Source organism: Nelumbo lutea, chromosome 1 (assembly GCF_056320005.1).
Source record: "Nelumbo lutea isolate HS-2025 chromosome 1, American lotus-T2T, whole genome shotgun sequence".
Lineage (NCBI taxonomy): Eukaryota > Viridiplantae > Streptophyta > Magnoliopsida > Proteales > Nelumbonaceae > Nelumbo > Nelumbo lutea.
Window position 1 is genome coordinate 200,468,088 of NC_142684.1, and position 60,948 is coordinate 200,529,035.

The following is a 60,948-nucleotide window of genomic DNA, read 5'->3' on the forward strand; positions in this document are numbered from 1 at the left end:
CATTTTCGGAACAGTAATGAAAATAAATGAATGAACAATATAATAAGAACGACATCAATTCCCCCGCCCAATCTTGTGTCAACTGTCAACGCTCTCTTGCTCCTTGTTAGGGTTGCCATTCGTATTTGCAATTAATCTAACCTATCCCAAAAACCCCAAAACTTTAACCCCTTTATACGGGTATTTGAAGAAAGACAAGACCTTTTTTTTCTTGTATGCTACACTTAATAGTTTAATAGAATTATATGTTCTGTCTGCAGCTATCACAGGGAGAGTAGGATGGAAGTATATGAATGATCCTGATCCAAATTTGACATAATTAATTTTCTAAATAACTTCAATTAAAAGCCAGAGGCCTTAAATATATCGGCAGAGCTGTGGGATCAGCTCAGCTACATGAATCCTGCCCTTTCATCATGTAACAGTATCATTTCTTTCTTATCGGCAAGTGAATGGGTCAAATGAGTCAATGAATCGTTGACCATGTGAATGGGTTCAACCAGCCGGGTCAAGAATGGGTTGAAAAACATTGGGGTATGTGTGTGTTGTCCTAGTGGCATTATTATACGCAACACTGGACCATTCTTTGTTAGCACTAATAATTGTTTCAGCACTATTCACAATTGTCGATCTTTTATTTTTGCTTTATGTTCACTCGCCCTCTTTTTGGTTACTGTTGAGTGGAGTAAGACTGGGTTTTGGGCTTTATGATGAAGTCATCTAGAGGAAACATCAGTACTGAAGTTTGACAAATAATATAGGGTTGGTGTTGCATGTGACGATATGACCCATCTTTCCCTATTCAGTTCCTTTCATGGAGTTTTCAAATAGTGATCGAGCACTTAAGCGTTGGATCCCCCTAATGAGTGTATGCCAAGCTGAGTTTAAAATATCTGATAGTCTTAAGATTTATCCTAACTACTATCAGTTTGGAGCTCTACGCCTCTACCGGTGGGAGTAGCAAACAGACTTCCAAAGAAAACCCACTTTGGCCTGACTCTATTGGGTTAAAGTCGGATAAACCTTAATCAGGTGTCAGGTTTGATTTGAGGTTTAATATAATAAACATTGAAACATTTGTAAATATAGACCTGGCCAAACGGAAAGGTATCATTTGTTGAACGGATCGGATCGGATTCGATATATTTCATTAGTCGGGTTCGGAACCTGGGTCGTTAAGTTAAGATCCCTATTACCAGTCCTTAGGAGTCCCCACCAAGCTCTGCAAATAATGATTTTGGACTGCTTCATACTCCCTGTGCCATTGGCATCGGATCTTGTCTTGGGAACGAGAAAAAATAAAAAGTGGCGAAGTTCTTGTGATTGGCCCCAGCTGGAGGATGTGTCAATTTCAATTACAAGGAAGAGAAATAGTATCAATGGGGTTGGAAAATTATTCGAACTGAATAATTGTGTGGGCACAGCAGAATAGGGCCCAACCAGATTTCTTAATTTGATTGACTGAAACTGCTGATTCCCAAAATGCAATTATGAGCCTCCCCAGAATCTCTTGGCCGTTTCAATTATGGATGAACTATTGTCATCTCTTGTAGGGAAATAATGTGACTTACATACAAGGGGTGACTTATTTAATATGTACTACCAGTACCAAAGATATCTTCAACATTTTTGGGCCTCTTTTCGTTTCTAGTTGCTTGGACCCTCATAGTGGGGTTCGGTTTCAATTTCTGTACCATATGGGGAAGACTCTCTCTCTCTCTCTCTTGCCATCCACATTTCAAGAAGTTGAGTTCGGGCCTAGTTTATCCCCGCGGAAGCTCTCACTAGGTGGACCCTGATCCTCTGTATATTGGACATGTGGCGCAGGTCATTTTATGGGCTGGGCCTCGTGATATGTTGATCGAACTTTTTCTTTGATGTAAATTGACATATTCCTCTTCCAAAATGGCAAAATCCCAGTCCAATTAATCGAACCCATATCCTAAACCAATATTATGCTTCTTTTTCCTTTCGGAAGCAGAAAAGGGTCCATTTTATCATCACCAAATTCTATCAAAGCTTTTCTTAACCTTGCCCGAATTCTATCAAAGCCCAAAGTTACTTTGGCCTGGTATCCCTTGTTCTGTGGTGAGAGACTCAGAGTGGAGCTGCACACGGCACACCTCTGGTTTAATATAAACAAGGGAGGTTGGTACATATCTTAGAAACGCTGTTACCCTTGGAGAAGACATATGAGGGTCCTCGCCGTTTACAGTTTACTGCATGGGTGAGTTGTCTTCTCACTGGAGGAGCAGGATGCACTCAAGGGTGCGATACTGTGAGTCCTTGCCAGTGAAGCTGCTCATGTTTGGTACTTGAGAAGCATGGATTTGAAATCCAGCTTGTTTGTACCACTAAAATTGAATCTTATTCCATCGGTTGATGGTTTGGACCGTTTCTCGAGCTACACGTTAAGAGAATTCCAATGTTTCAACACTCAAGCATGCATGTGATCATCCACCAAAGTAGTGCTTCATTTTCAACACACCATGACCATGGACCATGGGGAGACACCATCCTGCCATACCATAGTTCTGGATTCCTTCTCTTCGTATATGGTTGGTTCACATGGAACCCCTAACAAAAGCAACAGGAACGTTAATGGGTCAAGCCAGAATCGGGTTCAGTAGTTATCCAACCCAAATGAATGTGACATCATCTCAGCTGGTTCTAGATCTTTAAAATGATGAAATCTCCTTCCAAGACCCACATCCACTCTTAAATTGGTCGGGTTGTTAAAACAGAAATATACAGTCGGGCTTGCGGGTCGGGTCAAAATGACCACATCAGTTCCACCGATCCTCGTTAGGAAAGCATCATACCTTAAATAAAAGTGATTATGCTATATGATACACAAATCCCTAGCCCTCGTAAGTTATGCGAGGGAATAATAGTATAATACTGCAAAAGGAGTTCACCGTGAAGCGAAAATGTTTGGTAGAGTGCAAAATACCCAAAATACCCCTTCTCTCACATGGGAGCCATTAACACATATTCATTAATAAGTGTTAACATCATGGAAACTGCGTATTCCTTATGAACATGTTCTTTGGGAGTATTGATTTTTCACCTTTCGATGCTGTTCTCACACGAGAACACCTTTTATTTTTCTTGTACCAAATACATTTCTATTCCATGAGAACATCACGAAACATTCTCACGAAACATTGCCAAACAAGGCCTTAGTTACCCAGCATATCACTTTAGTGTTTTGTTTTTTCTTTTATTTTTTTTTAAATACCTACAATTTGTACAAAATACCAGGGCATTTTCTTCATAAATGTTCATTCTGGTTTGATAAGATAGCATTTCTCTTTTTCATGTTTCTTAGCAATTCAATTTAATAATAAAAATCTTAGATCCGATCCAATCCAAAAATATATGATTGGAGATGCATTTTCTTAAAAAGTGAAAATATTTTTGGTTTGTTCCATAAACAATAACCTTATTTTTTGAACCAATTAATAAAATGTTTTCAGTGATTTCATTTCCACTAGGTAGGTGTTTGGCATTGGTGTGTGCTGGGAACACCACACAGTTTTCTCATAAAATGGTGCTAGGCATATGTGAGTTATAAGCATGCTTACTTTTTGTTTGGAAGCGGTGCTACCACAAAAGTTGTTTTATGGGAAAGCAGTAGTGGTTTTGTTTGGTAACAATATTATAAAACTATTTTCAGTATTGGTCATATTATCCAATGTTCAAAATGATGCCACATCATTGTATAACTGGCAGTAAAGAATTGTTTTATGAGAAAATGTCAAATTTAGCATTGCTTATTATCACACTTTTCCGAGAAAATGTCAAATTTATCATTGCTTCTTATCACACTTTTCCGATTTTCAAGATATGGTCTGAAGTAACATTTTTAATAGAAATTTTGTACCATATAAGATACCATTTTTTGAAGCACAGCTTTTTATGATGTGGCACCTTACATAGCGTCATTTTCTAGAAAACGGCATCAATGCCAAACACCCACTAGGTATATGTATAACACATGTCACATCATTTTGCAAACAGTAGTGTTGTTTTATATGTCATATGGATAGTATCCATTTGATTTGAATCCATTAGAATATCGTGATAAATCAAATCATGCTTTAAAACTAAATTCAAGAAAGCATCTCGCTTTGCCTAAAACAATAATGTTTATCCAAACCATTTCTAGAATCCACTTTTCTTGAAATCACAATAAGAAAACATCAATTGATGTCAAAGAGCAAAATAATGTTTTTCCAAACCATTTCTAAAATCCACTTTTCTTGAAATCACAATGAGAAAACAATTAATGTCAGAGAGCAACCACCGAATGGGTGAAATTTATTATGAAACGTTGTTGCATTTATCACATTATTCATTACCATGTACATCAAACGAATCGGAATACACGGGAGAAATTCTATCTCTGTATTTCTGCCATATTACTCACAATTGAAATTTGAAACTACTCCCATGACAGATAAAAGAAACCAACTACAGTTTGGATTAGGCGTCCTTGACTCTTTTAACACATTGGTTGGGCCTTTTATCCTCACCGACCACAACAAGCAGCTTCCACGATTTGCATTTTTTATTTTTTTCAATCTTTTCGAAACAAATCTTATTTCATGAAACAAAATTATTAGACCCCATACCTATTCAATGCAAGTTGGATTTGAAAGAGTAATATAAATATAAAAATGGGAAGAATAATGGATGAGATCAACCATCCTGGTTTCTTTTTGTTGGGGGAAGTGAGATTTTACATTTTAGTGTTGTCCACTCCATGCAACACTAGGAATGAATGAGCATGAAAGTAAGTGACATGTGATGGAGACATCAGACATTGGTAATTAAGCCCATGAAAATGGGGTCCACACAAGTCTGGATGTGAAGACACATGGCTTGGAGAAAACCAAGATAGTTTTGGTCTCCCAAAGTTGTGGCACCATTACTTTTTCGAATCTGGGTTTCTCTTTCTCATCGTTCTTGCCTTAATCCGGTGTTTAATTAGACGATAAACAAAGAAATTAAACTGGTCTGCTGCTTCACGAGCTTTACCGTGTCTCTCTAATCATGGCATGTCTTCCCACGTGATAATCAAGACTATGTGGAAATTGGAATTCCAATTGGGGATTTCATTGATGAAATGGGCTGCCAACCACATCAACCTTTTTTTTTGTTTTTTTTTGACAAAAACGGAATTTATTCGTTGGATTGATCGAAAACCCGGGAATGGAAAGAGCAAGGGAGAACAAGAAATTAGTTGGCCGGATTAGACATCCACTTTACGCCAAGCTAAAATCAAAGCATGTTAGCAGTAAAGTGATCTCTTGATTAATTTATCAAATAAAATCTAATTCGAACGTGAGCAACAATCCCTTCCTTTACTTGAACGACAAGATAATTAAACATTGTAAACATCATATAATTATCTTAACCGAATGTGTGAATTTAGCTTTTTCGGATTATTTTCCATTTCGTTTTCTTTCTTCAAAAGTTTTGAAGAAACAAATAATACTTGGTTATTGAATGGCACGTACCACGGGCTAATTTTTTTGAGATTCTTTGATTATTTAGTCTATATATTCATAATTCTTTTGAAGTTTTTTTTTGAAAACCGGAATTTTTTTCGTACGGAATAAATAAAAAGTTGTGACTTATATTAGAAAAAGGAAAGAAAAAGGCCGCATTTGTTTATCTGCAAAATAGCCCCAAACTTTTTTAGATTAAAATATCTTTGTTGTTTTTATTGCTCTTTTTTTTTTTACCGCAAAAAAACTTTGTTTTCTACTTCTTTCTGGTTTGTTCTGATATAAATAAAAACAACAAAGTTTTGTTCTTTTAATAAAAGTAACAAACAAATATAGTTGCAAATTTTCATCTGTTTTTACGTTGAAACAAATGTATCTCAAAAGAAAAAACTAATGTTTTCAAAATCAGATGGGACTGGACTGTTGGACCGGAAAAACCGGGAACTGATTATCGGACCAGTTCTTCTGACCCAGGCATCCCAAAACCTTTTTTTTTTTTTTTTGCCAAAAACCATTGATCTGATCAATGAACAGTTGATTTGTATAGTCAAACCATTGACCCGAATAATGATTTTTAGCTGTTTTTTAAATTTTTGTTATAGCAGATCATCATTTTGAATCGAACAATTAGACCATTCGACTTGGGAACCGGATGCAGAACGATTCCCTGTCCAATTTGATTTTAAAATCCTTGAAAAAAAAAAACAATTAATTGTACATAATGTGAAAGAAAAAGGGTACTACAAACCTTACCGACATCCTAATTAATCTGACCAGAAAGAAAAGCTAAGGGAACGAGACAAAGAAAGTCCTTTTTACCCTAGATTTGTGTTTGAATAGTGTTGATTATATTTGGAGAACGATTTAAGTCAAGGAATTAATATACACATAGTTAGAATTAATATCCTTTATAACATCCATAAATGAGTATCGGCTTTTTAGGTAAGAGAAATGCTTTCCAATTGCTGCTTCTTTTTATGGATGGGTCTGAGATCCAAACATTCTTTTATGATTTTGCCCACACCTCATTGTTTTTGTTTTGAAAAACACTATAACGCATACCGGAACCACCCCCTAAATGCATCTAATTCAATACGTGCTCCACTCTGCCAAAAAATGGAGTTTCATTCCATCTCCATTTGAAAGATAGGAACATCCTGTTTAAAAAAGGAAAAAAAAATGCTTGTATCTTTTTATTTTGTCTCTTTTTATCTATGCATATAACATATACAAGGGTGATGGTGCACAATCTGGAAGCTCCATATTAGAGGATAGTTCAGATGCTGGACTATGTAGATTGTTTGGTCGAGGTATAAATAAAGAGAGAGGATCAGAGTACCCGAGCTACTTTACCTAGTGTGGCTGTGTGGGCACTCCAATGCTTAAGTCAGCGGTTTGGAGTTTGTGAGAGCTAGAAAGCAAGAGAGAGCTAGAGAGTTTGAGTGCTGAATTGAGTGTACCTTATGAGGTTGGAGGTGAGGCCCTTATATAGGTGAGCTGCCGTGAGCCTCACAAAATGCATCAAGGATCTTTGACATGTCTGGTTTGAAGGTGGTTTCATGCCTGCAAGTGGACTCTATGTAAGCAGGTAATGTCTATCCAATCCCGCCTGAAGTGGGCGAGATGATAACTAGCTCTTCCTATGTGACATCGTGATCTTGGGGAATTTGGAGGCGATAGCTTGCTTAAGGGGGAGGTCGTTCAGTACGTTAGGCAAGTCGCAAGTCAGATCGATGGAAGCAGGTCACCTCTTACGTCGACCTGAGGTATTGCCTAGTTGTTCGCAATTCGGCTTATCATAGTGGTTTCGAGGTCGCTGATGTAATTGTGAAGTGCCCAAAGTGCTCCTCAAGTCTACTTACGTGGTGTCGATGTGTCATTCTACTATTTAACGATGCCACGTGTCATCATATCATTTGAGGACCAAATTACCCCTCACTCCCAAGTCTAGCAAGGGAGTAGTCTTAACTCGAAGTGATTTGGTCTGATCTCCATCCTCGTTTGTGGTCCAACCAATGGCTTGGGATCGGGTTGGTTCGGTCGGTCCGGCCTAGGCACAAGGTAGTGTACCAGGGACGCATGGGCGCCACACAACCATTAGGTTGCGCGGATGTAAAAAAATACGCTAAACTGATTTTGCCTCGAAATACGAATCATCGCACCCTTACGAACCGTTGGATCCAACCGATCTCAATCGTCCATAGTTCGGTTAATCCATCTATAAATAGGACCCTTAGGGGCCCATTTCTCTCGTCCCTATCTTTGGAGTTTTGGTGAGATCACGAAGCTCAGCATTGTCGGTGTTGTCGACAAGGTTGGTTTACTCATCCTAGGTGAGTCATCTCCCTTAGTTCTACTTTATTCATAATGTCTGATAGTGAGTCTGGGGAAGAGAGGGGAGGAAGGGACCTCGTCTAAAGACCAACGTGGTTCTCATAAGAGGGCCTCGTCTTCCCATAGTGTTAAAGCATCAAACCAACTCAATCCCACTAATCTCTCTGTCGAGAATGTCTACGAGCTCGCAACTCAATATAGGATTCCAAATCAGTTCAGATGTTCCCTTCCCCTTGGGTAGTACCCATGGGAGCACGAGGAAGACGAGGTCATTGTCTTCAAAGAGGCCCTGAAAGCGGGTCTTTGGTTTCCCCTTCATCCACTTATTACCGAGGTGTTGAACTACTATAACTTTAGCTTAGGTTAGCTTCATCCCAATTTCATTAGGACCCTAATCAACACCATCTCCTTTTGCCACCACGCCGGCTTCCCCCTAGATGTTAAGACCTTTGCCAGCATATGCCATATAAAGAAAAACCCCTCCAGTACTCCCGGGATGTACAATTATTACTTGTCCTACCGCCCTGGGTGTAAGCTACTGAACGGCTTCCCCTCCAAGGTACCAGCCTGAAAGAGGAAGCACTTTTTCCTTGACCTAAGTAGCAGATGGTCGTTCTTTATGACCTGGAAAGAGGGAGTGAGGGATACTAGGGAGGAAACTCTGAGTGAGCGGATGCAAGCAAGAGTGCAAGTCCTAGTGGACTGGAAGTCAATGCATGGGCATTTTCTTTTCCTCTAGGTAGGTTGTGGTTTCAAGCTTGGGGATTTTCTTTTCCATCTTTACTTTCTTTCTTTTTTTTTTTTAAAAAATTTGACTCACCTGGAGAGAGGGAGTCAGGGACACTAGCTCATGCAGGAAACATGTCGGGCATGCCAACTTCCAAGTTGTTCTAAGCCATGAAGAGGAAGAAAAGGAAGGTGGCTCTCCAAAAAGGACCTCGCTAGAGCCCAAGGTCACCCGTACATCCAAGGAGCCCCTTCCACCACCCAAGATTGAGGCGGCCGGTGGTTCGAACACCGAGACTGACACTGAGGAGAGGCACACCATCATAGACTTCCAAACCACCCTAGTGAAGAGCAAGGGGGTCGTCTTTCCCAAAGAGGTCGCAAGGCTTCACGAATCACATCCCAATGAGCTCGATGGAAAGCTTATGTGTTGCCTCATGGTGATATGTTCCCGACCTTCTCATCATATTCATTATGATCTCCATTCTGGACTTATTTCCCTTTCTCTCTTTTGTCAGGGAACGCTTTGGCACACTCCAAGCTACCACGGAGGAAGCGACAAAGTACATGTCTCGAATTGAGTGGGCTATCCATCTCATCGGTGACCTAAGGACGAGCTCGTCGTGGAGTAGAGCTACACTACGGAACTGATGAGAGAGGTCGAGAAGCTGACAGAGGAGATTGAGCTCAAGGACCAAAAGTTTTAGGAGAAATAAGTCAAGCTCACCGAGCAACAATTAAAGTTTCTCGATGATGTCCATGTTGTCGAGGTCCATACAGTTGAAGAATTCAAGACTTTGCCTGACTTCTTGAAGTAAAGGAAGGAATTCAAGTCTGGTGCTTATTGTCAAGGATTCAAGTTGTGTTGGATGCTAGTGGCCTCGGTATGCCTAGAGTTTGACCTCAACAAATTAAAGTCCTTGGTGTGCATGAGCGAGATAATGGGTCAGGTTGATCAAGAGCCTGACACCAAGGAGGAGGATGAGGTCGATGTGGTCAATAGATCTGATGCTATCATGGAAGGTGTTGGTGTAAAGGGTGTGGGGGTAGACGAGCCCCGTAATGTCTGACTTTCTTACCTCTTTTCTTGGACCCCCATGTATATACATTGTATGTTGAACCTTCAAGCTCAACTTCCTTAATTTTTTTTTTAGTAGCGATGTACTCTTTCCTTCTTTTGTTTAATGGAATTGATTTTTTGTACATCTTATGTCTTTATCTTTTTGCCTTAGAAAGTAGAACAAGTCTTATAAACACAATCTGAAGTGCTAGGGTAACAAGGTGCACCAATTGCCAAGGTGCACTAGTTGCCTAGGTGCCAAAGCGACTAAGCTTATGATTTTGACTATGTTAGAACGATGTTGAATTGTCGAACTACCAACGTATTCCAAGGTCGACGTAGGGGGCCTTAGAGATGAAAGTGGTTTGGCTTCCCCTTATATACAACTTAGCCAAAGTGCTCATAGCGTAGACCGGTTAGAGCAGGTTGGTGAGGCTGGTGGTTTCAATTTTCACACTTAGTCAAATTTGTAATATTTGCGGATGCAACTCGAAACATTCAAACTCTTCATAGATAATATCTCCTTACGTTGTCAACGTTCCATGCACAGAGTACCTGCCTCCCCTCCAACGTTTCGAGTTTGTATGTACCCTCGCTGATCACCTTGCGAATTCTATAAGGGCCTTCCCAGTTCAGACGTAGCTTTCCCACGTCGAGCTTAGGTACCATTGAAGAAATAGGAAAAGCAAAACAAAAAAAGTGTAACTAAAGAGGAGAAATTTGCACTCACAAAGGTTATCACAAAACAAGAAAAAAAAAGCACATGGTGGAGTGAATAGCAACCAACCTATTATTACTTTTGAAAATTGGATGCAGTAATCGATGAACTACTTTGCCTTATATAGGCATACAAAAGAAGACCACGTTGCCTTATTCCTTCCACTAACTCAACTAATTCCTAAAGAATAGGACAAGTAACAATAAATGAAACAACTTAATAGCTAATGACTAACCCACTAACATTTGACTCGGTAACTCAAAACTAAATAACAAACTTCACATGCTGGTTTTGTATTTTAACACTCCCCCTCAACACTAGCTTTGGTTCTTTCTACCATCCCGAGTTGCTTGCAGAAACTTTAAAACTTGTTGCCACCTAAGCCTTTTGTGAACAAATCTGCAACTTGGTTTTCTGTCTTAATATGTTCTAATACAATTTCCTCTTCCAGAACTTTTTCCCTAATAAAATGATAATGCACCTCCACATGTTTAGTTCTTGCATGGAAGATTGGATTTTCCGCCAAATGTATTGCCGACTAGTTGTCGCAATACGAAGGAACTGCATAATCTGTTGGTTGACGCAAGTCCTTCAACAATTGTATAAGCCAAGTGCTCTCTTGAGCTACCATTGCTGTAGTTTGATATTCTGCTTCTGTTGTTGACAAAGATACAGTTGGCTACCTTTTACTACACCAAGAAATTGCTCCAAACCCAAGCATAAAGATATACTCGGTAGTTGAGCGTCGGGTTTCATGATCACCTGCATAGTCAGCATCATAATAACCAGCTAGTTTGCAATCCCCACCTTTCTCATACAAGACACCACAGTCAGGCATACTCTTCACATATCTTAAAATTCGCCAAATTGCTTCCAAGTGAGGCTTCTTTGGATTTTGCATGTATCGGCTCATCACACCAACTACATAAGAAATATCAGGTCTAGTTAAATTAAATAGATCAAACTACCCACCAATTGTCGATACATCGTTACATATTTCAGATCTCTCCCTTCATGAGCACACATTTTGGCGCTTGGCTCTATCGGAGTCGAAATTGGTTTGCACTCAAGCATTGCAAACTTCTTCAACAAATCTCTGAAATACTTTTGTTGACAAAGAAATATTCTTTCTTGAGCATGATCAATCTCTAGACCAAGAAAGTATTTGAGCTGACCAAGTTCTTTCATCTGAAAATGAACTGATAAATTATCCTTTATTTGGAGAGTTTCTTCTTCACAATCTCCTGTTATGATTAAATCATCCACATATAATAGCACAATAGCTAGCTTCCTTCCACTAGATTTGACAAACAAACTAGAATCCGCAAGTGTCACCGAATAACCACTATGAGTTAGAAATTCAGCAATCTTGCCATACCAAGCTCTCGGTGCTTGCTTTAATCCATAGAGCGTCTTCCGTAGCTTACACACATATCCAGGATGATCTTGACTCTAAAAGCTCATCAGTTGAATCGTGTAGATCTCCCGATCCAACTCCCCATGCAGGAATACATTCTTCACATCCAACTGCCAAAAGTTCCAATCTTTGTTAGCTGCAAGTGCAAGTAGGACTCATACAGTGGTAATTTTGCAACTAGACTAAACATTTTATCATAGTCTAGTCCATATTGTTGAGAGAACCCCCGAGCTACCAGACGAGCCTTGTGCATCTCAATTGATCCATCTGTGCAACACTTTATCTTATACACCCATTTGTAGGAGATAGGCTTCACATCTTTAGGTTTTGGCATGAGTTCCCAAGTCTGATTTCGTTCTAATGCAGCAATCTCCTCATCCATAGTTTTATTCCACTCCAGATTTTGAAATGCTTCCTGAAATGTCTCTGATTCTTTTGCAACTGCTTCTTCTATTATAGCGGCGTTGGCATATTTGGGATTTGGCTTTTTGGCTCTTGTAGATCTTTTGAGAGGAGTTGGTGCTTCTGCTTCACTAGGCTCACCTTCTTTTCTTGGTCGATCATAAACTCCAGTTTGCCAAGGACTTTGAGCTACGTCTTCCTGGACATTGTCACCATCATCTGCATTTTCTGATTTATCTAAACTCAGTTGGATTTGAGTAGATTGCAACTCATCTTTAATAATATCTGAGCCTGGTAATATCTCCTTTTCTGGGGACCACCATGAAGATGCTTCATCAAACACCACATCCTGAGGCATGTAGCACTTTCCAATTGTAGGATCACAGCACCTCTACCCTTTTCTTTGATTGTCATATCCTACAAAATACACTTAACGGCCTTCTTGTCCATCTTGCTACGTAAATGGTCAAGTACAAAAACATAGCATACACAACCGAAAACTTGAAAATAGCTAACTGTAGGCTTCATGTTCCACAAATTTTCAAAAGGTGAAAGAAAACATAACCTTTGTTGAGGAAGCCTATTGATTACGAAAGTTGTAGTCTTCATTGCTTCTGCCCAAAATCGTCTTGGAACATTCTTCGCATGAAGCATACTTCGACATATTTCTGCCAGGTGCCTGTTCCTCCTTTCTGCTACTTCGTTTTGTTGTGGAGTTCTAGGACATGTGAGCTGATGGTGTATTCGGTGCTCCCGAAGAAAATCGCAGAACTCGCCTGAGGTATACTCCCCTCCATTGTCGGTGCGTAGACAACGAATTCCTTTGCCAACTTCTGCTTCCGCTACTTTCTTGAACTCGTGAACTTTGAAAAAGTTTCAGATTTTTGCCTCATGAAGTAAACCCACATGTACCTTGAGAAATCATCAATAAAGTTCACCATGTACTTCATCCCACCAATAGAGGATTTCTTGACGAATCCAAACACATCAGAGTGAATTAACTCTAATGGTTCCTTCGCTTTAAATTTTGACTCTTCATATGGCAACTGATGTACTTTACCATACTGGCATCCTACGTAGACTATGTCTATTTTTACTTCAAGTTGGGGAAGTCCTTTCAGCATTGATCTTTTCATCATAACATTTAGCTTGGAATAGCTAACATGATTTAACCACATGTGCCATAAGTCAGCCATCTCGTTTTTTTCCTCGTCTTGTCTACATATGCAGTTTCTACAGACATCACATAGACTGACTCTAATCTTCGTCCCTTCATTACCAGCTCTTCTATAATCTTAAGGTCGCGATAAACCTTGACATCTTGCAGACCAAATAGAACAAAATGGCCAAAAGATGTTAATTGTGATACCGAAAGAAGATTTTTCTTCATACCTGGAACATGATAAACATTTTGAAGTGGCACCTCATTAGCACTATATTGGGGAGAGACTATCGTATTACCGATGTGAGCTATCGGTAACTTCGAGTTGTTGGCTGTCACCACAACTCGACTTCCCTTGTACTCTGACAAATTCTGCAACTTTTCTTTATCACCTGTCATATGATTTGAGCATCCCGAGTCAAGGATCCAATCTTTCTCATAATTAATATGTTTAGACGTAGTTGTTGTAAGAGCTAACTTCTCTTCTGCTGCAAATAATGCCTCAGCATCCCATTCTTCTTCGCTTTTGGAAGTAGTCACGTTACTCTCCACCGGCTTTTTTCTTCGACCAGCAAGCTTTCTTTATGTGACCCTTCTTCCCGCAATTGTAGCACTTTCCTTCAAACTTTCTATCGTTGCCATGATTCTTCGAAGCTCCCCCTATACAAGCACTTCCTTCACCTTGATGACTTTTTGCTTTGTCATCATTCTTTTTAGACCCACCAAATGTATGTTGCTTGGAGTTCCCTCTGCTTCTATTAGCGTGGAGCACTTCCTTTTCACCCTTTAGCGAGACTCCTCCCATTTTCTTAGCTGGTGCTTCTTGTCTAGCAAGCAAGTTTTCGAACTCAACAAGTGATGGTTGATTTTTCCATCCCTGTATTGCAGCAACAAATTCCCTATATTCGAGCCTCAAACCATGGATAATTATTTTTTTCATCCTGGTTTCCCCGATTGGAGCTTTCAGATCCAACTCAGAAATTTCGCAGCATAGTGACTTCACCTTGTGAAAGTACTGAAAAACTGACATGTCACGTTGTGCTAACGACAAAAGTTCGTTCTCTAAAAGTTGAAGTCTTGTGTCGTTCTTCTTTGAGAACAGCATGGCGAACGTATCCCAAACTTCTTTGTGAGTTTTGGCATCTCAGATGTGTTCTAGCACATCTTCGGTCGTAATCTTTAAAGCAAACATTGCCTTGCCCGCTTTTATCTTCCACTTCCGTAATGTACCATTTGCATCATCTGCCTCCGGTTGCGTAACTTCGCTTCCATTGACAACCTCCCACAAATCTTGGCCTTGCATGTAAGACATCATACATGTAGACCAAGTATTGTAGTTCTAATTGTTGAGCTTTTTTATTCCGCCAATGATTTGAAGATCGCCCATCTTGTCAAGAGAAAAAGCTCACCAAATATGATCCTCATGACCGACCTGGCTCTGATACCAAATTGAAGAAATCGGAAAAGCAAAACAAAAAAAATGTAACTAAAGAGGAGAAATTTGCACTCACAAAGGATCTCACAAAACAAAAGAAAAAAAAAGGCACATGATGGAATGAATAGCAACCAACCTATTATTACTTTTGAAAATTGAATGCAGTAACTGGTGAACTACTTTGCCTTATATAGGCATACAAAAGAAGACCACGTTGCCTTATTCCTTCCACTAACTCAACTAATTCCTAAAGAATAGGACAAGTAACAATAAATGAAACAAATTAACAGCTAATGACTAGCCCACTAACATTTGACTTGGTAACTCAAAACTAAATAACAAACTTCACGTGCTGGTGTTGTATTTTAACAACCATAACCTTCTTGAGTACCAAGTTACCAACTCGAAATTGGCATCTCTTAACTCAAGAATTATAATACGATCTACTCGTTGCTGATATGCCAAGGTCTGAATATAGGCTAAATCACAGACTTCTTGCACCAGGTCGAGATTGGTCCGTAGCTCGTGCTCGTTAGCCTCCCCAACGTATGTCTTAGACTACAAGTTCAACACCTCGATCTCGGTTGGGATGACAGCCTTCTTCCTGTATGTTAGGTTGAAAGGAGTCTCACTTGTCGTCGTCTTGATTGTAATTCGATAAGCCCAAAGAACACTGGGCAACTCGTCCACCCACAAACCCTTAGTTCGGTAGAGCCGAGCTTTGAGTCCGTGGAGTATCGCCCTGTTTGTCATTTATGCCTGATCATTTGCCTAAGGGTGAGCCATCATAGTAAAATGTTGCTAGATTCTCATCTTGATAGACTAGTTCTAAAATTTTGTCTTTGAACTACTTCCCGTTGTCCGATATCAACACCTTGAGGAGTCTGAATCTACAAACGATGCTCTTCTAGAAAAAGTTTTACATATTCCGTGCTGTGATGGATACCAGGATTTTGACTTCTACCCACTTCGTAAAGTAGTCAACCACAATGACCAAGAACCTCCTATGCTCAGTCGTAGGTGGAAAGAGACCGAGGATATCTATCCCACACTGTGCAAATGGCCACGAGCTAGTAAGGTATCTTAAGTCAACTGTAGGCTGATGAGGTATGTTGGCATGTTGCTGGCACTTGTCGCACTTCTAAACTAATTCCAGTTTTTCACCTTCATCTTGGGCCAGTAGTAGCCTTGTTGTAGCACTTTTTGGGCAAGTGCCCTGCCCCCAAGTGTCTTCTGTATAAACCTTTGTGGATCTCACGTAGCACCTGGTTTGCTTTAGTTGGGCGCATGCAGCATAAGTAATGGAGCATAAACAACCTTCCATACAGTTATTCGCCAATGATTACATAGTGAGTTGACTACTGCTCTACCCTCCAAGCTGCACTGCGCTCTACAGGTAGGGTCATGTGGCATAAATAGTCAATGCATGGATCCGTTCATCTCAGTTGTGTAAGCAAAATAGGAGCAACCTCTTTTACCACCCTTTTTATGTTAGGTCATGGTAGGTCTTCAATGTAGACCATTCTCTTTGTGATGCCCGTTGCATCAACTAGCTTCGAGAGCGTGTCGGCCTCGGTGTTTTCAAACCTCAGAACTTGTTGGATGTACCAAGAGTGAAAATTGGGCAAAAGATCTGTAACCTAGGCCAAATAAGCCAACATGGCGGACTCCTGGACCTCATACTGCTTATTCATTTGGTTGACTACCAGCTATGAGTTGTTGCAGACGACAAGGTGTTTATTCTCGGGCCTCATACTGCTTATTCCCAGGCCCCATACTGCTTATTCTTTTGCTAGGAAAAACCCTACTATTAGCTCCTCATACTCAGGTTCTTTATTTAACACTCGGAACGCGAACTAGAGAGCACACTCTAGCTTTAGCTCGCTAGGTCCATAGAGTATCAGACCAACTCCGCTTATGCGCTGGTTGGATAAACTGTCTATATGAAGGATCTAGGGCTCCTCGTCACAGGTCAGGCCAGGTGCCGTACTGGTTGATGCCTCTGATGTGGTCATGAGCTCAACAACTTCAATGGTTGGCATGCTGAATGTGCACTCGGTGACGATGTCAGGTAGGACCTATGCCTTGGTCGCTATGTTAGACAATATATGCCCTTAGCTCCAATCAGCATGATGTACATTATGACATTTATTGTAAATGAATAAAGTACATATTTGATTAATGTTATTACGGTGTGTTTCTATGTAATACCCTTAAACTAGACACATACGAGATTCGTGTTAGTTTAGAATCTTCACAGTTGTTGGATAGATCTGGGGAGATTTATCCTGTCAAGACTGACACTGATGTACCGCCATGTTGGTTGGGGTAGCTTGTCTCAATTGCCAGGGTGAGACCTGAGGTACATGCAGTGTGGGTTTCTTGAAACCTTGAACTGGACCAAAATTCCGGTATTGCCCTGGACCTTGGAAATAGATGGGCAAAATTGAATGTTACACCTGACCCCTAAACTCAATTATGATACTACACTAGGTGTCGGATTGGGCTGCCTTTGATATGCCAATCAGTGAGATCCTTAGAGGGGGTTAAAACTTGGGTATGTTGGGGTAGATCGAGAATTCATTTGAGTGGATGATCATAATGACAGGATCAGGCCCTTTGTCGGACAAAGTGAATGATCGGGGATGCACTCTCTTTGATGGAAAAGTAAACTGCCGGTAGTTGATTTCAACCATTGAAATTTGTTTTTGCAATATATATATATATATATATATATATATATTATGGTTTCAAAATGTTTGCAAAAAGGTTTTAATTCATGGGATCCATGTGATTAGAAAGTGAAGCACTGCACCTTGCAGCCAAGGGAGAGGTCATTTCTTTTCGGGCAGTGTTTAATCATTATGGGCTGAGAGGTTAAGTGTAAGATCATTGAATATTATACCTGATGGGCTAATCTTGCATCTGTCCACAGTCCTTGGGCCTTCATAAGATGGTTGGACCCAATGACCATTTAGTGTAAATATTGGGCCCATTAAGAGCCCATAGTGGTGGACTCAGGGGTTCATCGTATTCAGTAGTAAATTCGGCCAGACCTTGTAATAAAGGCTAGGCTGAACCTATGTGGCTGATGTGTAGATCAATGATAGGGTCCCACGCCATACAAAGAGAGCCAAGCTAGCTAGCATTAAAGTGGAAGTGAGCTTGAAAGCTTAATGGGCCTAAAAGCCCATTTCGAACTGGGTTAATTAGATTAATTAAATAGGGGCGGATATGAGATTTGGATCAGCAGATAAGATAAGAGATTATCCTTATCCGCTCAAAGAGTCTAGATTCAAATAAAGATTTGGATCAAAGGAACTCCTAATTTGATTAGGAAAGTTGATCTTTATCTACAGATAAGATAGGGGACTATCCTTATCACTTAAAGAGTCAATATTCAAATAAAAGATTTGGATTAGGAAATTCCTAATGGGATTAGGAAATTTTCTCTTTAAGGCTATAAATAAGAGAGCAGGACAAACCTCCAAAGACACATTCACTAAATACAGAGAGAAGACAACATAGTTAGACTGCTCTTGCCTTCTACTCTTTTTCTTCCTACTCTTGCCGCCCCACCCTGTTCGATCTGCAGTTCTTGGATTTGGTCAAGATTGGACCTTGATATTATTTCTTGCAAGAAGAAATAATCCAGATGCTATGCTCACTGTCTCAATCGATTCTTATTGAAGAATCATTAGTTCTTGGCGAAGAACTACCTGTTGATCCTACCTCACCCTAAGCTATGTCATCTTCAGTGGAGGGAGGATTTGGTAATCTCTTTGGGCGTGAACACCTACGTCGGGAGGAGACTTCTTGTGTGGATTCTGTATCAGGTATATCCCTCCCTCATTTTGGTTTAAGATTTGGTCCGGTTTGGTTACAAGAACAAACCTCAAAAATTCAATTCTCTAAATTGGGAATAGGATTCCTGGATGGGAGTAAAGAAATTTTTGAAATTTCGCCCAACCTTCCTACAAGGTTTGGCCATCCATATGATGGATTTTCCATCCCTTCACGCTGGGCGCGGGTCAAACCATATGTCATATTCACTGAGCTCAATTGCCCATTTTATTAACCTTCCCAAGACCTCAGGCTTCTAAAGGACTTGCCTCAGAGGTTGATCGATTAGGACTACTATGGTTTGGGCCTAAAAGTAAGAACGCAGTTTGCAGGCTGCTAACACTAGCGAGAAGGCCAGCTTCTTGATATTTAGGTACCTCATCTCGATAACGTGCAAGACTTTACTTACGTAATAGAGAGGTCAATGCACCCTGTCTACCTCATGAATTAGGACCGAGCTAACTACCTTGTCACTCACCATGAGGTAACGTTTGAGCTCATCCCTAGATTCCGGTCTAGTTAACAAAGGTGGCGAACTGAGGTACCTCTTGATCTCATCCAATGTGAGCTGACACTCTTTTGTCCACTCAAAGTCTTGGTTCTTCTTAATAGCTTTAAAGAATGGAAGGCACCGCCCTACTGACTTAGACATAAGCCAGTTCAAGATAGGTATCTGACCCGTTAGTCTTTGTACTTGTTTAATTATTCTAGGAAGTCACATATCTAGGACAGCTTGGATTTTATCTGGGTTGGTTTCGTTGCCACGTCAGTTCATTATGTGCCAATGAACTTGCTCGATGTGATTTTGAAGACACACTTGTTCGATTAGAATGTCAAAAACACAACAAATATCGGAAATTAAAGAGTTCGAAAACTGTGTTTTCACAACCATATCATCAACATAAGTCTTAATTTTATTTCCAGTTAAATAAAAAAAGACTTTGTTTACAAGGCGTTGGTAGGTTGATCTGGCATTTTTTAAATCAAAGGGCATAACTTTATAACAATACAAGCCCATTTCGATTGAGAAGCTATCTTTTGGGAGTGAGAAACTGGAATTGGTTGTAGTCGGAGTATGCATCGATGAAACTCAATAGCTCAAACCTCAAAGTTGTGTCTACCAAGCAGTCAATCCTAAGGAGTGAGAAATTGTTCTTTGGGCAAGCTCAGTTGAGGTTGGTATTGTTGACACACATGTGCCACTTGTCGTTGGCTTTCTTCATGAGCACTGGGTTGGAAATCTATCTCAGGTATTGGATCTCTCTAACAAATTTTGCTATGAGGAGCTTGTCAACCTTCTCATCTACTATCCTCCATCGCTCTTAGGCGAGGTTCCTCTTCCTCTACCAAACTGGTCTAACTAAAGGGTAAACATTTAGTCTATGAGTTATGATAGAGGAGTCTATGTTTGGCATTTTTGTTGCCGACCAAGCAAAAAATCTATATTTTTAATTAAAAACTTAGTAGCTCAGAGCATAGTGGTTCCATGAGGTGAACTCTGATCTACACCATCTTATTGGGGTCAGTATCCGAAACAAACACTAGGACAATGTGCTCTATGGGGTGAGCTCTTTCGTCGCCGTTCTCTGGAGGTGGCTGCAAATCGATGTCAATGAACTGCTTTCCCTTTCCTTTCAGTGCGACCAAGTAGCACTTATAAGATTCAAGCTGATAACCTCACACAACTCTTACTCCATAATTTGTCGAAAACTTCACCGACAAGTAGTAGGTTGACACTATTGCTCAAAGAGAGTGTAAGATAGGTCGGCCCAGAATGGCATTGTAGGGCGAAGGGGTCACAACCAAAAAAAAGTCATGATCAAAGAGTATTGAGTTTGGTGTCGATCCCACTATTATTGGCACTTTCACCCAACCTAGGGGTTGGACCACTTCTCTGCTAAAGCTAACTAGGGGACGTTGGTCAATTGCAGGTCCTTCCTCTCAAACTTCATCAACTCGAACGCCTCCAAGAAGATGATATCGGTCTACCTTTTGGAGTCGACCAGAATCCACTTTACCTCGAAATCATTTATGACTAATCTAACTATGAGGGCGTTGTCGTTTGGATATTGGATCCGCAAGCGTAATCCTTAGTGAAGTAAATCACTTCCTCCACACAAGGGTGCTTCAATGGGTTTTCATCCTTATGCTCAAGCTCCCAAACTGAGTTCATTCTCGCTTAGATGCTACATTCTACCACTATGGACTCTCCCGTGATCATGTTGATAACACCAAAGATGGGCCTCTCCACTGGTGGTGGGTTTCGAGGAGGCTGGTCTCTGTTCTAGTCCCTGTTCGACTATGGCACTTCTCTTTGTTGGTCAACATGTCATCTTCATTCCTCCTTTTTGATGATCTGCTTCAAATAACCTAGCGGATTAGCTCCTCAATCTTGTCCTTGAGTTTATGGCAATTCTTAGTGTCATGGCTGATGTCCCGATGGAAGTGGCAATATTTGTTAGGGTTCCTATTGGCAAGGTCCCCTCTCATCCAAGGTGGCCATCTGACGTACTCAGTCATCTTGATTTGCATCAGAGTCTCTCCCCTCTTCGCATTCAGTGCGATGTAGCTATGGTTCTGGATGGAAGGGGTGTGAAAACGCTGACTTGAGGACTTGTTGCTTCTGTACGAAGACCAGCTTCTTCTCCGTGGTAACCTATTGCGACAATTGCAAGGGGACTTATTGCGCCTTGGTGACTTGCTCTTCTGACGTTGTTTGCTGCTCCCTAGCTTGTCTTTTGACCTCTTCTACTTGCCACTCAACTCCAATCGAGATCCAAGCGCTTCTTCGGCCTTTGTAAACTTGGTCCCTTGGTTAAAGAACTCCTCCATAGAGGATAGAGGGTTCAACTCGACCTCCTAGCACAAGTTGGGATGTCGGGCGCCGTTGACCACTGCAGTGAGCTGGACGGCTAAGTCAAGGTTGGGAATCTAAAGTCGCTCTATGTTGAATCGTTTCATGTAGCTTGTAGTTTCTCATCAGGTCGTTGGATGACATTTAACAAACAAGTTGCCGATTTCGGGCACTGCTTGTTCATCACAAAGTGTGTAGTAAACATGTTGGCAAACTAGTTCCAACTTTTGATGCAGCCTGCAGTCAGCCCCTAATACCACATTCGAGCTATGCCAAAAAATTGGTCAAGAAGGTCATGCAAAGGCTCACGTTGTTTGCCTCATGTAGTTGCATCAGGGCTTGGAAGCTGTTGAGGTGGTCGACAGGGTCGGTTGTCCCATTGTAGGATTCCAGGCTAGGGACCTTGAAGTCTTTAGGTCGTGGGGCCATGAGATTCTCAATAGCCAATGGTGAAGGTTGGGACACTGGCTATGCTAACGAGATGTCGATTTGACTCACCTCCTTCTTTTCTTCCTCTTTCATTTCCACCTCATCGTTGTCATTCAAAGCAAGGCGAATCCTTCTTGTAGCATGATGTGTGTGTTTGTGACACCTTCTCCATGACCCCTCAGTTGAGTTGGTGGCCTCGGTCCTAATTGTTGTTGTGGTCTGGCTCAATTCCTTAACTGGGAAAGGAGTGTGAGAGTATGTCTTCTGTGTAGCATTTCCCACACACAACTTTAATTGATGGTGCACGATCTAGAAGTTCCTTGCTGGAGGACAACTTAGACGTTGGATTATGTAGGTCACTTTGTCGAGTTGTAAAGAAAGAGAGAGGATCAGAGTACCTGGGCTACTTTGCTCAGTGTGGGCACTCTGATGCTTAAGTCAGTGAACTGGAGTTTTTTGAGAGCTACAAAGCAAGAGAGAGCTAGAGAGATTGAGTGCTATATCACGCATACCTTATGAGGTTGGAGGTGAGGCCCTTATATAGGCGAGTTGTCGTGAGCCTCACGATATGCGTCCGGAATCTCCAGTTTGTCTGATTTGGATGTGGTTTCACACCTAGAAGTGGACTTAATGTAAGCAAGTAATGTTCCAATCCCGCCTAAAGCGGGTGGGGTGATAACCAGCTCTTCCTATGTAACGTCATAATCCTGGGGAATTCAAAAGCAATAACCCACTTAAGGGGGAGGCCGCTCAGCATATCAAGTAGGTCACTAACCAGAAATAGGTTAGATCGGTGGAAGTAGGTTGCCTCTTATGCCGACCTTAGGTCTTGCCTAACTATTCACAGTTTGGCCTACCGGGGTGGTGCCAAAGTCGCTTATGCGGTTGTGAAGTATCTGAAGTGCTCCTGAGATCTGCTTACGTGGTGCTGATGTGTCATTCTATTGTTCTACAATGCCACGTGTCGTCATATCTTTGGAGGACAAAATTAGCCCTCATCACATTTATTTTGTCTCTAAAACAATCACATTTATGCATGTATATAACTATTACATACAAGGGGATGTTTGGTAGTGTGATATTTGAAAATATTATAAATCAATTATATGATTCATGCTACAACGAAAAAAATTGTTCATTTGAAATCAATCCCATAGGTTGAATTGTTTTTGCCTCGGGGTCATAAGTCACCGGTTTAACCATCCAAGTGGAATTGGTAAGACACTACCACATCATCACTCTCTCTCTCTCTATTATTTTATATTTAACTTTCATTTTTATTTTTTTATTTATAAAACAAATAAAATTTGCAATTTGAGGTTAAAAAAGGTTTTTATTTTCATGAAAAGTAGTGAGGCAATGCACCTGGGATGCATAAATCTATGTCACCTTAAGATACATAGATCTCTCCAAAGTACCCAAAAGAAAATCACTCAATTGGACATCAAAGCATAAAGTTATGGGGTCCGGAAGTTTACAAAACATTTAGTGTGCAACTCGTGACATGATCACCTGGTCAAATGGGTCAATGGCCCAACCATCAAGTCAGACAATGTTTTACGAGATCAATAGTTTTTTACCAATTCTCGTGTTTTAGTAGAATTAGACCTAGAATCATGATCAAGTAACGATTCAACTGGTTTAACCAATCAGGTCAATGTGGGTTGAAAACACTCTTCGAAATATAATTCAATTTGCTCTACATTATATCATAGATTGAATTGGATCATCTCACAATTTATCCTACATTTATATTTTATGGACCAATTCACGTATCAATAGATGGAATTATTCATACAAAGTCTTATAATAAATTCTCGAGCTACTTTATAAAAGATTTTATTTAATAAAAGCATCCACATTGTTTATGCAATGATACCTTAGCTTCACAAAAATATGGTGTGGTTTCAACTACACCATATTCTTCAAATTAAGCAAAATAACAAAGATAATTATTTTTCCATTAAAATAACATTATTCAGTCACTTAAATGAAAGAATGGAAAATCCAATTCACTTAAATGAACGAGTCCTTATTATCTAATAATCCAATTTACGCGTTCGAACAGAGACTTCACACAAAAAACATGAAATGTAAGAGAAGAGCTCTAAAGTCCCAACTGACGCACCAGCATCCAACTAATACCAACAAATCCAAGAAGCAAGCGGGAAGATGAGAAGGCTTTTCTTTACGCTATTGACATCCTCTACAAGGCACCATAGACCATACATTTTTTTGTTGGTTAGCTGAGAATCTTTATTGTTTGCTTTAATTCACTTTCCAGCCACTCTCTTTATTCATCTGTTGAAATTTGTTTTCCAACTTTCTCAAGCTTCACGCCATTTGGTCACCACTCAGCAGTTTCTAGAAGTGGGCTTCGGAGAGACTATAAACCGCAAAAGGGTATTCCAGTCCAAACTCTATATACTATACAGTATAACTTCTGCTCCAGTTCGGGCTGGTCTAAATGGAAATTTGATGGAAAAGTGGATGCGTAAATACCATAAAGACAAAGGCAGTGAATGAAAAAAAAACCTCAAATACATGTATTGAGATTTGAGAATATTTCTCCTCAAAAAAGCTTCATGGTCACATTCCACCTTGTATTGATAATATTTTTTCATTAATAATAAATACACAAGTATTGGAGATATTCCCGATGTACAGTCAGAGACATACTGTGAGGCCTGTGTGAGGAGTAGATCCGGACTCAAATGTGCGTAAACTGCCCTATTCATCTACCACATGTAGAATATTGGGAATCAACTCGTGTGATACCGTTTGTCTATGGAGGTATTTGGAAGTTGGAACCCATAAAAATGGCATCACATCAACCGTGGCCCACCATAAAAGTGGGACCTGTCATACATCAGATGTGTAGTGTGAGATGATGTTGGTATAGCGTTGAAACGTATTTTGTTGGCAGGTTAGGTCATGGGCCTCCTTGTTGACAATTCTTTTTATAGAGTTTGGATCTACTCCTCACATCGACCTCACAGGCACATCTCGGCATTTATTGGGAATATATCCCGTACTTATGTGTTATTGTTCATGGCAAATATTTCCAATACACAATGGGATGTGTTTGTGAGGTTGATGTGAGGTACGCTCTGTGATATAAACGTGTTTTATAAAAAAATAAATAAAAATACAAACATCAAAATAGGAGGTTAAGAAATGCTTACCATTTGGTTGGGCATTTTTTCAAAAAAAGAAAAACGCTTTTTTGGACCACTTATTGAAAATTGGGGAAGGTATGGTTTGCAATTAGGGCTATTCACAGGTCGATTGGGTCGGTTTACAGGGGTTTTCCTAATCGACCCAACCTGGTCGAGTTACCTGAGGTGGAAACCGAAACCGACCAACTGATTGGCAAAACTGACCTGGTCGATTTGAGTCAGGTTGGGTCGGTTTCAGTTTTGCTCCTATACAAAAATGATAGAGAATCCTAGAACTAGAAGGACACCTAATTCTAATTGTAATTGTCTAATGGGTTGGCCTATTTGGTGTAAAATACTATAGAAATTAGGATAAGTAAGAACTAGAAGATAGGGCTGTTCTAGTTCTAGTAGAAGACTAGTTAAGTAGGAAACTAGCAACTACCGAACTAGAAAACTAATTGGTTTAGTTTGGTTCGGGTTGGTTTCGGTTTATGATTTTTCCCAACTCGAAACCGACCGATGTTGATGAAAACCCAGCCGACTCAGGTTGGGTCGGTTCGGGTTGGTTGGGTTGGGCCTTCTTATGAACAGCCCTATCTGCAATAATGTCTTTTTTCTTAATTTTCTTCTACTAATGTTACGGCGAAAAATGCTTCTATGGTAGCAATAGTCCCACTTGCAACTGTATATTGGGAATATCTCCATACTTGCATTCTTTTATTAATGGGGAGATATTCCCAATGCACAATTATAAGTTGTTGTGAGTACAATGTGAGTATCGTTTTGTGAGGTTGAATATGATCTCTATTATATTATAAATATTATACCATCAGAAGGTCGAAAATTTGTACTTTCTTGAATGGTATTTTTCAAAATTGTGAATCGTGCTGAACACTTAGTAGGTGTTTGGCATCGGTGCTTAGAATATCGCACTATTTTCTGAGAAAAACGGTGTTAGGCCTATGGAGTTGTAAGCACCACTTTCTTAGAAAATGATGCTCATTTTTTGTTTGGAACTGGTACTACCTCATAGGCATTTTTTGAGAAAATAGCAGTATTTTTGTTTGGTAGCAGTGTTGATAGCAACATTTTCAACATTGATCTTATTATCCAACGTCCAAGATGATGCCACATTGATGCCATGTCATTGCATCGTTGGCAGCAACGCACCATTTTCCCATAAAACATTAAATTTGGCGTTGCTCCAAACCACACTTTCCCGATTTCCAAGGTGTGGTCTTGAGCAACGTTTTTTCTATGAAAATGGTACCAAACAAGTGGGTGTTGCTTCTAGCACCGTTTTCTCAAAAAACGGCATCGATGCCAAACACTGCCTTAGTAGGCATTTGGTACTAGAACATTTCACAAGTGTTCCATTTTTGCTTACCACATCAACACTTAAATGTTTTTGCAATCTAGGGGAGAAAATTGCATTTGATAATGTATGTGTTTGGTTCCATTTATATTTATTGAATAAATATTTGTGCTTTATTTACTGGTAAAATCGAGAAATGCAATAATTACAGGCCATTAGGTGTCACTAGGCACCACTTCAGCACAACGGTGAATAAACGCATGACCGTTTATGAAAAATTCAAAAAATAAATTCTACAAATGGTTAGCATGCACATAAACCAAAATTCACTTTTTACATTTTTTATATATACAAAGGAGCAAGAGAGAGAAAATGCTGAGATGGCACCATCAATAAACCTTTGCCGAATAAACATAAACGGAATCAAACACCCCAATCTATTTTCAAAAAAATATATTTAAAAAAAAAAACTTTGAAGATTTAAGAATGGAGAGATTTCTTGAACTGTTAAATTGACAATTCTTTAAATCACGTTAGTGACGTGGCACATTCAAATTGAAGATGATTTTTTCTACAATTGTCATTATGTGTATATTATAATAATAATAAGTTAAATCACCATAACTTTTATGTCTACCAAATATTATTTTTTATTTCTTATATTTATAAAGAAAACGGATGAAACGAAACACTTGTAATCGGAGAAACGAAGACTGTGATACGCTATGGGAATGATCCGAGCTCGCCTTCCAGCAGCACCAGCATGTATTTCCTATTCCTCTTAAAAAATAAAAATAAAACAAAATTTGAAACATCAGAAAAGCGTGGGGAGTCGGTTGCTTGCTGCGCAACATATATGGTGAACTGTTGATCCCTTATTCTGACACGTATCAAGAAAAGTACGGTACGAGCACCAAGCTCCCACCTCGTATGGGTTCGGAGACGAAGATACAGAAGACAATCACCGCCGCCGGCTAAAGCTTCTCCTCCGGGCTCCGGCGATTCGCAGATTTCAATCTCTTTCTCTCTCACAATACCCACGGAAACCTGCTTTTCTCTGGGAAAGGCCATTTATCTTTGCCTTATAATAAATAAATTGTAGATATCGTTAATAAATTGAAGGGCAATTTCGTCATAGAGGACAGGCACAGAGCAGAGAGGGGGAGGGGGGACAAATTCATGATTACGCAGTAAATGCCATTTAAATGTCGTAAATACCGCAATTTGACTCCCGCAGTGGACGAAATAAAGACCTGAAAAAAGCTAAAACGAATAAATGATCCTTGGATAATGAAACGAGAAATTGCCGAGATGTTGAACCCCTATTTTTCAGTATCAAGTATCAACTATCAATTATCGAACGGAACGAGTGAACCGGACCTCCACTCGCACTCAGGTAGGTACTCACTTCTCTCTTTCAGACAACTGAAAGTGGAGAGTGTTAAAGCCAATACGGGTGGGGTTGGGGGTGGTGGCCTGGTGGGTGGACTCATTTCGATTGTTTATTTAAACCGATTTTCTACTCCTTTCTGTAGGCCTTGACGGAGGGAGAGCCTCTGACTACGAATCTTCCCATGTTTGGCAATTTAATTACGACACTGCCAACGGGTTAGCCAGTAGCCACCTCCACACCCTCTCGGTCCTAGCCGCTGTCGTATACTTAGTATATATCACGTATGTATGTATTATTATATAAATCAACTCTTTTTTCTTGTTTATTAATTCTTCAAATTCATCAATTCTCCCTCCCTCTCTCTCTCTCTCACTGCGTTCTGCTTGGTTTCAGAACTCCAGGGTTCTTTCAAAAGCTTTCTCAGCTAAATCGTCTTCTACCGAGAATCCGAAATTTCTGTTTCGATTTCTAAACTTATTTGTTTTCTCATTTTCTGCATTGTGAAGAGAAGACTTGATAGTTGAATTTCAATGTACAGATCGGAATGCGAGTAAAGGAAATGCATCCTTTGTGTTGCATCTCGCTGGAGAGCCCTGGGATCGGGGATCGATCGCCAGAGGTTTCAGCGACGAGAAACGGCTTTCCCGTCGGTTCGACGGCCACCGGCAGTGGATCTGACACCAATATGGGAATGGAGACGGGATCTGACGTCAATGTCGCTGGTGTTCTTTATAAATGGACGAATTACGGCAAGGGGTGGAGATCTCGATGGTTTTGCTTGAAGAACGGCGTCCTTTCTTACTCCAAGATTCGACGATCGGAGAGTGTCAATATGTTGTCGACGACTAATGACGTTCGAGTGATTGGAGATGTTTCTTGCAGTCGACTTTCGCGCCTTGACAGCGTAGGGAGGAAAAAGCAACAAAAAACAACTGGCGTCGTTCATCTCAAGGTACTCTCTGGGAAAGACTCTGAGAGAGAGAGTTTAACGAACGATCACTCTGTAAGTATTGGAAAATCGGAGAAACTCTAGTGCTGAGTTACTTGACGACAATCGAGAAAAGCCTCTACCTACCTATTCTATCCCGTATCCACTACAACTAAGAAAAAAATGTTCCATTTTCAGTATTCAGCAATTCCTGGATTCATAAGAATTTATATACGGCTTATGAATTGCGTCGTTTCTCTGTTGTAATTTCATTTTCTGATAGCCCTGCCACAAAAGCTTGCATAACTGGGGCGTAACACTATAAACCATTGGTTCCTTCATCGATTCTCACATTCTTCCGCGACCAGCTACCTGCCTGCATACAAGGAAAAACACAGTAATATTTTTTTCGGTCGTACCGAAAAATATTTCTGTTCCCTCCCACTACCACGCCATCATAGTCTCTCTTTCTCTCTTCCCTCGATTGTTTTTAATCTCTCGTTTTCAGTTCGAAAATTTACTTTTCTATCCCGTTGTTTACAGTTTCACTGCTTGTTAAGCTGTAAGTGGGTCACATCAGCAGGTGCGCTTTACTGGCCACGATAGGCTATGAAGTAGGCCTAGGGCTCTTCTGCATGTCACATCATTGCTCGATCAATTTAGATAGATTTAGGCTAAAATTTTCTGCCTTTCTTCCTAGCTGTAACTTGCGACCTTTTCCAACGCGCTTGCTCTTTCTCTTCCATCTGTGCTCGTCGCTCTCCCCGTCAACTTCAGTTTTTCTTTTTCATTTTCTTTTTAATTTTTATTTATTTTTTTATTGCGGGACCTCCCCAGGATTTTGACGGTCAGGTTCTCTCCTTCTTCGATTAGATTAGAAAATAGAGAAAGCCCGAAAAAGGAATAAAACAATGTATCATGATTAACGAGTGGTGGAGCTAATCTCTGTTGGATCGAAGCGAGCTTAATTTCGTCATTTTTGGTCTTGCTGTACTCTTGTTGAGTGCTCGCGTTGTTTTTGTTACTGTTCTTGGGTTCCTACCTCTTTGCTGGTTGTATGAATTGGCATAGTTGGGTTGTTCACCCATTTTGGCGGGGTTGGAGGCTTACAGGAGTTTCAACCGGAAGGATGTTGAAATATTTCACTAGCTTTTAGTTTTGTTGTTTCGTTTGAAAGATATATGTCGAGTTTTTGTTCCATTATCTATTTCATCTTGTTTGCTACTTTGCTTTCTTCTATCCTTCATTTTCTACTCCTTAACGTTGAAGGTGGACCAGTCTGTTCTTGCATCTCCTTTGATCTGTACTCTGTTCGTTCTTTCTTTAATTATTTGTTTTTTTTCTTTTTTTTTTCTTTCAATTGCACATAAAGGACCACTGTTTTGTTTTCTTTCCTTGGATCGGAGTGGAGGTCCATGGACTTTCTCTTAGGTTCTTCCTGCTTGAATTGCTGCGTGTAAAAATGCGGAATTTCGAATATGCACAATTATTTTAATTTACCTTCAGGTTCCTCGTTTGGAGTTAACCTGATGCTAAATAGCATATATTTTTTAATAGGGTTGCATTTATTATGGCTTATCTGTTGGTTCAAGTTATGGTGTGTGATTGATAACTCGGATTTATTCTGCTCTGAAAACTCCAGTTTTAGAAATTACTACATTATTTTAATATTTGTTAGTATGTTCCAATTTTAGCGTTGGTTTGGGTGAATAAAATCGTCCCTTTTTTGTGCTATTCCGATGATGGTTATGTTGTAGAAAGTTTATGATACTGAAGGGGTAATTACTAGAGAGTTCGTGTCATTGAGTTTCTTATGCCATTATGTGATTTCCCCCATCCTTATGCCTTCACATTCTGTGGACAATGTAACTCAGTAGCTTGACATTTGGTTGTCATTTATGTGTTGCCAACAAACTAATTAATTTATGTCAACAATGTTACAGTTTCCAATTTTTATTTTCTTTTGATACTTTTCAAATACCATATTCAATTGATAACTATTGCATGTATTGGCACTAATGTGCCATATGAGGAGATGGTAAGGAAATAACGAGAAAGCATAGCAAAGCTTATGTCATGGACTGGCAAATGACAAGGCAAAGGATAGACAAGAGAAGTTGTGTGAATCACCTGATCAACTGCTATTTGTCATGTATTGTATAAATCTATGTTGGGTTGTCCAACAAAGAAGTCCCTACATTTTAACTGATGATCCGTCAAATGGTATTAATACTGATGGCCCTGTAGTAAAATGGAATTCAATTTTGTTTACATGAAAGATAAAAATAGTTGAGTTGAATGCAAAAATAAAAGAAATTTCTGGGATGTCAAGGTAGGGTGATGCTAAAATAGCACTATCCATTAATGTTAAGGGGAAGACCTCTTGATTAGATGGTTATGATAATACAATTATATTTTGCTTTGCTCCACGTGATTATATTGCTGCATGTCCTCCATTTATGTAGAAATCTGAAGCATAATAAAGAAACAAGTATTAAATATTTAAATTTAGGACATAATATCTGAGCCATTGAGCAAACAATATTTCTTATAGAGCTGTCAAAAGGAGAAGCATCAGAACAAGAGCTTATTTGATCTCTTTGAAGGATCTCTCAATTCCCTTTTGATGCTAAGAACGGTAGATATTGGTTTATATCATTTGGAATTTTAGAAATATTCTTTGTTCAGCTTAATTGGGAATATTTTAGGTCATATTTTCAACAATGGTTCTCTTTATGATATTGCTAGATAATGATCCCATACTTGGTATGGGACAAGTAATTTGACCTACTTTGTTTGACACCTATTATCTATGTTGTAAGTTGAGGTTAGATTTTTATTTGATTTTTTTAATCCTTTTTGCTAAAGGATTCTTTTTGATAAATTAAAGGGCTTTTTTGATAGATCAGTTTTTTATTTGATTTAAGAGATTGAATCAGGTTTTATTTGTAAATAATGACCCATTTCATTAAAAAGAACGAGTCTGTTATTTGAATTAGGAAGCTGAATTAAAAAGGTTAGCATGTCCCATATCATTTGAAGTGGGTGGTTTTTTCTTTTTGGATAGATAGCCATGCTTTTAAAGAGAGTATTTTTTCTTGAGAATGGTGTTAACTACTACGGCTTTTTCCTGGGAGTGGAAAGCACCACTCTTTGGATGCTATTGAGAAGATAGGTAATCACTTGTTTGCAAGAGAAGCCCTCTGGTCTGAGGCTTTGTTTGAGAAGTAGTTATCCAATGATTTCTTCGTGAGAAAAGGAAGGAGTCTAATCATCTTTGGATCTTGGTTAACTTGGAGTTAGAAGTGTATAACTTAAATATTGGAAGCTTGCATTGTCAGTGCTTTAATCTTAAACCTTTGCTTATTAAGTTGCAGTATTGATTTTACTATAATATTAAAAGCTTCCCTAGGAAATACAGTCATAAACATATATTAAATTACATCAAAATCTACATAATAAATTTGAAAAGATTGAAGTTGTAGCATCTCATTGGATGGGTACTATTCTCATAACACCTTTTCTCTAGCATCAGCTAGGAACATCTTCTGCAAGTTACTAGGTGTTACTTGCTGGAATTGGTGGTTGTTTTGCAGAATTGGTAGTTTTTTTTCCTTGAATCTTTTTTTTTTTTTTTTGGGTTGAAATGGTTACTACTCTAAATGTCTTTTTGGAGCCAAAATGCTACTCCCTTTTGTAATGTCAATTGGAGTTATATATTTCTGTTTATTCATTTTTTTCGCCTTGGGATTCCCAAATCAGATTCTTCTTAAAATACATGATTGTTACCATTTTGAAGGGCCTAGAGGGTTCTGCAAGCTCATAGTATTAATCATGATGAACCCCACTTGATTGCTTCCTTTCCAATGCTTGTTCCCATTCTGGCAGCTCACCAGCTCATAACCTTGGTGACAATTCATTGCAGTACATATTTTAAATACACACATACATGTCAATGCTTTTTTATAGGTTCCGGTGGTATTTTAATTACTTTTTGGCTGCACCTATAGTGTGGTTTACCTCACTCTTTGGAAACCTATCATATGAAATTGTGTACTTCATTTGTTAGTTTGTACAGAGGTTTGTAAATTATTAAGCTAAACAATTTTTATTTATCCCAGATTTCATCATTTCGTGAGAGCAAGTCTGATGATAAACGATTCTACATATTTACTGCTACAAAGACACTTTATCTGAGAACTGATTCAAAGAAAGATCGTGTTGCTTGGATTAATGCATTAATCTCTACCAGAAGCTTTTTTTCCCTAAGACCATTAAATGAGAAGCTTTCCGTTTTACCAAATGATTTATCTATATCGACTGAAAATCTTAGATGTCGCTTACTTGAAGAGGGAAGCAACGAGACACTTATCCAGGATTGTGAGAAGATAATGCTCTCAGAGTTTTCAGAGTTACAAGTACAATTCAAAGTTCTTTGTGAAGAACGATCTGTCTTGCTTGACACTTTAAGGCAGTTGGAGGTATTTCTTTTTCTTTTTTCTTATTATTGTTATTGGAATTTTCCCTTGTATTCTTTGTAAATGAAACTTATGTTAGCATATATTATTATTTGCTGTTTTATGGACGGGAGTAGCATTAATTTTATTTAGACTTCGTTTGGGAAAAGTGTAAATACAAATATGTTCAGTGTGAAAACTTTGTATATGGTCTATATTTGTATTTCCAAACCTTGTATTTGCACTGAACATATTTGTATTTTACTCTCCTTAGATGCAATTGTGTCCGTTATTGGAATTGCAATTGAACTCCAAAAGTTTGGAATTTAATCAAGGATTAACATACCGATACACCTGATACTGTCAAGTGGGTATCAATGTGCTCACATAGGTGTTTTTAATTTTTTTTTTTAGTTTTTTTTTAACAGGTATTAGAGGATCTCACTCCCACTTTTAAATTTTTAAAATTTTAAAAAGTTTTGTATCGGTGTATCCAAGTGTACCTGGATAGACCAATATACGAGTGTGTCTTATTGACATTTTAATCCTTGAATTTAACACAAAGGTCCATTCTTGCTAGTATCTTTTTGTCCGTGTGTTACATTAGGACATAAAAAAGTTTTCAGCAAAGAAATTAATTCCAAAGTATAATTTATTTATAAATATAATTTAGTAAAATACCTTACAAATCCTTTGCAAATCCATGAGGTATGGATTTTTTGTGCCTCAGTGTTGTATAAATCTCTGATAAATATTCCCTCAAGAGTTGGTGGTAAATTACTTGTTGAGAAACCTTCCACCCTGAGACACTTCATAAGAACCCAAGCTACATGGGTATTGGTCAAGAGTTATCTCATTCATTAAATAACTCGTTGGTTACAGTATAAATTTCAGATCCCTCTCTCTCTCTCTCTCTCTCTCTGTCTGGTTGATGACTATAGATGAAGAATACATCTGGTCTAGGAAAAATCACTGTAACTTTGATTCTCAGTGGATTCACTGTGTAATAGACCTTGAGTCACCACTCAAGTGATTGAGGCTGATTAGTCTATCTTGTAGAGGTCTCAGACATGGTGTTTTATCTTGGTGAGTTGTGTAATGCTTTACCAGACATTTGAAGGATATAGGCTTTTATAGAAATTGATCAGTTACAAGTTGAGGGGGCTAGAAGAGCTAGGGGCAGACCGAAAGGATCTGGGTGGAAGCAAAGAGAAATGATTTAGTTATCCATAGTTTAATGATGGATATGATACTGAACATGCCAGAATGGAAAAAGCAGAATTCATGTTGCCAATCATATATTTGGAACAAGGCTTAGATAATGATAATGAGGCTTAGAGAAATTGAATCCAAGACTCAATTTTTTGGATTTTGCCATCTATGCATTCGCATTTCTGCCATACTCATTTTTTGGATTTTGGACATGCTGTTTCTTAACTGCCCAAGGCTCTGCTCCATACAACATAGCTGGATGACAAAAATAATAAAAAATGTCTTTGTTAAGGAACATTACCCTAACAGTTGTGATGTACATTACGTATAACTTTAAGGGAGGAGCAGCTCAATATTGACATGCTGTTGACTGTCTTGTTAAAGATGTCTGTTTAGATTCTCTATTCAATTCTCCCTTTCCTTCTATTCTCTGTGGAACTATGAATAAACACTGAAGTTGTTATGTTTTTTCCTTTCTCCATTTTATATTGCTGTAAAAAGCTGTCAGGTTAAATGTAATAGATGCATATATATTGAAAGTTGAAAAATAATACATCGTGATTGCTTAGTGGTTAGAGACTGATTTTTCATCATGCCTTAAGGGACATTAATGCTATGATGTGGACCATGTGGTTAATTTCGTATAAAGGGTCATTACCTAATGTTAATACCAGCTATTTGGGATCTTTGGACGGTTGATTAACTCTGTTTCCCTACACATATTCTGAGCATGCACAGAAGTTGCTTTCATAATCCTACCATACTTAGAGTCAACTGTTCACTTAAGACCCAACTGTTTCTGTATTTGTATTATTGGAGCCTAGTTGGTGATAAACAAGTATTAGAAAACTACATCAGATAGGCTAGAAGTACCCAAGAAGATTAAAATTGAAAACTACAAGTAAAAGCTTGATAAGATTTTATCAGGTAGGATACTATTGTCTACATCTGTGTCCATTTTGATCTTCTTATCTGGACATTTTTTTCTTTCTGTTTATAATTTATTAATTCAGTCATCAGAGATGTACAATGGTACAATGGCATTTCATTATAGATCGTAGAATAATGGGCTGACAAGCATTTGAGTGAGGCTTTGTGTCTGAGTTTGGGAGCAACCACTTAATGCTAAACATGATGGTCATTTATTCTATGTTGAGTCCCCACCACTCTCTAGACCATGACATGTTGAGTCAGCAATGTGTGATAGCCTTTTTTTAGTTGACTAGATTTTTTTTTCACTCAATTATCATGCTAGAGAGGCTGTGGAATTCAAAATGTGTGGATTTAAACTGATTGAAGACTAGGCGGGTATGACATTGACCTAAAATGAATGATGACTTAAATCAACAATTAATTCACTGCAGGTGTTACCATAGAATATGCAATGATTATTTAAAGTTGTGTAATGGATTCTTCCTGTTGAAACTCTTAAAAAAGTTAAGAGTTTATTCAGTATTTTAAAAGCAGAAAGGCCATTTTGCACCTGAGGCACAAGGTGCATGGTGAGGCACGTGCTTTGTTGAAGCAAGGTGCAAAATTAAAAAAAATCAAATTAAAATGCAAAAATGTAAAAAGGTCGAAATAAATTAAGAAAATATTAAAATAGTATTAATTAAAAAATAAACTTTAATTTTAAAATAAATATTTTAAAAAGCCTATTATGTCAAATTAAAATAAAACATATTCAAATTGAAATGCAAAAATATAATAAAAATAGCATGCAAAATATATTCGAACATGTCAAATTTTTAATGTCTTATTTTCTTTCTTTTCCATTTGCATTATTTCAAATAGCTAATTTGATGTTAAACATCTTTCATTCCTAATTCTATGGGCTGTGTTTGTACGAAGCCCCTTGAGGCAAGCCAAAACATGTCCATGTTAGGGTCTTAAATAGGTTTCGAACATGATTTTGTAATTTTGATTATCTTTTCAAACTATCTTTTATTAGGATGAATGAATGAATGAATGAACAGCATTAGCAAATAGGTTTCTTGGAGTTTCGATGAGCAAGTGAAGCAACTGGCCATTGTACGTCCAAAAGAACAAAAAAGTGCAAGATTTTTAAAAGGCACACACATGGACTGAGGCATAAGGCACATCAGGTACATGTCTTTTCAAAGGATCTGCACCTGGGCTTGGGCGAGGTGCGTACCACCTTAAACTGTGCCTAGGTGCGTCTTTTAAATCATTGTAAATTAAAACAAGTAAATGAAACATTTCTCTATGGAAAGCATTATGCTACTGTTAGAGAACAAAAACCAATTCAAGGAGCTCACTTAACAGCCTAATTTTTTTAAGTAAAAAAACATTTCCAAGGAACTGTTTAACATAAAAGCTTAAGCTGTTAGGTGAGCTCCCTAAATTGGTTTTAATTCTCTGAGACACTCCCTCACATGAAAGCCCATCGGGCTTAAAGCGTGGACAAGCACAGACCAATTCATCCCTTGTGTTGAAATTTAATTAATTATAATGGGGCAATGAGGGCCAAACACTAGACTACTTGGTTAAACAAGCTCTGATGCCATCTCAAGGAACTTTTAAGCTTAAAAACTTAAGCTGTTAGGTGAGGTCCCTGAATAGGTTTTTATTGTTCCAGTTCATCCTGGTTTTAGTTATTTCTTATCTATGCATTTAGGGATGTGAGATTACAAGATTGCCAAGGAATGCTGTTTAACTCGTGCAACCAAATTGTTGTGTTCTTTGGCCAGATTGCATAGTTAAATCAGTAATGATGGTAAGCATATAGTTTTAATATGATTCTTGTTCATGTACTCCAAAAACTCCTATGTAGCCTTGCAGGATTGTCATTTTAATGAGAAAAAAAGTCGGGCTGGTCTGAATAACTATACACTAACTTCACCTCCTGGTACTATGCAAACATTGACATATGGCATATGGATCTTCTTTTTCTTTATTGATCCTTGAATTTTCTAAGAAATTTGATATTTTATTCTGTGATGCTGTTGAGTTTCTAGATATGGGTTTTTGGCAAGGTTGTCATGCTTCATAGTTTTTGAATGTACCTTTCCTTAGGGCTCTGTTTGGGAAGAGTGCAAATACACAAATGATCAGTACAATTGTGCATATATACATACATATATATGCATATATATGCATATATATATATATATATATATATATTCATGAAAAATGCAAAGTTGTTTTAGTTTTGTAATGGTAATTTTGTACTCTTACCAAGCGATCTTTAGTTCTGATAGGCACAAACACGAATCCCAAAATTGAAAGACGCCCTTTTAACATTGGTCCACTTTATGTTCAAAGTTTGTATCCATATTTTGGATGAAAACTTTGCTCTCATTTTGAACGCAAACATATCTTGAAATCTGTGTTTGCTGTCATTTTCAAGACATAAATGTACTCTTACCAAACGCTAGCACAACTGAACCAGGGTATAAATATACACTGAACTGGCATTTGCACTCTTCCCAAACTTATCCTTGTAAACAAGTTGTCCTTTTTTTTTTTTAATTCTTTATGTATCAATGTCATACTTTGGAAGTACTTTTCTTGTTGATTAATGAACAGTTTTCTTGAACAGGCAGTTAATATTGAAGTTGAGGCCCCTGGAATACATGAAAGCCAATTCCAGCTGACAAAGCATGAATTTTCTAGCCTTGGCCATGGGAAATATAGTGGTATTTTATTAACTTCTCGTACATATTTTTAATTTTCCTTTCAGTATAGTGCAAATTCTCCTCAGTGTGCCAGTTTTTAGCTTTTGATGGTATTGGGTTCTTTAAAATTGTTGTGCAATTTTATTAAGCAATGAGGAGTTCAATTGCCTTTTGCGTTGCTATTTATGTTCCTTGCGTAAATATAAGCACAAAATGAAATCAGTCTACCATTTGAGTGTTGTTCTGTCACAAGCATGAGAAATGGATTTAGTTATGTTTTTGGTTTGTTTACAACTCAAAGAAAGAAAACAATTGGAAGCAAAGGGATGAGAGAATGACAAAGAAAATTGTCAATCTATAGGTGGATGTTTTTTCTACGATTTTTTACTTTTTCATCATTTTAGAGTTATCTTGTGAAAGACATAGCTGACTTGATCTTTAGGTGTGATTGGCTGTTGATTAGATGTGGACCACCATGATCTTGCTCCCCAAAATTGTTGTTTTTCTACAGTTACACCATTAGCTTGTTCACATGGTGTGAATTTAAATCTATAATTATGTCTATCCCTTATTTGATATCACAAGTTTTTTTCTATGGAACTTTGAGGTCTCCTTAGCTGTTATGTTCTATTGTAGATAATTATGGGAAAGTCTGATGTCCAGACCTTGTTCTTTTTTTCCTATTATTTTTCACTTTTGTCATGTGTATGTAGCCAAAAGGCCATTATGCAATTCCATCTATCTGGGGTCTTGGGAAGGGTAGACTGAGTACGGTCCAAACCTTTGGCATTTTTTTTTGCACAATGGCTGTCCTAAGAAGAATCCATTTTCTCGTGCTTATCAGCCCAACATTTTACCATTACACCAAGTAATGGCCCCTTTTTATCTCATGTATGTGTGTAACCATATAATAAGAGAGACCACATTGCTTCACCATTTCGTCGAACACCCTGACTTTTCCCCCTTTTTTCTGTTATATTCTTGTTTTCCCATGTCTACCCAAAATAATGGTCCCACCTAACAAGATGGAGATGAAATGTTCTGTGAAGTTTAATGTGTCCATAAATTTCCTAATATTTCCATGACATATTTCCATTTCCATGGGTAAAAAAAGGGCAGCTCAGTGCACGAGTCTCCCACCAATGCGGGGTCCGGGGAGGGACAGATGTGTGCAACCTTACCCCTGCACATATAGAGAGGCTGTTTCCAATTTCCATGGGTACTGACATGAAATTTTAATGGAATTTACATATTCCCCATTGATCACTACCAACACTAAGTGGAATACAAGTGATAGTATTATAATGTGAGTTGGTGACAATATTGTAGGTATGTGGTGTAGCAATGTTATTGCCCATCGAATGGATCTTGTTTCCATTGATCACTACTAAAAAATTATTTTGTAGTAGGAAGTAGGAAACTGCTTGGCGATTAGGTGAGGCAAGCCTCAAAGGGCGCTTGCCTAGGTGTCACCTTGATAACTATGTTCACATCGTATTATTTTTTCTACAACTTTATCTTCTTAACTTAGTTAATGTTTTAGAGCAGCTACAGTAATCCGACCCAGTGAAGAAGAGGATGAGGAAGAAGACAAGAGAAAGAGAGAACAGGAGGGTTTAGTCGAAAACTAATTAGTCACCCATTCAGTCGACCCCTATATGTTTATTAGGTTCTAATTACACTTACAAAGACTAAACTGCCCTCACTTAAGTGTGGGGCAGAGTACTCTGATAAAACAGCCACATAAGCAAAGTACTTAACTGACATGAGATTACTAAACTACCCCTATTCGGCTCACTCTAATAGTTAATGATTTGGAACAAGATAATTATTTAAAAAGGTGTGTCTATGCTTCTTTTATTATTTCTAAAATATCATTCTATATTTTTGCATATTTCACAATGTTTTCACCATGGCTATAACTTTTAACAATATTTCCAACATTTTCGAGATGTTTTCTATATTTGGATGATCGGCATTTCCACCAACACTGACATTTGAAGCCTAATTTCCATTCATACGTTAATGCATCAAACATCTATTAAGTTCCCTTTGTTGTTTTAATTTTGTTTTTCAATCTTCAGAGGCTTGAACCAAAGAGCTCTATTGTATGATTTCTTTTTTGTTGCCTCATATTTGTTAATGTATCCCAACTTACGGGGTTAAGTAATCAAAGACAAATAGTATTGCCTTGTTTGATTGAACCATTCTTTTATATTGTCAAAAATGTTCTATCTATTTTTGGTAATAAATAAAAAAGAAAACTTTATTGATAAAAGGAAACAAAGGTACATCAAGAGGGTGGCGAGAGATCACCAAAAGAGTGTGCAAATAGCAAAAGGAAAAAAAAAAAAAAACTGAACAGACCTTTTACAAAAGAAACAAGTGACAACCAGTCTAATTCAATAAGGCTCCAAAAACCAACACCAAAGTCTTCCTTAGAAGCTATTTCAAATTCTGGAAGAATGAGTACCCATTCGATAAGACTTTTGCCATAAATGAGTGCTAATTTATATTGATCAAAAAAGAAAATAAATGAGTGTTAATTTATCTCTTGATCTAGCTTTGTTCTCAGAAATTCTTCTATTTCTTTCCTTCCACACTTCCCATCAAATAGCAAAAGGGATGCAACTTCACACAATTTTTGCTTCTATTTCTTCTATGGCCAACGACCAAAGAAGAAACCCTAAACAAATCCCAAATAGGGCAGCCAACAAATAGGTAAAGAACATTCTCTGCATTCTCACACAAATAGCATCTTCCAGCTAAGTGAACGCTTCTCTGAATATGGTCCAAAGTCAGAATGCTATCCAACGCCACCAAACAAGCAAAAGCTTCTACCCTTGGAGGAATGGTGTTTCCCCAAATCCCTTTTAACTCGGAAATTTCCAATTCCATTCTTATCAGAGCCTTGAAAAGGATTTAACAGAGTACACCCTATTTCTAGATTTTTCCACCATTCCCAGATCCCCCAGTCAAATAACGGTCTTCTGAATTTTGTGCACCAGGTTGCTCTACCTTGATCAATTTCAAAATTTTCTGAAATCAAACTGTTCTTGCCCAGTCTATGCAATCAAGGGCAAAGATCACAGAAATTTCCTATCTCTAACCAGTCGTCTTCCCAAAACTTGATTGTTGAGCCATCTCCAACCATAGTTTTCAAGGTGCCAAGGTGAGGCTAGGCGACAAGGGGGCGCCTTGTCGCCTAGGCGATGGATTTTTTTAAGTAAAACCCTAGATCCTAGGGTAGTTCCCTAGGTTTCATAACCATATTTTCTCAATAATTATTCATAAGAAAAGCATAGGCGATGGATTTTTTTAAGTAAAACCCTAGATCCTAGGGTAGTTCCCTAGGTTTCATAACCATATTTTCTCAATAATTATTCATAAGAAAAGCATAAATTTCATGTTTAAGTCTAGAAATTCAACATTTTATGAGAAGAAAAAGAACAAAGTAAAGAAAATTAAAAAAATATAGGGGCTGAACCCCTACTTGTGTTATAGGAAAGAAGAAAAGAAAAGGCGGAATAAGAAGAAGACGTGGAAGAAGAAAATGTGTTGATTAGACAAAATTTTAAGTTCTTCCCTTGCTTATAGGTTCAGGTTTTGAAATTTTTGATGGTTCAATCAAGGATCAAAATTTCGATACGATATGCCCCGTATTGGGTGTATTGTATTGCATCTTTGGGGTCCCGATACCTGTTTACAGGTGTTTTTGGGGACCCATTTTTTAAATAATATATATATTTTTTTAAAAATGAAATTGAAAACCAAAGAAATGAAAAAATAGGAGTATCGTTATAAGTACCGATACACCTCTGCCAATACATAGAGGTGTATCGATATTGTGAACCATGGGTTCAATACAGCGGTTAACAATGTTTGCAATGATTAAACCCTAACAAAATAAGAAAATAATAAAAAGAAATTATTATATAAACACATAACATGAATATTCTAGTTTAATAATGTCTATTTTATAATTATAATGTCAAAAAATTAAAAATCTAAAAGTATTTTATAACCCGGTGCACAAAACTGCTAGGCGATTGGGCGAGGCAAGCCTCCAAGGGCGCCTTGTCGCCTAGGTGTTGCCTTGACAACTATGTCTCCAACCTCATTCGATAGGTTGATTTTACTGCTTTGGTGTTCCATTTGAACCCAAATAACTCCATACATGCAAGCTAACACTCTTCTCCACAGTGCCTCCCTCTGAGTCACAAACCTCCAATGCCATTTCCCCAATAGAGCTTTGTTGAACAGATTCATCCTTCTAATTCCCATGCCTCCAACTTTTTTTTATCTCTACATACCTTATCCCAATTAACTAAGTGATATTTCTTTTCAACCCCCTTAAATCCCCACAGAAATTCTCTTCGCATTTTTTTCTATGCGTTTTACCACAGTGGCAGGTGCTTTTAACAATGGAAAATATTAGACCACCAAATTAGACAACACACTTTTGATTAGAGTTGTCCACCCATCAAGTGAGTGATATCTCCCTTTCTAGCCTACCAAACGTTGATCAATTCTACCCAACACTGGTTGCCAAGTTAGAGAAGCAGAGGCCGTTGCACCAATTGGAAGGCCCAAACAAGTATATGGGAACTCCCCCACAAAACATCCCAAGGTTTCTTTACAATCTTATAAAAGATTTTCTAAGATGTTTCCTATTTCAATCATCACACTTTTCGTTAAATTAACCTTTTGCCCCACCAACTTTTCAAAAAATCTCAAGATGACCCTTAAGTTCAACACTTAAGCTCTAGATGCTTCCAAAAAAATCGAAGAACCGCCTGCAAATTGAAAAAAAAAAAAGTGTTATATATTTTTCTTTATTTAATTTAGTATATTTTAGTTTCTAGGAATTGTGTTACTTGTATTCTCTTTACAAAGTCATCCTTTCCTTGGAAGATATTTAGTTGTGTCATATTCAATGGTTTTTTTATGTCAAAGCAATTTTCAATAACTGGAAGCTTCTGCTGGCTACTAATACTCCTGAATATTTGTTATTATATTTGAACATTTTTCAGTCTGCCTCTTTTTGACTGACTTGTTCTTTTGGTGTTCAGAATACAGCACAACTGAATCATCTGATGATATTGAAAAACAAGAGCTTGAGGAAGTCTCAGATGATGATGAGACTTTATTTTTTGATACAAGAGAGTATTTTAGTGATTCAACTTCTATCTGTGGGTGTATGATGGGAGTGGGGGAGAATGTTGAGAGCTGTATGAAGCCCACAAACCACTTTGCTACTACTGACAAGATGTATTTTGACAAGGACTTTGACTTCAAATTCCCTCACATTGAAAGGCGAAAGAAACTTCCTGACCCTATTGAGAAAGAGAAAGGTGTCAGCCTTTGGTCAATGATCAAAGGCAATGTTGGAAAGGATCTCACAAGAGTGTGTCTCCCTGTTTACTTCAATGAACCAATATCATCCCTACAGAAATGCTTTGAGGACTTGGAGTATTCCTATCTTCTTGATCGAGCATATGAATATGGAAAGAAGGCAAGTTTTGGAAACAGGAATTTGTTTTTAGTTTTACCATTGCTCTCTTTAATATAAATTTCATTGTCTTCTGTGGTAAAAAAGTAGCTTTGCTTCAATGATTGCTTCTCTCTCTCTCTCTCTCTCTCTAAAAAGAAGAAAAAAAAGATATGCTCCAATTTTGTTATTAGTAAGTTAGTTTACCAATGTTACAAATTTTTACTTTGTTACCCCAGTCCATTCTATCAATGTAAAGGATTTGATGATGATGATGATGATTGTTTGCCTATATCTTATGACAACCAAATAATTGGGGTTGAAGTTACCCTGTTATGTTAATTCTTGTACTGACCTGGAAATCCTTTCTCCTTGCTATTACCATGGTTTGTACATGGGTATTTGACATTAGTTATCACTTTCAATTTCCAATTTTTCATATATTTTGTTGGACAAAATTAATTCGTGTCATTATTCATCAGGTAGGGATGCTCCTTTGGATTTTAGTTGATTATATGTGGACAAGTTTTATTTATCATAAAGTTAAAAGAAAAGAAGACATGGTATAGGTTGATTTTAAAAATCTTCACTGGCGAAGTTTCTGCATATATCTAATTGTCTGTTATGGACCATTGATGAGTTTACCCATGTGAGAGACCAGGATTTATATTTTCTTGAAGTATTGTATTTGTTAATGGGAAGTGATTTGGGCAGACAACATTTTTGATAAATGGGACACATCCCTAATGAAAAGACAAAAGAAATACTGTTGGTAATTATAAATGTTGAAACATTGTGGTGTCCTTTTCTTTTAAAGCATATACTTTGGTGCCTGCTTTTATCAGAAATAGGGCGTGCCCAAACTATTCCTTTCATAATTGGTACCTTTTGATTTTCTCTATAGATTCTTAATGAAATTGAAGTGTCATTGCTTGGTGCAATGATAAAACCTCAGACTGACAAGTATGAGTCTGAGAACATCTGCACTGTGCAGGAAAACGTCAGAGGTTAGGTTCTTATGAAGTCCACCCCTCCCAAGACCCATTATGGCCAGAAAAAAGGTTGGGTAATGGCCCTCTCATTCCCAATGTTATTAGTGCACAGTAACAATTTTATATGTTAAAGACTATCTGCAACTTAGGCTCAGTTTGGGAAGAGTGCAAAAACAAGGTTTTACACTGAACATTTTTCTATTTGCACTCTTCCCAAACTGAGCCCCTTAGGGAACAAAGAGTTTGTAAATTTATTGCTATGCACAGGCATCTTACATTGTTTTACTCAAATGAGGCCTGTATTGTGTTTCTAGGGAAATGGTCTCCTAAGAATTTTGAACGTAGCTGCATTTGCAATATCTGGATATGCATCTTCTGAAGGTCGTCACTGCAAACCCTTCAATCCTTTATTGGGTGAAACCTATGAAGCTGACTACCCTGAGAAAGGGATTCGTTTCTTCTCTGAGAAGGTTAGTATCTAACCACCTAGAGGTATAATTACAAAACCCTACTTATCAATGGACTAGTTACTTGAAATTAAATACAGATATGCCTCGTGTATTATTAACACTTAAATTCTTAAGTCCATTTCAACAAAGTCAGGATTGTTTTTCTGGAATCGTGTTATTGTTGGTCCATGCCATCTTGCAAGTTACCTTTCATAGCATTTACATGATTTATTTATTTATTTTTTTTGGGGGGGGGAGGGTGTACAGGAGCCAAGTTGTCTGATATTGGAGTTTCATAAATGCATGTATAATTTTATTTTTGGATTGCAATGTTCCATTTGTCATTTTATATATTTTTAGTTTGTATTAGTATCAGAGTCATTGTGTTTGTAGATAATTAGTTGTTGATTTTTGTCTGTCAATGTACTATGATGCCTATTTTCCTTATATTTAATAAAAATGATAGAGCTCTTGAGTATATATACTAGTGTTTTGATGAAAAATGTGGCTATTGATATTTTGAGAGAGTTGCATATTGCTGCTTTTCTGGATGATTCCCATAAGAGTTATTCTTTTGCTGATTGAGTGATCTTTGTTCTTTCTTTGCAAAATTTCTAACTCCAGCATTGTTTATCTATTAATTTCCAGGGGGAGCATGATAAAACAACATATTTTGAATAGTGGTATTCTTATTTGTTTGACAATTGCCCAGTGACTCAGTTTTCACCAAACCTGAAAATCACCTGCTTCGGTGGTTATCATTTTGTGTCATACCTCTGATTTCCTTCATATTAGGTTTTAGTCAAAAGTCTTTATTACAACCGATCCTTCCATATTTCATCCTAATACTCCAACCAGACTCCTGTTTGCAGAAATTTTCAGATTTCTTTGCAAAAAGTATTCCTACCCCACACCACTGATAACGATGATCAGAAATTTTCTTAATAAACTTGGGTACGTGCGTGAAAGTTTACTTTTCAGGAGTTCTGTTGTTCTCTGCATAGTATGTACTTAATTATGTGTAAAATCCTCCGTTACTTAGAGCAGATTGTATTTTATTGATTAAATGCTGAAGCTCCTTCCTAGCACGTGTGTTGGTTTATTCCTCCTGTATAAACCTATCATCAAGCTTTATTTGGATTTCAATTTTATTGAATAATCTTTGTATTACACTTAACTATAAAAAAAAAAATCTTTGTCTAACATTTTTTAATATAGCCGACATCAGCAGTTTTATGTCCATTCATGGATGTTTGTGTACATTCTTTTTTACTGTTTACCAAATTGACATACTTTTTGAAACAGATGTAGTGTCTAAGTTTAGTGCTGTAGAGTGTCAAATTTGTCTGGTGGCGAAGTAGTGGAGCATTTCCCTTTGATTATGTTTGTCATTTTAGTAAGTGATCACCAGAGGACGCATACATGTAAAGTGTTAATTTATTGGGTTGGCTGACAGAGATGGTTTTGGAACGCTGAAGTAGTAAAAGCTATTCATCCCAAAGTTGTATATATAGCATGAGAAGTATCATACAAGGATACTGTAGACTTATTCTTCTGCACATCACTTGGATTCTGGATTGACAGAAGATTTTGTTTCCAATTTGAGCATAAGAAATGGCATTGTCAGTCGCATTATTAATTGAGAATATAAGGAAATTTGGCTTCGTTAATCTCTATGAATAGAAGAATTGATTTCCAATTGAGTGTATTGAATTGTTTCTAAATTCCGCTTGGCTTGACTGAGATAATGATGTATAGTTTCTGGCTGTACATGTTGTGTATATGACACACACTGTAATATGATTTTATAGTATACTGATAATACAAACATTGAGGTTATTTGTAACTTAAAATATGTCGTGATCTTTAGTGGGGTGAATTGTGGATGGTCTGAAAAAGTTTGGTATTACATGCTTGATGGGTTTTGAGTGGTGTTACCAATGGTATTTTACTTGATCTCTATAATCCTTGCTTTCATCTATTTAAGCAGTATATTTAGCTTGTATTTTGTGTAGAGATAAAGAGAGTTAGCCAAGGAGGCTATTTTTGTATTTTTACCTCTTGCTGTATTTTATTTTATTATGTACACTATTTCTTCTCTTGTACACTAAGGACAATTTGGTCCTTTTACAGTTAAATATAAATATCTTAAGGTGTCGATCTCTCCATTGGACGCACCCACAAATCATCTGCTGTCTCTCCTTTTTCCTGGGTTTACAGACTTAGATCAGACTCTGACATGGTATCAGAGCAGGTCATGATCTGATCTATTGAGTTTACTTCTCTGTCCTTTGAATCTTTTGGCATCTAAGGGTCTTCCTAACAATACTTGGGAACCCTTTAGTGCCCTAGACTATTCTCTCCCAAGGCTCTTTCGATCAAACGTTGACAGATCTGAAATCTGGAAGTCTATGCCACCGGATTCACTTCTTTTCTTTGATCTGCACTTGGAGACATCAAGTCTGCTTGAAACTCAGGATCTAGTGTTGCTTAGAGGAGTTCTTGTGATCCTCTTCAGCCTGGTCGAAATCAGTTTGGTTTAAGAAGGGTTTTATTCCTCTCTTGGTTCAGCATACTGTTATAGTTTCCTTTTCTGGACATCTGAGTGAAAGGTACCTTTCCATCATGATCTCTTATTCGATTTCTGATATTAGTCTTGGAAATCAGCATTTTTTTTATGCTAATGGCTTCGAAAAGAATGAATGTCCTTGTTATATTTAATGGGTCAAAATGTGACTTGTGGAAGTTTAACTTCCAATTTCGTGTTGAGGCAAAGGGTCTTTGGGGCTATTTAGATGGAGCTACACCTAAACCTAATGACTCAGACATTAAGGCTTTAAATCAGTGGAAAATTGATAATGCAAATATTACATAATGGATTCTTGGATCGGTTGAGGTTGACATTGCCATTCCTATGAGAGGTTATAGAACAACTTATGAGATGTATGAGTATCTTGAGAATGCATATCAGCAATCAAACACCTCTAGACAGTACCGAATAGAGGTTGATATCTTCTCATACTATCAAGGAAAGAGAAAAGTCCAAGAATACCATGTAGGGTTTATTAACCTCTAGGCAGAATATGGGTTAGTACACATGGGAAATGATCCATCGGATTGTTGCATCAAGTATATGAAGGAACATTTTGATAGAAGGAAGGTTATGCATTTCCTAATGCATTTCAGACCTAAGTTTGAAGTTGTCAGACCTAATATCTTGAGTCGAGGGACACTTCCTGATTTAGATACTATTATTGGGGAAATTTTTCAGAGCTGAAACTAGATTTTCTACACCGACCACACTTGATGGGAGCAAAGACTCCAACATTGATGCTATTTTCCTAGCAACTAAATCAAAAAGGAAGAAGGATTCCTCCTGAATTCAGTGATATGAATGCAAAGAGTTTGGACATGTCTCACATTGTAAGAAGAAGAATACCTACACTTATTGCAAGTAGCAGGGGCATATCATTGCAGAATGTCCAACTTGACCACCAAAAGGAAATGGGTCTAATAAGAAGAAAGGGTCTTATAAAGCCTACTTGTCATACGTAGAGAATTCAAATGCCTCATATAACATTATTTCAATGGCTTCATAGAATGATACTTTTGGTGGTATTTCTAAAGAACGGATTCGGCAGTTCATGTCCTCGGCTATGCCTTTCGCTTTCTCAACTATTGTCTGTTTGGTAAGTCTTCTACTTTCTGCCCTTCATCAAACCACCTTTGGATTATAGACTCTGGTGCCTCTAATCACATGATAGGGGCCTCTATCAGTCAGCCTCCTAAACTCCATCTTTCTAATAGACATATTGTCACTGCAAATGGTGAAAAACTTGATTTACTTGGTTGTGATGATTTACACTTATCTACCTCTAAGCCATCTTAGTTTCACCTACCCAAGACCTTATTTGTGCCCAAATTAACCACTAATTTGATTTTTGTTGGTCAACTTGTGGAAGATGGTAATGTTGTCTTGTTTTCTTCTAATGGTTGTTTGATATGGGATTAGCAAACTAGGGAGGTTAAGGGAAAGGGGCACAGAATGGGTGAACTGTTTGCTCTGGAGTTTGATAATAAGAAAGCTAATTCAATTTCTACTTGTTTATTCTCTACTACATCTAGTTTTGAATCTTTTAGTTGTAATAATGACAGAAACTTGTGCTATAGACGCCTCGGTCATTCTTTTTTTAAGAAACTTGATTATTTGTTTGCTTCTGGTAGTTTACCGAGTTCTACTGCTTCCTTTAAGAATGTTAATAAATTTTGCATTACTTGTTGTTTGAGCAAAAGTCATATTTTACCCTTTCTTTCTCATTCTGAACATGCATCAGTTCATTTTTATTTAATACTTGGTGATGTTTGGTCATCTTTAGTTACTTCTAGATTGGGATTCAAATATTCCGTTACTTTCATTGATGACTGCACTCATTTCACTTGGATTTATTTGTTAGTTTTAGTCCAAGAAGAGGAGACAAGAGAGTCACATGAAAATGGATGGGTGTGTACAGTACCACACGCCTAGAAAAAGATATTTATACATTAATGTGAGAATGGACAATTTTGTCCTTACAAGTGTGAGATATGTACAGTAATGTACAAAGAGATATACAAAAGAGCCAAATAAAAGAAAGTAAAATTACAAAGTTACCCCTCATCCTCTCTACACCCCCTCAAACTGATGCTTAGGTAAGAGCATTAGTTTGTCTACAAGAAAATTGTGTCGAGTGCGTGTCATAGCCTTACTAAAGAGATCAGCCAGCTGAAGATTGGAAGACACATGAGGCAATGTGATGTGACCAGTAGTGAGAAGGTCTCGATGAATTGGCAGTCCACCTCTATATGCTTAGTTTGTTCATGGAAGACTGGGTTTGAGGCAATTTTGGTCGGCACTCATATTGTCAACAAATAAAGGGATGGGAGCAGAGTGATCAAAGGTGAAATCATGAAGAAGAGCTTTAAGCCAGACAAGCTCACTGCAAACAGAGGACATGGCACGATATTCAGCTTCAGTAGATGATTTGGAGACTATATGTTGCTTCTTACACTTCCAAGAGATGAGGGAATCACCTAAGAAAACACACCAGCCAGTGGTGGACTGTCTGGTGTCGGGGCAACCAGTCCAATCAGCATCAGCATAAGCAATCAATTGAGTAGATGAGGAAGATGAGAAGAAAAGTCCATGAGATAAGGTGCCTCTTAACATATCTGATAATTCGGGGCATAGCAGGGAAATGAGGTTGTCGAGGAGTTGATACAAACTGGCTACCTATCTGCACAGCATATGATATGTTTGGCCGAGTCATAGTAAGGTAAATAAGGCTTCCAACAAGTTGACGATATAATGTAGCATTAAGGAGTTGTCCATCATCCTTATTGAGCTTAAGGTTGAGTTCCAATGGGGTATCAACTTGCTTAGAGTCCGAGAGATTGGCCATCTTAATTAGGTCACTAGGATATTTGTGCTGATTAACAAAATATCCTCGAGCACTAGAGTAGAGTAGAATCATCACAGTAGCCCATGGGGCTTGTTTATGCCCATACAAGGACTTCTTTAGTTTGCAGACTAGAGTAGAATCATCACAGTAGCCTGTACACCGTCTCACGGAGGTGCCCAAGAAGTAAGGCATTCTTGACATCCATCTGATGAACAGTCCATTGTTTAATAGTAGTGATAGCAAGAATAAGCCGAATGGTAGTCATCCACTGGCACAAATGTCTCCTCATAGTCGATGACATGTTCTTGTTTGTACCCTTGTGCAACAAGGCTAGCTTTATTATCTATCTAGGCTCCCATCAGAATTCAATTTGATTGAGTACACCCAATGACTGCCAATAATGGAGGCATTTGGTGGAGGAGAAACAAGGTCCCAAGTATCATTTTCCAATAGGGCCTGAATTTCCAAGTCCATTGCAGCTTTCCAATGCTCAATTGCTGCCAGCCTGTTGCATGGTTTTCAAGGCGTTTAGGTGATTCTAGGCGACATTGGGGCACTTAGTCGCCTAGTTGCCTAGGCGATAAAAGTTTTATAATATAAAAAACTGACTTTTGGCTAGTTTCCTAGTTTTATATACCATTCAGCATGTATGATAATTGAAAACATAGCAATTCTCTTTATTAAGAACATTAAAGTTTCTCTAAAAATGTGGCAAATCATCACATGTAAATCTTTTACATGTATTAATTTCATTATTTTCGAAAATAATACTACTATAACAAGTATTTAATAGAGAAAATTCATATTAATTAGTAGCTAAAGAAGGATATTAACTTTATATGATAAATATTCAATAGAAAGTAAAATAGAAAAAAAAACAAGGATGGAGTTTTTATTTTATTTAATTAGAGAGAGAGAATAGAAAAAAAAGAACTTTATTATTCTATTCTTTCTTTCCTATTTCTTTTCTTTCATTCCTTCTTTCTTTCTTTTTGTCTCCTTAAAACCCTTTGATCTTTTGAATTTCAATAGTAAAACATTAAAACAAAGTATAATTGATATATATGGCATATAATAAAACGTATCAACACATACATTAATATAAATGACATTATAAAAGGCACCCTAGTTGCTAAAAGTCAAGGCGTTTGGGCGAGGCACCCAGCCAAGGGCGCCTAGTCGCCTAGGTGACGCCTTGACAACTATGGCTTGTCGGTAAGACTTAGGGATATCTGTAGAAGACAAAGTAGCAGAAAGGGAACCATGGATAGCAGAATATCCATAGCTATCAGGAGGATGAATAACTCTGGAAGAGTGTTGTAAAGGAGTGGGAGTAGGAGATGAATGATCACTTAAATGAGAAGTAGATGTGGATGGTGTAGGGTCTGAGGATGTCAGAGGAATAGGCATTGGGGTCGATGAAGGAGGATGAGGCATAGGCATTGGTGCAGCTGGATACTTACAGTGATAGACTTGAAGAGGCAAGACTGAATCACCTGCAAGAGTAAAGTTATGTAGAATAGAGAAGGATGGTGCAGGTAATTTAACAACATATTAAAAAAAGGACAAATTTTCAAGAAAGATAAACATTTCAAGATATACGAAGACGACAAACTTTAGGATCATAATAGAGAAGTCCTTTATGTTCTAAACTGTACCCCATAAAGGCACACATAGCTGGTTGAGTAGTAAGCTTAGTGCGCTCATGTGGAGGAAGATGTACAAGGCAAATGCAACCAAAAACATGAAGTGTAGAGTAGTTTGAGAATGATGAAAAAGATAATAGAAAGGTGATTGATTATCAAGAACTAAAGATGGAATGATGTTAATGAGATACACAGTAGTGTTGGCCGCCTCCACCCAAAAGGTAGCGGGAACATGGGAGTCAAGCAGAAGGGATCTCACTGTACTCAAGATGTGTTGGTTCTTGCGTTCAGCAACTCCATTTTGTTGAGGAGTTCTTGAACAATATCTTTGGGATAGAATACCATGTTTCTTTAAATAGGTCTGAAATTCTCCATTTTCCCCATCAAAATATTCTCCCCCTGAGTCAGAATGTAGAATACGAATGGTGGCATTGTGTTGGGTAATTATCATGGTGTGAAAGTTCTGAAAGGTGGGAAGTACATCTGATTTCTTCCAAAGGAAATAAATGCAAGTATATCTAGTGCAATCATCAATAAATAAAATAAAGTATTTGTATCCAAGTCTAGATATAACAAGAGACAACCAAACATCACTATGTATTACTTGGAAAGGAACAATAGCATGCACAGATCAAGATGGAAAAGGTAAAATATGACTTTTACTAAGACCACAAGTTATGCAAGATTTATTAATATTCTTAGAAATAGAATTAATAGTAGGTAAACAACCAGAAGAAAATAGATGATCCAAGTTCTTAGCATGTGCGTGGCCTTAAGCTCTATGCCATAAATGCCACACATTATTACAACGAGATGTAACACATCACTAGTAGTAGGAAGAAAACAAGATGAGGATGTAGGTTTCTTCTCGAACTCAAGGGCAAACAACCTCCCAAGCCTACTCCCCTTTCCCTTCACCTCCCTAGTGTGTTGATCCTGTATGACACAACCATCACGAGAAAATAGAACCAAGTTACCATCATCAACAAGTTGACCCACAGAAATAAGATTGGTAGTTAATTGAGGAATAAAGAAGGTTTTTGGGAGATGAAAGGAAGATAATTGAGAGGTAGAAAGAAATAAATCATCACAACCAGCAATCTTTAATGACTCACCACTAGCAGTAATAATCTGGTCATTAGAAGGGTAGGGTTTAGGAGTCTAACCAAACGAGGCCCCAGTCATATGATTTGAGGCTCTAGAATCTATAGTCCACATATGGCTAGGAGAAGAGCAAGTGGTAGAAGACTTACCAAACAGGCTGATAGTAGAGAAGGCAGATGAAATAGCTGAAGACACAAGCTGTCGTATCTTATCCTTAGTCAGAGTACCAGATGTCTCTCCCTTTGAGTCTAAGTTGGAGGAGACAGTAATGTCAGATGAAGGCTCTGTAACTATTTGAAGTGCCTTGCATTGACCCTTCTTGGGAGGTCGGATAGGGCATTCAGTAATGATGTGATCCTGTTGTTTGCAGTAGGTACAAAAATTCCATTTCTTACAATGAGAGGCCACGTGTCCGAACTCCTTGCACTCATAGCACTGCATCTTGGAGAAGAACTTTTTGCCCTTTGGCTTTGTAGCTAGAAAAACTGTATAGTCTAGTCTCCTCCCTTAATAGTTCACCCAATATGGTGTCCAGGTCAGGCACATTTTCCCTGCTGAGTATGCTGGATCTTATCAACTCATAGTCAGGTCTAAGGTGCATAAGAAAGTGCATGATCTTCCTTTGATCGAAATGCCTTTTCATAGTTGTCACACAACAATCAGTTGTTGTGGCCCCAAGATGAATGAGTTCATATTCTATCCACAGATTAACAAAGCCAGTATAATATTCCTGTATTCTTCTCTCCCCATGGGTGTATGAGAATATGTCCATTTCAATCTGATATTGTCTGGACATATTTGACTGTTGATACACCTTCTCAAGGTAGTCATACATCTCCTTAGTAGTTTTCAGGCCTCTCATGGGAATAGCTGCATCGACAATGGCTGAACTTAATATCTAGGAAACTATTTGGGCATTACTGATTTTCCACTGTTTCAGCCCTTTAGCATCTGTAACATCAGGAATGGTTGTGGTACCATCCAGATAGCCCCACATACCCTTCCCTTCAACAAAAAATTGGAAATGGAATTTCCAGGGAGGATAGTCTGTTCCATTGAATTTCACAAATATGATGTCACTCCTTTCAGATCCCATATTCAGCCAAGAAACCAAAGGAAGACTACAGAAAAGATGATAACAATCACTATAAGGCAAGAGGAATACCTTGAGAAGGAGATAATAATCGCTAGGAATCACTAAGGAATCTTAGAGTAAGAAAACGAAGTCTGGAACCTCAGTTGAAAAATCAACTGTCCAAAAAAGGAAACTGTAAGTAGTAGCCACCCAAGGAAGAGGATCAAAACCTCTTCAAAACTTCACCAAATCAAGAGATATTTGTACAACAGATATATCATGGCATACACTTCTCCTCCTCTTCATCCACCAGCCTTACTGCCTATGCCGATGCTGATTGGGCTGGTTGTCCAGACACTCGACGATCCACTACAGGCTGGTGTGTCTTTCTTGGTAACTCTCTCATTTCTTAGAAGTGTAAGAAACAATCTTCCACTTGAGCTGAATATAGAGCCATGTCCTCAGTATGTAGTGAAATTATATGGCTCAGAGCTCTTCTACATGACATACTACAAGAGTCACCACCATCAGTTCCCCTCTTTGCAGACAATGTTAGTGCAATCAAAATTGCTTCCTATCCTGCTTTTCATAAGTGCACAAAGCACATTGAAGTTGATTGCCACTTCATTCGCGATCTTCTTCAAGCTGGTACTATTTCACTTCCCCACGTGTCCTCTGGGCTCCAACTTGCTGATCTCTTGGCAAAGGCTATGACAGGGGTACGCCATTTATTTGTTATGTTCAAACTGATGTTGATTCCTAGGCATCAGTTTGAGGGGGAGTGTAAGGATAAAGAGAATTAGCTGAGGAGGCTATTTTTTTTTTTTTAATTTTCATCTCTTGTTGTATTTTATTTTATCTTGTACACTATTTCTTCTCTTGTACACTAAGGACAATTTGGTCCTTTTACAGTTTAATATAAATATCTTTCTTAGGGTGTTGATCTCTCCATTGGACACACCAACAAATCTGTTGTTGTCTCTCCTTCCTGGGTTTACAGACCTAGATCAGACTCTGACATTTTGGGTTTTTGCAGAGATATTCCTTTTCCCAGTGGTACTTTGGTTTCCCAAGTGATTTCACATATTTTTTGAATTTTTGTGTCAATGCCATTTTGTGCAGTGGAGGTTTGTGTTTCAATCTTTGGCTTAGGATATTGGTGTGATGACAATTGGCCATCTTGGTGGGTCCAATACTACTGATTTAAAAACATGATTAACTAAGAAGCGGTTTTATCTTTTGACTGTCAAGTTTTATTGAAGTGCTTTTTGCAGTTGAGATTTGTGGAAGGGTTGCAGGTCAGAATGTAGCCATCCTTGATGGAGGATGTAATAATAATTGACATCATTATAAATGCAAACTGAATGGAGAGGAAAATATTTTGCTTTATTGAATAGAGCAATGGCCTCAAATACTGATCCGAATCTAATGGCAGCCTAGTGCACGAGGCTCCCGCCAATGTGGGGTCTAGGGAGGGACAGATGTACATAGCCTTACTCCTGCACATACAGAAAGGCTGTTTCCAAGATTTGAACCTTGGTCACCCATGTCGCAATGGAGCAACCCAACTATTGTGCCAAGATATAAAACCTTTCTTAAAGAGATTTTTGGAAGCCCATTAAAGTTAATCAAAAGGTGCACTTGGCATAAAAAGCGGGCCTGTTATGTGTCCAATACATGGTCATTTGTCTTTAAGTTGTAGGACACATGGCACCGAAATAGGAAACCTCTGTCATTAAGAGGAGGGACCTCCAGGCTTAGTGCTAGGCTGGCTATCCTTTGCAAACTGAAATACATAAAATGAAGAGAGTGAAGTGGGGAGAGGAAAAGGAAGAAAATAAAGAGAAAGAAAGAAAAGGAAAAAGTATGAGAACTCAGTCCAAGAACCTCCAAACCATAGATGAATATTAGGTACTAGGGAAAGCCATCTTCCTTTCTTCAGTTTTTTCTCTTTGGATAAGATGATTGTTTCCTCTTAACTTAATGTCTTCATCCATAAACATATCTCTTGTCTTTCTTTTATTTCTGCGTAAACAACTTAATGGAAACAAATTGTCTACAGCCTAGCTTTCAAACTTGGCTGACTATTTCCTCTACAACAATGTAACAATTGTAATGATTTGTAGGGAATAAAACCATCCACAACCGTGTTTTTGAACTTAGTGTGTTTGGTTCTTTGCATGATATTATAAAGGGAGGAGAAAAGAAAAAAATCCTGGCCAATAACCCTAAAATTCATCTTGATCGATTGTAGGCCTCTCTCTCTCTCTCTCTATCTTATAAGGAGATCAAACTAAGAAATTCTGCAGTTGCATATGTTAGTTAATCCTGTTGATTATATGATACCTGAACTGAGTGGACTTTATACAAAATAATAAGTTGTTTTAACTGAGTGGACTTTTTATGTAAAAAGTCAAACATGTTTGATCTCCAGAAGAAGTGTAATGGAGATAGTTTGGTATTTTTGTTAAATGCTGTATTCATGGTTTCAAGTGGTTTGCATCTAACATTAATGAAGTTCATTTTCTCACTTTCACCACTTATTAGTTTTTAGATATTCTACTTGAGATTATATTGTTTTGTAGTTTTACATCTTTGTTTACTTGTCTTTATATGCTATTTTTTAATTTCAACGTCTGATAAAATAGGTTAGTCACCATCCAACGCTCATTGCCTGCCACTGTGAAGGCAGAGGATGGAAATTCTGGGGTGACAGCAACCTGAGGACGAAATTTTGGGGGAGGTCAATTCAACTTGACCCTGTTGGAATACTGACTCTAGAGTTTGATGATGGTGAGATCTTCCAGTGGAGCAAGGTCTGCATTGGTTTCTTAGCTTTTTTGTCTTTTTTGTCTTTTTAAATACAGACATAATGAATATTAGTAGCATGTTTATGCCAACCTCAGGTCACAACAAATATTTACAATCTCATCCTTGGAAAAGTGTATTGTGATCACCATGGAACAATGCACATACAGGGCAACCGTGAATATTCTTGCAAACTCAAGTTCAAAGAACAGTCTATCCTTGACCGTAATCCTCATCAGGTAGGTAATATGACAATAGGTCTTAGGATAATACATTTCATTTCTCAGGCATGGGAACATGAGAATCCATATTTACTCTCCTAAATGCAACACCTTCTAAAAAAGCTATATTTGATATGATTGGTCCATGTGCTAATATGATCATATCAAGTGCCATTTTATGATTATATGGAATATTGGGTTGGATACAGCCCAAAAAGTAGCTCAATCATATGGTACTGGCAAAAAGATACATGTAAGAATATTTTGATTTGGCCAATTTTTCTCTCCTTTCTCCAATTTAGTGTGGTATAACCTCCCTGCATTTGTATGTCACATGGATGAATTGTAACTTTTGAAATTTCTTTTTGTGCCACTGCTAATTTCATTGTTATTTATTGTCACCAAGACTCCACTCCACTCAATGGCAAAATATGAACATGCTTGGCTGTGTTATACAGGTGCAAGGACATATTCAAGATGTCATGGGAAACAAGGTTGCTACCTTATTTGGAAAGTGGGATGACTGCATATATTATATTGAAGGTGATGGATCTGCAAAGCTGAAGGATTGTAATCTATCATCTGAGGCCTCTTTATTGTGGAAAAGTAGTAAACCACCCCCTAATCTCACTCGGTACAACATGACATCATTTGCAATTACACTGAATGAGCTTACACCAGGATTACAGGTAGAAATAATGTATTCCGTCGCTTTTGTTATAATCCACTTCCTTTTCCCCCTTATTCATCTCTAATTGTCTGTTTTAGCTGTGTCTGATCCCGAGTGTTTGATCACGGATTAAGGAGAAGCTTCCACCCACGGATTCAAGACTTAGACCGGACCAACGGTATCTTGAGAATGGGGAATATGAGAAGGCAAATGCTGAGAAGTTGCGGTTAGAGCAAAGACAAAGAATGGTATGTGTAGGACCACTTCCCTACTTTTTTCTTGACACATGCGATGTATATGTAGCAACAATTTTGCTATACATTTGTGCTATCCATCAATTCTGTCTGTGTTAGTTTCCATGGCCGACTTCCTGTAATTAGTCTTATATGGTATAATTCATATCTGGGTTATCCAAATGTCATTTCTCCCTTAAGATGGTTCACTTCCCCATCTTGCCAGGGGCCTTTGATTGTTTTGACTCCATTGAAATTGCATTCTGGCTTATATAGCAATCGGCTTTTATGTTATTGTTGATTGATAAGCATTTCCCCTGCTGGATGGCACATATTCCTAGAAAAGAATAGTGTTTACCTTTTTATGAAGCCAATCTGAGCCTGAGAACAAATGAAACTTTTGAATATGCAAATGAAAACGAAGACATTGCAATGGTGAAATTGATTTTGATGCTATCTTTCTTCTGTAGAAGTGTCCTGTATTGCCTTTTGAAATAAAGGTTTGGCAGTTTTTTTTCCAGATGGTTAAGAAGTTGATCTCTTGTTTACCAATTTATAATCCATCTTCTGGCTTCTTCATTCTCTATGAAGTGAGCTTCACATATTCATCTAAAAGGGGTTCTCCTTTTGCTACAGATTTCCTTTTTGATTAGCAATATTGTATATTGAATGGAATAGAAATCCTTTCCGCCCCCTAACAACTAAAGGGATGAAAGTTGAAGTGTAGCACCAGGGACCCACCATTCATAGTGGTATTGCTATGCAGCAGGAATTGTTTGAACTCATCAAAGTTTAGAGTAGGGATTGATGCAGTAGTGATGTTTTAACACTGTAATCCAGTTTCTTTTTTTTTTTTTTTGTCTTTAAAAAATTTGCTAGTGCCACTTCTTTTATATAGGAGCAAATTACAATTATCAAAAGGACTCTCATGAAGTGGTCCATAAAGCCCCAGATTGAGTGGAGAACCTGGTTGATGTTTCCTTGTAAATTTCTGTTGTGAAGGATTATACATGGCTACTTTTTTCATGCGTCAAAACTTTTTTATTTGATTTTGTATTGTATGAACTTGTAGAAACCAAAAAAAAAAAAACAAAAAAAAACTTGTGGAGGGGGAAGACATGGCTTGTAGTATATTGTAGTTGCTTTGTATCAATATGTACTTTCGCATGTTGGTTATTGGTATTTATGAATTGAAATTATTAAATAAAACATATTGAAATTATTCAGAGGACTATTTATTTATTGGTTGATTTGATCCTTGATGCAGTCCAGGAAATTACAAGAAAACGGGTGGAAACCAAGATGGTTCCAGAAGGATGGCGAAAATGGTTCTTTCCGTTATGTTGGCGGTTATTGGGAGGCTAGAGAGCGTAGAAAATGGGACGGATGTCCGGAAATATTTGGCGAATTTAAGGAAGAGATGATCATTTAATGTATGTGAATATTGTGGAGTATTAAAGATGCAGGTGTGTACTTTTTCTGGTATTTTGATAGAAAAGTTATTTATACTTGGTTGTCTGAATCAACATTCTTGACCCTTTTTTCATTTTTTGGTACTAGTTAGTTGTTACACATTACAGGGGACTGAGGGGTTGTGGATAGACAGGGTATGCGTGAGGTCCACTGACCTTACCACAGAGAGCCTCGAGTGCCTGCATATTGGGAGGGCTGCCGGGTGAGCATCTCAGCAGCTGCCCACTGGGTCGTCAGCCATTCTTGACCTTTTATTAGATGATATTGATAATTGCTTCAATGTATGGAACGTTGGGATCGAGTCTTTGCAATCCATTCCATTAGTTGAATTTAACCCTAGATTTCAGGAAAAAAAGAAAAGATGTTGGTCCAGATGATGGCTATTGTCTTAATCAATATGGTTCATGGGCGCCTTGCCATTATTATTAACTAGTCTTCCCACCTTAGCTAAAACAGTTCTGGACTTTTTTTGCCTAGGATGTCAGTGTATTTATTCTATTAGCGAAATCGTTCTATGTTTGCAAGAGAAAAAGAAAAAGAAATCGTCCTATGATTGCAAGAGAAATAAAAAAAAAAGAAATCGTCCTATGCTTTCTGTTCTAGCTGTTAAATAATATTCCAAGCATTTATTCATTTTAACATCATTTTGCTTGCTTTCGTTTTCTAACTAACCTAACACTGCTGTACCTATTGCAGATACGGAAATACCAGACCCGGGGGTCATGAGCTTTTAAGACGTGCTGGAAGGGTGAGGGTTGATGGTGTTGAGTTACTAATTGTCTAATTGTTTTTTGCTTTTAATCTATTGATATTTTGAGTCCCATATCTTACTAAATTAGTCCCCAATTATTTAATTTCTTAGTTGTCAAGAAGTCCTGCAAAGGTTAATTTCTCAAGTTTCCCTTTTATGCCTGGGTGGTTATGCATGATCTGGCATGCTATATTGTAACCAAATGTATTAACTTCATATTTAGAGTTTCCTTTTGCAATGTTTGGAATAAAAGGAAAACTGTAGGCATTACTGACGTTGTCGACTCATGGAAAGATCCTGACGGCCGGTGGACGATCAAGGAAATATTTATGCATGATCTTCTAGCATCACATGGCAAATGAGGCTGAACAAGAAGTCAAGAACAACGGGTTAAGGATATTGAAACTCAAGACCTCTGTGTTTGATCTAGGTTTGTTGGGACTTATCACGGGTATGGAATTCTGTGAGCTTGAGTCGTACTCGGGGAGGGAAGGGCGGAGGGGGATCACGGGTGTGGATGGGGCTTTGGGCCTGTATTAAATTGTTTAGTTATCGTACTCCCGTGGGTATATAGTAAGCCGTGCCCCTCTATACCTT

General features: G+C 38.0%; 1 protein-coding gene across 6 annotated transcripts; it reads left to right on the plus strand.

Moving 5' to 3' along the window:
- The first annotated feature begins 27,910 nt into the window (after positions 1 to 27,910).
- Positions 27,911 to 60,621, plus strand: LOC148880346 (oxysterol-binding protein-related protein 2A-like). 6 transcript variants are annotated; one of them, XM_088962218.1, is made up of 12 exons: positions 27,911 to 28,050; positions 28,304 to 28,717; positions 32,815 to 33,174; positions 37,925 to 38,021; positions 43,073 to 43,515; positions 44,798 to 44,953; positions 56,844 to 57,011; positions 57,102 to 57,242; positions 57,683 to 57,913; positions 58,029 to 58,142; positions 59,395 to 59,593; positions 60,297 to 60,621. In XM_088962218.1, the coding sequence occupies exons 2-11, from the start codon at positions 28,310 to 28,312 to the stop codon at positions 59,557 to 59,559; spliced, it is 2,283 nt and encodes a 760-aa protein (XP_088818344.1). In that variant the 5' UTR covers positions 27,911 to 28,050; positions 28,304 to 28,309; the 3' UTR covers positions 59,560 to 59,593; positions 60,297 to 60,621. The 6 variants fall into 6 exon arrangements, 3 of the variants coding, with proteins under 3 accessions (XP_088818344.1, XP_088818342.1, XP_088818343.1); XM_088962216.1 differs by having other exon boundaries at positions 28,030 to 28,046; XR_016104536.1 differs by lacking the exon at positions 27,911 to 28,050 and adding an exon at positions 59,688 to 59,802 and having other exon boundaries at positions 28,094 to 28,717.
- The last annotated feature ends 327 nt before the right edge of the window (positions 60,622 to 60,948 follow it).

Excerpts from the sequence above, each read along its gene's own strand:
- LOC148880346 (XM_088962218.1), top strand. The coding sequence starts at position 28,310 with ATGCGAGTAAAGGAAATGCATCCTTTGTGTTGCATCTCGCTGGAGAGC. Across the intron at positions 33,175-37,924 it reads ACACTTTAAGGCAGTTGGAG|GCAGTTAATATTGAAGTTGA; the intron begins GTATTTCTTTTT and ends TTTCTTGAACAG. Across the intron at positions 57,914-58,028 it reads AGCTTACACCAGGATTACAG|GAGAAGCTTCCACCCACGGA; the intron begins GTAGAAATAATG and ends TCACGGATTAAG.